Source organism: Sceloporus occidentalis, unplaced genomic scaffold, assembly GCF_023333645.1.
Source record: "Sceloporus occidentalis isolate IW3139 unplaced genomic scaffold, rSceOcc1.0.p SCAF_130, whole genome shotgun sequence".
Taxonomy (NCBI): domain Eukaryota; kingdom Metazoa; phylum Chordata; class Lepidosauria; order Squamata; family Phrynosomatidae; genus Sceloporus; species Sceloporus occidentalis.
In genome coordinates this window covers 1,697,319-1,769,407 of record NW_028317110.1, presented here as the reverse complement: position 1 = coordinate 1,769,407, position 72,089 = coordinate 1,697,319, and the positions used below count along the sequence as shown (strand labels likewise).

At 42.9% G+C, this 72,089-nt stretch overlaps 3 protein-coding genes across 4 annotated transcripts; 2 read left to right on the top strand and 1 right to left on the bottom strand.

Annotated features, from left to right (window-relative positions):
- The first annotated feature begins 3,725 nt into the window (after positions 1 to 3,725).
- LOC149281572 (small ubiquitin-related modifier 2) lies at positions 3,726 to 5,476 on the top strand. 2 transcript variants are annotated; one of them, XM_089499127.1, is made up of 4 exons: positions 3,726 to 3,746; positions 4,422 to 4,553; positions 4,810 to 4,881; positions 5,414 to 5,476. In XM_089499127.1, exons 1-4 carry the CDS (start codon positions 3,726 to 3,728, stop codon positions 5,474 to 5,476), a joined length of 288 nt encoding a protein of 95 aa, XP_089355253.1. The 2 variants fall into 2 exon arrangements, with proteins under 2 accessions (XP_089355253.1, XP_089355254.1); XM_089499128.1 differs by lacking the exon at positions 4,810 to 4,881.
- A 25,376-nt stretch (positions 5,477 to 30,852) lies between these two features.
- On the top strand, positions 30,853 to 35,682 carry LOC149281571 (jupiter microtubule associated homolog 1-like). The gene is made up of 5 exons (XM_089499146.1): positions 30,853 to 30,908; positions 32,186 to 32,337; positions 33,317 to 33,399; positions 34,200 to 34,218; positions 35,570 to 35,682. The coding sequence occupies exons 1-5, from the start codon at positions 30,853 to 30,855 to the stop codon at positions 35,680 to 35,682; spliced, it is 423 nt and encodes a 140-aa protein (XP_089355272.1).
- Positions 35,683 to 47,061: 11,379 nt separating this feature from the next.
- LOC149281570 (armadillo repeat-containing protein 7-like) lies at positions 47,062 to 48,920 on the bottom strand. The gene is made up of 3 exons (XM_089499145.1): positions 48,836 to 48,920; positions 48,094 to 48,237; positions 47,062 to 47,420 (listed from the first exon to the last, which is right to left on the bottom strand). The coding sequence occupies exons 1-3, from the start codon at positions 48,918 to 48,920 to the stop codon at positions 47,062 to 47,064; spliced, it is 588 nt and encodes a 195-aa protein (XP_089355271.1).
- Between the last annotated feature and the right edge of the window lie 23,169 nt (positions 48,921 to 72,089).

Sequence of the window (72,089 nt, the reverse complement as noted above, 5' to 3'; positions counted from 1 at the left end):
CCATAATATGCCTTTTAACCCCCTAAGTGCCAGAGTGGCATATAGGGGTATAAGGCATTCCAGAAATGCCCTATGCCCCCATTTAACACACACACGCACACACACACACACACACACACACACTTACCGGTGCTTCCAATTTCCTGCTGTATTGCCGGGGCAGCGGGTTGACGTCTCCTTCCACTGCAGCCGGAAGGAGGTGCAGTTGGCAGCGGGGGTTTGTCTGCGTCCATCGCGCATACCTTCCCCGGCTGTCAGAGATCACCGGTGCGGGGAACTCTGATCTCTGACAGTCGGGGAAGGTATGCGCGACGGACGCAGACAACCCCCGCTGCTAGCCACACCTCCTTCCGGCTGCAGCGGACGTTGTCTACGCGTAGACGTCAACCCGCTGCCCCGGCAATACAGCAGGAAGCACCGGTAAGTGAGTGTGTGTGGGGGGGGAGACAGGAGGATCCAGGTCCCCTGCAGCGGTGCGGGGGATCTGGATCTTAGTCTCATAATCAGACCTCTATTTGAGGTCTGATTAGAAGACGACCACGATTAGAAGACGAGGGGTATTTTTCAGAGCATTTGACGGTTAATCGAGCAAATACGGTATATTTTTTTTTTGCCTTTTTTTTTTACATTTTTTTTCAACTTGAATGTTCCCCTGATAGTGACATCAGTGGGAAATTATTTTTACATTTTACTGTTTTTTTACTATTTTTTTCTAATTATTATTAATTTAATTTTATTTTTAATTTATTTTTACTAATCACACTGTGATTAGAAAGCTGAGCTCCATTGACTTGCATGGTTGAATGCACTACCTGTATTCAACCTGCAAGTGGAGCCAGAGTTCTCTAGAGGGTCTGGAGACCATCTAGCGAACTTTTTCGTCTTTATTGTTTTTTTTCCAAAATGAAACAGCATTTACCCAGAAGTGAGCCTAGGGTTAGTGGCATCTGGGTGCAATGTTTCTTTAGTCGTGTGGTCTCTGATCATCTTCATCTATGTATGATCAGCCCAGCTTCCTGACCATTGTGTGATGGCCATTGTGTGTATGAATTTACAGCCCTTGGTATATGTCACCGACAAATAACACCCCAATATGTGTTCAGCAGCATTTCCTGAGTGCAGCGTGACAATCCATGCATAGGTTTGTCCTCATCTGGTGTTTTGGGGCAGCCGTGTTTTTTTTACCCCTTGGGTATCTGAAATACTAGTGCCGTATTTGCTCGGTTATAATCAGACCTCAAATAGAGGACTACAAGACTAAGATCCAGATCCCCGCAGAGCTGCAGGGGACCTTGATCCTCCTCTCTGGCAGCTGGTCGACGTCTGCACGATACGCACAGACAACCTCCGCTGCTGCTGGCACTTCTGCTGGGGCTTCTATGACAGAGCGCCGGTGTCACATGACCTTCAAATGCTCCACTGTAGAAGCCCCGGCGGAAGCCGGCCAGCAGAAGAGGTTTGTCTACGCGCAACGTGCAGCGGTTTCTCCAGTCTGCAGTGGCAGACATTTAATTAGGACTTGCAAGGGCATATAGGTTTTACCAAGAACTTTCTTCTTGGTAAAAAGTAATATAATCATTTATGGGATTTTAAAGAAAACAAGATGCCTCTGTTTTTGCGTGACATACAATATGCTTAAAAGTATGACATACATATTTTCCAGCATAAAATATCTGACAATACTTAGTCTCACATACATTGAAGTAATAATAATAGCTAAAATGTCCCCTTTACCTGGTGTCTTTTTATTGTTTGTCTTACCCTAGCACTATGCATGATCTATTGTTCCATGTGGAACAACTTTCCATTCTCTCCTACACTCCAAGTATATTCCCCTGGTGGCTGGGTTTACCACTAACCCAATTCATTTTTACCAACCTGGCTGGGACAGTCTGAACAGCTGAACTAACTTTCCAAATAAACTGACCCTGAAATGAATGAATTAATGTGTGGATGAATGGTGAGAATGAATTGTGAGGACACATTAATGAATGTGTAAATGATTTGTGTGAATGAGTGAGAGAATGACTAATTGTGAAGGAATTGTATGAGTGAATGAGTTAGTGACTGTATAAGTGTTTTGTGTGTATCATAGATGTATAAGTGATTTTGAGAAATGCAAAGATGGCACAAGCAGGGTGTTTGGGCTTTAGGGACAAAGACGGCACAGGGCGGGCTGTTTGGGGACATAGATGGCTCAGGCTGGGTTGTAATTTGTGTGTGCAATAAGGGTGCCGGTCAAGTTCTATGTGGACACCAGGGCTGGCTTTGGGGTGTGCAACCTGTGATCTATGCCTGTAATTTAGGGTTTTTTTATCTATACCTTTAATGCTGAGTTTATATGTGATTTCCAGTTGATCTATACCTGCAAAGTCTGATTTGTGTGTTATTCTGTTGATCTATATCTGAGATGCTATACACGCATGTGTTGTTTACATATGTTGTTTATTTGATCTATACCTGAACTACAGGGAGGGCGTAAAAGAGAGGTGTGACTTAGTGAATGAGGGGACAAAGGGACTCTGGGGATGATTACGGGGGAGAGGACCTTTCAAAGTCACGTTAGGGTCAGAAGGAGGGAAGACTGCACTGACTCTAAAACTAGTAGTTTGTTACAAGATTTTTTCCCTTTCTTTTTTGTCGAGGGGTGGGCCAGAGTAGTAGTTTGCACAGGGAGCCTGAACACCTAATGCCGGCCCTGCTGGTGGCACCCAGGGGCAATTGCTCCAGGGACCCAGCATTCTAATGGGTCCATAACTCTTATTTGTCCCATGAAATGGTGATCTGATCAGGTCCCACCACACGTGGCAATTATCCTCCCTCACTGACACTACGACAGAGAAGTCACTTCCAAGCATGCAGCACAGGGAGGAAGCTACGGGCAACACGGAGCATACAGGAGGGAAGTGGAGCATGCAGTATGTACTGTGTGTGTATTTATGGTTATATTTGTGTGCGTTTTATTTCTGAGTGTATAAATATTTGTATATGTGTGCATGTGTATGGAAGAGGGAGCAGAATAGAAGTTGGAAATAAGATGAAAAATAAAGGCAGACAAGCAAGATAAAAAAAGCGAAAGAAGATATAAAAAAGAAAGTGAAAGATGTCAGCGAGCAAGCTGCAAGAAATAAAGAATAAGCATGAAAAAAGACAAAAAAATAAACCAGAAGGAAAAATGACATCAAGCAGCAGAAAGCAGAGACAAAGGGACAAGGTGCCCTTCCTGTGTAAATGCTCCAGGGCCCAAAGCTCCTTAATCTGCTCTTTATGTCACCAGACAGCTTTTCATTTAGAAATGTGATTTACTACTGCAATGGAAAATCACTCAAAATCAAATTTTGATTCAATTTTTGTTATATTTTCAAATGACTAGCTCTGTATAGTGTTGCTTACATATAATTGATATTACGCTACCAAAAACAATACTAATTTTCCTTGTTGGGGGGGTATTTTTGCCGTTGTCTTTTAGCTCATTTAATATCCTCGTTCCTCGGAGTTTTTTAAAGTCAGACACACTCCGCCCCCCCCTGCGCGCGCCCGCCGCCACGTGCTCCGCTACGCCAGCTTTCTTAACGCTTGGGTAGGTGAACTACAGAAAAGCGCGCACGTTGTGTGAGCGACGTAAGCTGTTTTACGTGCGCGCTCCCGAGCGAAGGTCTTCGCGGGTTTAGGCTCTTTGTGAAGAGGAGGCACGAAAAGAACCGGATAACCGGTGTAGCTTCAGCATGGCGGACGACAAGCCCAAGGTTTGATTGACGAAAAGGGCTTTTAAAGCGCGGTTGCAGAAGGGTTTGCAGTGGCGGAACGTTTTTTAAAAAGGGGTTCAGAGCTAGGCCTAAAGACGGTAAAGGTTTTGTAAATGTCCCGAAGGCCTGTGCGTGGTAATATGTGAATAGGTTGTTACCCAAGTGTGCGCTTCTGAGGGGTGAAGCCGAATGGAGCGTCCACTTTGCATGTAGTGTACAATGCGGGTTTATAGGCTTTTATAGGTTCGTGTTGCGCGCTCTTGAGGTATGATTTCATTGTGGTTACAATACTAATGGAGAAATATAACTTCCTGTTATAGTTAAACTGCAATCGCTACCTTAATATGAAATCAACACCACTAATCATCTCCCGTTAAAATAATAATGTACCCCTATGCACAAAATTGGCTTATATATTCGGGGATAGATGGGGCTATAGGAGGTGGAGGTGAAGTTGAGCACATAAATGTGAAAAGTATCGGCACTCTGGATTCTGTAGGAAAATGCATATGGAAATATTTGTATATTGGCTAGGTGGATTCAGGAACTTAATATATTTTTGGTGTTAAAAAGGTACATCAAAATATAAATATATATATATTTATATTTTTTTGGTGGGAGATGTGAAGTACAGTGATTGTTGTGACTGAAGCAGTTACTTGTTTTTTCTTATAGGAAGGAGTGAAGACCGAAAATAATGATCATATCAATTTGAAAGTGGCTGGTCAGGATGGTTCTGTTGTGCAGTTTAAAATAAAGAGGCATACACCACTCAATAAACTCATGAAAGCCTACTGTGAACGACAGGTAACTAGAACGCAGCTTCCTATTCTAGCACTTCTCTCAATGTAGATTCACATGTATATTTACAATGCAAAATGACCGCTGACTCTAAAACCTATGCTTTTCTTTATAATACTGTACATTACAGGCCTTACTTTAGGATTTTGTACTTTTCTATACTTTCAGTCCTGGGTTCCCATTTCATGTATTCAAAAACTTGCGTTTGGTTTGCTACATATGATTACATTACATATGATGCCTTTGTTCAAACTCTTCTCAGGGATTGTCAATGAGACAGATACGATTTCGATTTGATGGTCAGCCAATCAATGAGACAGACACACCAGCACAGGTATGTGTATGAGGTGTTCAAAATGTTTTGAGACTGCACAAATATTCCCCCTTTATTTTGCCTTTCTAGACATTTGAATAGATTGCCTTCATTTTATTTTATTCCCATAAACACAGGATACTTACAAAAATGCCTCCAAGCCATGTGTATGCCCGGGGCATTGTTGGCAGCAAGCATTTATTTTAGAGATTTTACAAATGTATGTTCAGTTTCGTATGACGTCCTTAAAACATTTAAACCCAACATTGCAGCCCACATTCCTGTGATCTATACACATAAATTGTATGCACATTGATCGTATGTGTTAAATGATTCATAGAAACACCAGAAAATTGTTCATATTTACTGCAGGTTAATAACTGCAGTGTTATTAAAAATGTTAATATTTCCCACTGTTAATCTTTCTGAAGTTACATTGTGCAGTGCTCTGGGTGGTGCTAATAATGGCTTTTATTTTTTTGCAGATTTTACTTGGTGTAGTTAAATATTCACAACAAATCCTTTTTTTTTTTTTTTTTTCCCCCCCATGTAGCTGGAGATGGAGGATGAAGATACAATTGATGTTTTCCAGCAACAGACTGGTGGAACTTTCTGAAACAAGCCTCTAACATAGCCTCTCACCTGCTGCCTCCACGGCCCAAATCCAAACTGTTTGTCTACATCCCCCACCCCTTCTTTACTGTACATAAATATCGGGTGGATGTGTGTCATTCTAGGAGTTAAATCTATATATATTTTTTGTTCAATTTTCTTTTGACTAACAAATACTTTTGGACCAAGAAAATGCAAAGTTCAAAGATGGTGTTCTTTCATAGTCTCCTCATCTCTGCCTGGTTTTCATGTGCTCTTCTTATTCCAGTAAATTATTTTGCTTTTACAAGGAAACAGAGAAAAAGTACCTGTCGCTGAGAACTCGGCTCAAAGTGCATTGCCACATTGTGCTGTTTCTTTGCATGTGCTTCTGGCAGTTTAAAGGTTAAGGCACACGTAAGGAGAGAATGTACTTCTCAATTGGATTTTTTTTAACTGATAACTATTTTATACCTTTTTGTATGTAGCTGTTACGTGTAACCAGGTGAATAACTAGGAATATATAAAGAAAATACACACTTTAGGTAGTTTTCCCTTTAAGATCTGACATCTTGTTGTTTAAATAAATCTTGTTTAAAGTTGTACATATTTGTGCACTGTTGCTTTTTTTGCAAATCCTGGTGCAGAGGCGAATAACGGTCAGTGTTATCTCAGTTCTTTCAAAATTGTATCCTCGATTCACAGGCGATTGGGGGGGGGGGCATGCATTCATATGCTTACAGTGTATATAGTTGCAGAATTATGGATTAATCTAGCCTTGGTGCTGTATTAATCTAAATTTTATTAGACAGGAGGCGAGTATTTTGCATTATCCCTCTTTACTGATAACCTCCAGCAGCAAAGGAGTTAACAACAAACATAAGAAACAACCAATCAAAAGTGACAGGACCCTATAACAGTCCAAACATCCAGCAACACCTCCTCTTTCTTTGCAGTGGCGACGAACAGGTAGGCCAAACAAACACAGGACCGAAGACTGCAACTGCAACGTCAGAACATGCAGAACACCCACAGGTAGGCAGGAAACATGGACCGGAACCACTCAAAAAGCTGAAGAGCGACCTGAAAGAGAGGACATGACAATACCAGGCGAACAATCTGGACACACCTGGAATAAAACAGCATGTAAACACACAGCAAAAATGCACCAACAGAACCCCCAAAACACAGGGAGGGAAAATACTCGCCTCCTGTCTAATAAAATTTAGATTAATACAGCACCAAGGCTAGCTTAATCCCTAATTTTACCACAAGACAGGAGGCTTCATATTTTGCAATTTTAACGCCGCAACAGAGCCCAAGAGGCATGTGGCTGCGGACGAAAGTAAAACGTACGAAACGTAGACTCGCAACACCAGTCTGCCGCAGACAGGATGTCTGTGAGAGAGCTCCCAAGGGACAAGGCCGCCGACGCAGCGGCACCCCGCACCAAGTGAGCCCGGGGTCCTTTTCACCTGGACCTCTTTGCGTCAAACTAGCGAGTTTAGGGAGCGGAGATAGATAACCGGGCGGAAATCCCCCCATTTCCTGCGCACAAGAAATATGTTGCTCATTCGCGCGTAGGGAGGACAGTTCCGAATTGACAAGGGCCTGAGAGTCGCACGCTAGACGAGGGAAAAAGGGTGGGGAAACCTGACGAGGAGGGGAAACGAATTCTATGCGAAACCCCGACACTGTTTCGAGGATCCAGGGGTCGGAGGTGAGGGGGGCCCAATTCTGGGAGAAGTGCGCCAACCGACCCGCGACAGGAATAAGGGGAAGAAGAGGACAAACTCTTACCCGCAGGCGTCTTCCCTCGGTAGGTGGAGGAGCCTCTGCCTCTGGTGGAGCCACGGCCAAACGGGATGCGGTCTTGGGACCGGTAGGTAGACTAGGCGTGAGGAAAACGGGGTCTGGAGCCAAAGGCGACTCTGCTGGCGGCACGACCCCTCTGCTGACCAGCCCTGGGGGAAAAACGCTCCCCGGAGCGAAACACGCGCTTCATGGACGACTGCGCTTTATTTAGCGTTGTGAAGACGTTCACGTGCTGGCTCAGGTTCTTCATGAACTTCTCCCCGAAGAGAAGGCCGTTCGCCTCGGGGCCCAGCTCCTTGGAGGCCAGGTCGGCCAGCTTCGCGTCCAGCTTATAGAGGGCGGCCTTGCGCCGTTCCGCCGAGATGGCACAGTTAGCGTTGCCCAGGAGACAGAACGCCCTCTGGATCCACTCCCGAACTAAGTGGGCATCTAACGGGGAGCCTGTTGCCAAGGCCTCGTCGGCCATCTGGAAGGCCTGGGCTAGTGGACCGGTAGCGTCCAGCAGCTTGTCCTGTGCCGCTCTGAGCCCCAGTTCAATACCCTTCCTAGGGTCTCTTCCAGTGCCAGAAAGGAAGGTGACGAAGGATTGGTCGAATTCCGGCGTATTCGACACTTTGGCGGGCAGGGTGGTTCTCGGGCACTCAGACCTCAGACGCTGGCGAACCTCCTTGTCCAAGTGGCGCCTCAGCCATAACTTCAAAAATTCCGCAATGTGAGCGGAAGGGGTCCACTCTGCCGATCGGGGATGACAGAGAGCCCGGGGATCGAAGAGTGGGAAGCCGAGGGAGTCCGTGACCTCGAAGGGTTGGTCGGGGCCCAAGGTAGAAGGCTTGGGGAGATCCGGAGTCAAAGTTAGAAGATCCGGCCCGATATTCGTCCAAGACCTCGTATTCTTCTGCCAACTCCCCGGACGGGGAAGCGGCCGGGTCAGACTCGGCGGGTGGGGCGGCGACACAAGGTCTCTTGAGGGTGGCTTTGCCCTTGCCCGATGTTGAGGGGACTTCACCCCAAGGGCGCTTGCGAGGGTTCTCCCTGTCGGTCAGAGGGGGAGACCCATCGGCATCTGAATCCTCTCCCCCAGGAAATGATGGCACAGTAAGCGCTTGACGGGCTGGTTGGGCCTCTGCTAAAGCGGCCGGGAGAGCTGCTGCCAAGGCCGAACGAAGCCAGGCCTGGAGAGCCGCAGGCAACGGTGTTTCACATTCATCGGCCATAATTCCAATGGTGTGTTTCTGAAAAACACAGAGGGAAGATGAGCGGGGTGACTGAAATACAGTGTGGGGTTCACCCACCATCCAATAACCAGCAATATAATCAACTATAAACTGAGTTTCACCCCGAGCAGAGGCAATAAAAAGTGGAGAGGGAGAAAACCCTCAGGGACCCCCCACCATGGGCCCTAGGAAGGACACTATCAAGGTAGAGGGGGATACCCTCAATACGGAGGAAGGGGTTCACCCTGTGGCCCAGGGAGAGCCAGTGCCATAAACATGTATGATGTATCCAGGGGCAAATGTCACTAAAGAAGGGTTCACCCTCAAGTTAATTTTTTTTTTGTTTATTTTTTTGTATTGATATCCAGCCCCACCGGGAATAGAACCGCAAGTTTCAACTCTGAGAGTCACAGAACTAACCCACTAGACCAGCAGGTGGCGTGGATGGGAAGAAGCCAGCAGCAGCTTTATAATAGAACCGGGACACACTGTGAGAGATGCGGTCGGTGAACTGCACCATGCCGCTATAGAATAAATCACGTGGCCGGTTTATTAAACATATTAGAAAAACGGCCGCGTGACACAGAGCGGGCGATCGCGGCGAGCAGCCGCGCGCCGCTCATCAATGAAAACGAGAAGACGACCACGCGGTCGGTTTCCGTTAGGAAATCGCCACGCGGCGCTCGACGAAGGTTAAGAATAAACCACGCGGTCGGTCTCCGAGGAAACCGGCCGCGGGGTACAGAGCAGGCGATCCCGGCGTAGCTGCCGCACGCCGCTCAGAGGACCACATGCAGGCAGGAAAGTGCCAGCACCGCAAGGGGGGCGCACGTGGCTGTCTACAACACAAGGATGCCGCCGCTTGGCAAAAGGGAAAACCCAGAGGAGCAGTAGGGACCTCAGGACCAACGGCAGGCCTGAGGTCAAGATGAAGGGAAAGGGAACCGGGTAGGTAAAAAGATAAAAGGGAAAAAGGGCCAAAACAGGCAAACAGATACACAAAATAGGTAACGAAACCAAATATTTTTAAAACAAGGCAATATTAGATGAATATTATATAAAACAATAATGTAATTACAGCTAGAAAAGGAATAATATCCATAATTGGAAAGTGCTCACCTGGAGGTCAAGCAGCAAAGAAAGAGGAGGTGTTGCTGGATGTTTGGACTGTTATAGGATCCTGTCACTTTTGATTGGTTGTTTCTTATGTTTGTTGTTAACTCCTTTGCTGCTGGAGGTTATCAGTAAAGAAGGATAATGCAAAATATGAAGCCTCCTGTCTTGTGGTAAAATTCAGTTTCCATCTGGTGGCCTGTTAAGAAAGCTAAAGGGTAATTACATTTAGGTTATGGCTACACACACAGCTTTAAGGAGAAACTGACCCACCTGCTAGGTGAATAACTGTTGGAAAACTTACCTGATGTTTTTATGGGTGTCTCTGCTTCCTTGTTCTCTTGGTGTGTGTGTGCATAGGCTGCCATTTATTTAGTCTTCACAGCACTACAGCGTCTCTCCCAGCCAGACCGCAGACCAAGTGGGGCAGTGAGATCCTCTGCTGCTTGAGGCTGCATTTTTGCCATGCTCTGCTTGCCTCCACGCCTTTGATATGATGCATCTCCGCTATAGGGTTCAGAGTTCCAGGTGGCAAAAGACGATGCTGAAGAGTGCCAGAGAATCATGGATAAGTTCTATTCCTATTACAGTCCCAAATAATCACGTTACAATTAACATTATGCACTACATACTTGATGCTTTAATTTTAGTTACTTTGGGTAGCGTGTTGGGAGTTCTCCAAAAATAACATACTGGGGGGTAAAATGGTCTCTAAAGCTTGGTTTGTCAACATGCAGAAATATCACGTAATGTATTCTTACATGCAGGGGTTACACACAGCAGCAACATGAGAGGTGCTCTGACATCTACCACATAACTTGAAAGGGATGGGATAATGTGGGCAGTAACTTCAATCACCTTCAGAACAATGAGTCAGTGGAGCTGTAACCCACTAAACACCAGAGGAGCAAATATTGTATAATTATGGAAATATTTTGATTACATTTTCTTTTTACCTATATGGGCTCTGTATGAAAACTTACTATAATATACTATAGTTTTCTTTTGACACCCACAAGTGGGAGAAAACAATATTTTAAAACCTATAATTCTTTTTCATACTTTGAAAGACTAATAATGGTATACTAAAAGGGTACACTGATCTGTAAATATAGATTAGCTCTGCAAAAAAAAAAAAAGTTGCAATTTTACATACCAAACTAATGCCACAAATGAGCTTGAGGGATGGGTATATCTATCATTACCTAACATTTTTAGTAGGCTGTATCTGGACCCACACTAAGAACCAAGCCAGTGTTTATTACATTAACTGTTCCTCAAACACTGGCCCATTGTGCGCACTCAATTTAAGAATATACGTTTCCAAATACAATAATTATAGCTATATTGACTAATTCCTTGTTTCCTGTTCCAAGTACTGAGTTGTATAAACATTCTTGTTATAGCTATTAGCTGATGGCATCTCCCAGCCCCATGTCTCAGTATATTAGATGGCAGGAGGGCAGTTACTGGCCTGAGTTACTGTGGGCCAATGGCATGCAATATATCTGAACCCATGTCGGAAGCCCCAGGGCATATGCTCGATATGGGAGCTCATTAGGAGTCCCAGTCCGTTGCCTGTTAAGGAGCTTGCAGCAATTCTTCAAGAAGGTCATTCTACTACTTTTCACTTGCCCACCAACCTATTCTACAGTTAAAACTTTTGACAAATTTCCTTAGACGTTTGAGAGGAGAGGTGAAAGCAGAATACGTTCATCAACGTTCACTAAAATCACATGGACTATGAAAGGCAAGAACTTTACTACTGTACTTCTGGGGCAATGTTCCATCTAATTTTTCTTAGTTGGTGTGCGCCGAAAATTTCTCTTGTGCAAAAATTTTCACAGAGCAAAAATTTTGTGCGCACAATATCCGCACCGCATAAAGTTTCAAAAAAATTTGTTTTTTTTCTTTTTTGGGGAAAAACTGTTGTGCGCAAAATTTTTGGACATGTGCGCTCTCTTAAAAATCTATGTGCGCGCGCACAAGCGCACAGCTTAGAGGGAACACTGTTCTGGGGTCATTATCTCTTGTTAATTTTTTGAGACTACAAAATTAATTATGACATTCAAATTAACAAAAAAACATGAACAAACATGTAGGTAAAAGGAGACGGAGACTGCTATTTCAAGTTTACCATTCATTATAATCTATGTACTGACTGTTACTTTTTTGGGGTGTTTGTGTAATGGTTTCTGTACAAAGAATAACAGTTGCAGCTGCTCTTATGAACAGATGACATTACATTATGATACAGTGAACTATGAGACCCACCCAAATTTTGAAATTGCAAAATGGCAGCTGCATGCGCGACTTGCTGTCATCTGTTCCTGACAAGCATCCAGTGACTAAAGAAATAATCTTACCTCCTACAGAGCTTTGACTACTAGAATCTTGCGCGTTCTAAAAAGAGGTCATTCTTAGACTTTTGGTGCTGTGAGATGTATACTGTAATACATAATAACATAAGATTTTGGAAAATTATAATACCGTATCATAACATGGTTGTAAAGATACACCAACTTTGCTAAGCACCTCTTTTTTGTGCAACTGTGTACATATGACTGTGAAAGCAATCCAACAAGTTTTTGAGGGGAACTCCATGTCCCGCTTTCTCTTAGTTCAGAGAAACGGAACAGCATCTTCTCTTACCAATAAGCTCTTCCATGTGTGTCAGTGGAGTGCCTCATATAGCAACTTTGCTGAATTTCTTTTGTGTGCAACTGTGTGTTGGACTCGTTGCACATGTTTATGGGGGGACTCCATTTCTTGCTTCCTCTCTAGAGGAGGCAGAAAAAGGACAAGTGGGACAGCTCCACTCCTTACAACTGGAATACACGGAACACCGTGAAATCAGACTTGCGGTCTCCTAGGTTTATCAATAACTTTATCACTTCATCACTAATGGTGCAGATTCTACAGCAGGGACATGTTTTACAGTGGACATTTTTGAAAGTAACTGGACACCATATTTTTCCCTCATTTAAAACAATGCTTAACAATTTATAATAGAATCACTGTATTCCCTTTACAATGGCCCCAAAGCAGGAAAAATAATAAACATGCTAGGCATGTTAGGCCTATTATTTTGCAAATAATGAAATAAAGTATACAAAGATGGATAAACAAACTCAAAAACGATGTGCTTCTTATATTTATTATGAAACAGGCAGATCTTTTAGCATCCCTCTAGACATACAGATAGCTCCATAAAAATGATAGCAGGATGCCCCTTAGGATGTACCGCTACATCTTGCCTTTTTTAATAGCAACAGGAGCATCTCCGAGACACTGCAGGGAAGGGACAGCCTGAAATCTCCCCTGTCAGCAGAAGCCAGCATCACTGGTTTCCAGCTGACAACTTGTACACTGGTACACTGCGATAATATATAAAAAAAAAACCCAAACAAAAATTAAAATAATAAAACAAAAAATTAAATATAAATGAAACAATTAAAAAACTTTATAGTGAGGCTAACAATGTTGCTGTGACATCTCCAGCATCTTTATTAAAAAGAAAAATAATGATAATATTAAAAATACTTAAACCAGTAGTATTAAAAACTATTTTTCTAATTATATACTCGGGTATAATTTGCACTTGCCTTTTTAACTCTTGAAAAAAGGGCTACATTTTGCATATTATACCCAAGATGTCATAATATATGCTAGCTCCAGTCCTGTCTCTTTAATTGTTATATGTTTTTGCACCTCTTGTAATGACTTATTTTAGCTCCGTCCCCATTTATATCTATCCTCTTTATCTTTTGCTGCACTTCGTTCTTCTTGTTTGTCTAGAAAAGTTAAAGCCTGAAACTTGGCAGAATAAAATGTAGAGTTTTTTTGCCTCCAAGTTCCAAAGTTATATTTTCCCATAACTCCTCTATCCCCATCAACGCTGCTTAGTGCTTGGATCTCCCTCACTGATGATGCGAGCCCATGAATGACATCACATCCTGGCATGTAGCATCAGTGAGGGAGGAGTGCCTTTAAAGAGGACATGTTGTCCTCAGTTATCGATTTCCCATTGCTCTGAGTGGAGGACACCTTAAGTCTTTGTGACAAACACTGGTGTCCATGTACACACACCTTGTCAACCGTAGGGCTTACCTACCTCTCCGCTTTGTGTGGACGTTTTCCAGGAACTAACATGGAGGGTGCTATTTGAGAAGGATGCTGCAGTCTTATTCTTAGCTTTCTTAAGGACTCTTCTATCATAAAAAGACCTGAGCACTAGGGCTTATCCTCAGCCCTCCTCTCCTACCTTCTCAACCCTTAGATCTTTGTTGTGACCTTTCCCCAACCCACTTTCCTCTCACCCTCATACTCAAGTGTCATTCCAGAATCTTTGCTCCCTGGAACTACCAAATGTTTACTACTTTTGTCATTGTTATTGTTGCTTCTGCAAACTATGTCTTGTGTAAATGTGTGCTTAAGATACATTGACAGGGCAGGGCCCTTTTAACCCATATTCTCACAACTTTGTTATGCTGTTGATGTTTGTGTTCTATGCTGTGCCAGTGTATACATTCTATTTTCAGTTTTGGGGATGCCCATATTGTCATAGGTCTATTTTTAGTGAGAAGGGATGGAGAGGGGGTAGAAAGTGAGAAGGGAAGGAGAGGGGGTAGAAAGTGAGAAGGGAAGGAGAGGGGGTAGATAGTGAAATGTAAAATTAATGTGTGAATGTATTGTGTGAATGAGTGAGAAAATGAAATAATGTGTGGATGAATTGTGTGAATGCGTGGGAGTATGAATGAATATGTGGATGAATTGTCTAAATGTGTGAGAGTATGAATTAATGAATTTGTGAGAATGCATTTATGAATATGTGTAAATAATTTGTGTGAATGAGAGAATAAATTATTGTGTGAAGAAATTACGTGAATGAAAGTGTGAATTAGTGAGTGACTATAAAAGTGTTTGACTGTATCATAGATGTGTAATTGATTTGTGGAAAGGCAAAGATGGCACAAGCAGAGTTTTTGAGCCTGGGGGACCAAGATGGCGCAGGCAGGGTGTTTATGGAGCAAAGTTGACTCATGCTGGGCTGGTTGGGGACAAAGATGGCAAGTCCTATGCGTGTAATTTGGGTGCTGGTTAGGATCTATGTGGGCAATGTGGACACCAGGGCTGTGTGACCTGCGATATATGCCTGTAATTTAGGCGTTTTTATCTATACCTTTAATGCTGGGTTTTTATGGAAATTCCAATTGATCTATACCTCCAAAGCTGGGTTTGTGTGTTATTCTGTTGATCCATATCTGCTATGCTATGTTTCCCTACATTATTTATGTTTACCTGCAAATACAGGGTTTGTATGTCTTATTCAGTTGATCAATACCTGCAATGCGGTTTCCATGTGTTTATTTGATCTATACCCTCAGTGCTGAGTTTACATGGGATTTCCAGTTGATCTATACCTGCAATGCTGGGTGTGTGTTCAGTTGATCTATACCTGCAATGCTATGTTTCCATACATTATTACTGAGTCTGTACATGTATGGGCTTTGTCGTGAAGGGGTTAATAGAAACTAGGAGCAATATTTGAAGAATTGTGTCCGAAATTATTATTATTTTTTTTAAATACATCCATAAAATATATATATATACCGTATTGGCTCGGATATAGGCCGCCCCCATATATAGGCCGCACCCTAAAAGTTTGGTGCTTTTTTAAAGAAAAAGTTTTTTTCTTTAAAAAAGCACCAAAAAAACATGCTGTCACTCTGCCCCCCCCGAGATATGCTGTCACTGTCCTCCCTCCCCGAGATATGCTACCACTGTCCGTGTCCCCCCCCGAGATATGCTGCCACTGTCCTCCTCCCTCCCCGAGATATGCTGCCACTGTCCTCCTCTGCCCCCCGAGATATGCTGCCACTGTCCTCCTCTGCCCCCCGACTTACCGGAGCTGACTCCCGGGTGTCTTGCGAGGCCGGCGGGGGACATCTACGCAATACCCGTATACAACTTCCGGTGCCGGATGTGCCGGCACCGGAAGTTGTATACGCGTATTGTGTAGATGTCCCCCGCCGGCCCCGCAAGACACCCGGGAGTCTGCTCCGGTAAGTCAGGCGGGGGGCCAGAGGTAAAACGCATCGTGCGGTTAGACAACCGCACGATGCGCTTAGACAACCTCCTGTGCCGGCACCCCCCCCCGTGGGAAGTGCTGGCAGGGGAGGCTGTCTGAGCGTATCGGGGAGTAGGATGCAGGTCCCCTGCACCGCTGCGGGGGATCTGTATCCTAACCCCGCTGCCTGCCCGGCGCCCGGGACTGCATGTCCCAGGCGTCGGGCGCTAGACCCCGAATATAGGCCGCACCCCCACTTTAAAGACTTAAAGTGGGGGAAAAAAGTGCGGCCTATATCCGAGCCAATACGGTATATCAATGATTACATAAAACCCTTCTGTTGCACTCCCAGTAGATCACTAATTAACGATATAGAGCATTTCCAATTCACCCACCATTATTGCACTACTGTATCAACACTTAAATTGTGGTAGATAAGCCTCAGCATCAACACTGTTACTGTCTCGGACTCCAACTCTCATCAGTTTGCAACTGCGCACTTACACACAATCAGCCATAACATTATGACCACTGACAGGTCAAGTGCATAACACTGTCAGCCGGTGGGATATATTAGGCAGCAAGTGAACATTTTGTCCTCAAAGTTGATGTGTTAGAAGTGGAAAAATGGGCAAGAGTAAGGATCTGAGTGATTTTGACAAGGGGCAAATTGTGATGAGCATCTGTGAAGCCCTCCACTGGCTCCATATTGCCCCAAGAATTAAATTTAAACTCCTGGGTGGCGTGGCTTGCCTGTCCCAGGAATGGACACTTAATCCCGAACTCTCGATAGAGACTCCAGATCCGTTTGCATCTTCCAGATTTAACGCACGCATGGGCTGAAATAAAATGACTGCAGGTGAACCTAGTACGCAGGGACGCCACCTGGGTAGTCACAAGCAAATACTCCATGAGTATTTCTCTAACCCAGCCGCTATCACCTCGTAGCTGGCTCTCTCCACCATGGTGGGCGGTCCTGACAGTCCTGCATCCAACAATGCAAGCATGGTTTCATCCTCGGCAGCTCCTCCATCAGCTTCGGATTGAGAAGTGATGTGGCAGCTCGTACCATTCTTCCCAACTAAAGATTTGAGTAGCTGGTGGGGGAATTTAGGAAAGTCCTTCGTAAGGAGGTAGCTTCCCTCAAAGATGAGTTAGCAGGCATGGATTGCCGGCTTTTCTCCCTAGAGACATCTGCCTCACATACAGTTAGCTCTCATGGAAGCAAAGACCACAGCAGCAAATCTTACTTCAATCTCCAGTGAACAGGGGATGTAGTTGAAATGTAACAGTAAGGGGTCTAGGAGAGTTGATTGTGAAAGAGCCCATAGATCCCCTAACATACCACCACATGATGTAATACGCTTCCTGTATGATTTCTCACTTAAGGAAGACATGTTGGCAAAGGAGCACAAATTCAAATCCTGATCTGTTAGGGGGCATAAAGTAGCCCTTTCCCAAGATCTTTCCCCTGTTACTCTACAATCGTGAAGGGCTCTTTGTCCACCCTCTTTAGCTTCAGGAGAGCGCACGATTTCCTACCATTTACTTTGCTAACCTCAGGTGGGGGCAAGTGACACATGAGCTCTCAGCAAAATATATGTTTATGTATGATTTCCATTACTTATTTTATATACAGTATCTCACAAAAGTGAATACACCCCTCACATTTTTGTAAATATTTTATTATATCTTTTCATGTGACAACATTGAAGAAATGACACTCTGCTACAATGTAAAGTAATGAGTATACAGCCTGTATAACAGTGTAAATTTGGTTTTCCCATCAAAATAACTCAACACACAGCGATTAATGTCTAAACCTTGGCAACAAAAGTGAGTTCACCCCTAAGTGGAAATGTCCAAATTGGGCCCAAAGTGTCAATATTTATTGGCCACTATTATTTTCCAGCACTGCCTTAACCCTCTTGGGCATGGAGTTCACCAGAGCTTCACAGGTTGCCACTGGAGTCCTCTTCCACTTCTCAATGACAACATCATGTGTTGTCACATGAAAAGATATAATACAATATTTACAAAAATGTGAGGGGTGTACTCACTTTTGTGAGATACTGTATTTATTTATATATATATATATATATATATATATATATATACACACACAGTGAAGGAAAAAATTATTTGATCCCCTGCTAATTTGTACGTTTGCCCACTGACAAACACATGATCAGTCTATAATTTTAATGGTAGGTTTATTTGAGAAGTGAGAGACGTTTCTTGTAGTTGTCCACCAGGTTTGCACACATCTCAGGAGAGATTTTGTCCCACTCCTCTTTGCAGATCCTCTCCAAGTCATTAAGGTTTCGAGGCCGACGTTTGGCAACTCGAACCTTTGGCTCCCTCCACAGATTATGGGATTAAGGTCTGGAGACAGCTAGGCCACTGCAGGACCTTGATGTGGTTCTTCTTGAGCCACTCCTTTGTTACCTTGGCTGTGTGTTTTGGGTCATTGTGCTGCTGGAATACCCATCCAGGACCCATTTTCAATGCCCTGGTTGAGGGAAGGAGGTTCTCACCCAAGATTTGATGGTACATGGCCCCATCCATCGTCCCTTTGATGTGGTGAAGTTGTCCTGTCCCCTTAGCAGAAAAACACCCCCAAAGCCTAATTTTCCACCTCCATGTTTGACGGTGGGGATGGTCATAGGCATTCCTCCTCCTCTAAACACAGCGAGTTGAGTTGATGCCAAATAGCTAAATTTTGGTCTCATCTGACACTTAAACCCAGTTCTCCTCTGAATCATTCAGATGTTCATTGGCAAACTTCAGACAGGCCTGTACATGTGCTTACTTGAGCAGGGGGACCTTGCGGGCACTGCAGCATTTTAGTCCTTCACGGCATAGTGTGTTATCAATTGTTTTCTTGGTGACTATGGTCCCAGCTGCCTTGCAATCATTGACAAGATCCTCCCGTGTAGTTCTGGGATGATTCCTCACCGCTCTCAGGATCATTGAAACTTCATGAGGTGAGATCTTGCATGGAACCACAGACCAAGTGAGATTGACATTTATTTTGTGTTTCTTCCATTTGTGAATAATCGCACCAGCTGTTGTCACCTTCTCACCGAGCGGCTTGTAGCCCATTCCACCTTTGTGTAGGTCTACAATCTTGTCCCTGACATCCTTGGACAGTCTTGGCCACGGTGGAGAGTTTGGAATCTGATTGATTGCTTCTGTGGACAGGTGTCTTTTATACAGGTAACAAGCGGAAATTCGGGGCACTCCCTTTAAGAGTGTGCTAGTAATCTCAGCTTGTTACCTGTATAAAAGACATCTGGGAGCCAGAAATCTTGCGTATTGATAGGGGATCAAATACCTATTTCACTGAATAAAATGCAAATCAATTTATAACTTACTTGAAATGTGTTATTTTTTTGTTGTTATTCTGTCTCTCACTGTTCAAATAAGCCTACCATTGAAATTATAGACTGATCATGTCTTTGTCAGTGGGCAAACGTATAAAATCAGCAGGGGATCAAATAATTTCTTCCTTCACTGTATATTTATATATATTTTTTTTACACAACTCTACGGAGGAACCATATCATCTGTTTGCACACATGAACTATGGAGAAGGGGTCTGTGACAGGACGACATGTATCCTGACTGGGCACACCTAACAAATCATTCTTCCTGAGATCCGAGACTTCGCGGTTAACCCCTTCAGTGCCGGAATAGAGTAGAACTGGCGAGACGAACTAGGGAGTATACTTCCATCAACTGCATAAAATTCTATGACCAGGCATGCCCACCCGACAAAGGGTCACTATTTTGGGGTGATCCTAAAGGAGCGACGTTCCAAAAAGCGACTTGTTCCGTCATCGGGACCCTGAGCGACAGTATTGAAAATGTCCCCGGGAATAGTCTGCACTGTAGCCGGGACTGATTTCCATAGCTGTGGCTGGGTAAACCCTGGTCATAAAGAAGGGTGATAAAACCAGGGTTCCCAAATTAGCTCCCTCTCCGTAACCACCTCCAAGTGTTGCCCACCACAAGCATAGTGTTACCCCCTTAAAGTGACAGTGGGATAACTGATGTCCATAGCGACGTAGTTTCAATTGTCAGCGGGCATCGCTGTGGTTCATGGTTAGGTGCAGGGCAAAGGAAATGGTAATCCATAACAGAAGAGTGTGATTATACTCCTGTGGGAACGTGGAAACAGGGGAAAAACAGATCCAAATATTGTAAACAGTTGTAATAATGTAAAAAATATTGTTTACACATATAGTAACATAGTAACATAGTTCATAAGGTTGAAAAAAGACCAAAGTCCATCAAGTTCAACCTATATACATATGGTGTCCCTACTGTGTTGATCCAGAGGAAGGCAAAAAAAACCCTTATGAAGCAGATGCCAATTGCCCCATACCAGGGGGAAAATTCCTTCCCGACTCCAAATATGGCAATCAGAATAAATCCCTGGATCAACGTTCTGTCCCTATTAATCTAATATCCATAACTTGTAATATTATTGCTTTCAAGAAACACGTCCAGGCTCCTTTTGAACTCTTTTATTGATTTTACCATAACCACTTCCTCTGGCAGAGAGTTCCATAATCTCACCGCTCTTACTGTAAAGAACCCCCGTCTGTGCTGGTGTAGAAACCTTCTTTCCTCCAACCGTAGAGGATGTCCCCTTGTTATAGATACAGTCCTGGGTATAAATAGGTCCTGGGAGTGATCTCTGTACTGTCCCCTTATATATTTATACATAGTTATTAAATCCCCCCTAAGCCGTCTTTTTTCCAAACTAAATAGCCCTAATTCTGATAATCTTTCTGGGTACTGTAGTCCTCCCATTCCCCTTATTACTCTGGTTGCCCGTCTTTGAACCCTCTCCAGCTCCACGATATCTTTCTTGTACACTGGTGCCCAGTACTGTACACAGTATTCCATGTGTGGTCTGACTAGTGGCTTGTACAGTGGTAGAATTATTTCCTTGTCGTGGGCATCTATGCCCACCATGATTTTATTTGCCTTAGCAGCAGCTGCCTGACACTGGTCGCTACAGGTAAATTTACTGTTAACTAAAACTCCTAAGTCCTTTTCCATGTCAGTCGTCCCCAGTGTTTTCCCATTTAATACATATTCCCAGCCTGGATTTTTCTTCCCCATGTGCATAACCTTACATTTATCTGTGTTGAACCTCATCTGCCACATCCCAGCCCAAGCCTCCAACCTATGCAGATCCATTTGTAATCGTGCACTGTCCTCTATTGTGTTAACCACGTTACAGAGCTTAGTATCCAGTGGCGTCGGCAGGGGGGGGCCAGAGGGGGCCATGGCCCCCCCTACATCATGCTGTGCCCCCCGGTGTGCCCCCCCAATTGAAACGCCGGCTTTTTTTTTTTTTTTAATAGACCCGGAGGAGAGAGTGAGAGGCGCCGAGCGGTTGCTGAGGAATAAGTTCTGAGCAACCGTTCGGCGCCTCTCACTCTTCTCCGCGACCGCGAGGCCTCTTCCTGGTTCGCAGTGCCGGCATTTCAAGCCGAGCGCCGGTATATGTCGTCATATCCGGCGCCCAGCAGTGAAGCCGGCAGAACCAGGGATACAGAGACCTCGCGATCTCACCGCTGGACAAGCCCAAGGTAAGTGAACTTCAAAGGGGGGGTTAGAAAGTTAGGAGGGGGTTAGAGAGAAGAGGTAGATAGGAAGTGAGAAGGGGTAGATAAGGATAGATTGGGAGGGAGAGGGGGTAGATTGGGAGGGAGATGGGGGTGGATGGGATACATTGGGAGGGAGAGGGGATAGTTAGGATTGATTGGGAGGGAGAGGGGGTAGATAGGATTGATTGGGAGGGAGAGGGGGTAGATAGGATAGATTGGGAGGGAGAGGGGGGTACATAGGATAGATTGGGAGGGAGAGGGGGGTATATAGGATAGATTGGGAGGCAGATGTGGTAGATAGAGAGGCAGATGTGGTAGATAGGGAGGGAGATGTGGTAGATAGGATAGATTGGGAGGGAGAGGGGGTAGATAGGATAGATTGGGAGGGAGAGGTCTTTATGGGACAAAAACGGCGTACGTTCAGCTGTTTGGGGACAAAGTTGACATAATGTGTAACTTAGGTGCTGGTCAGGTTCTATATGGGCAGTGTGGACACCAGGGCTGGCTTTGGGGTGTGTGACCAGTGATCTATGCCTGTAATATAGGGGGGTTTATCTATACCTTTAATGCAGAGTTTATATGTAATTTCCAATTGATTTATATCTGCAAAGCTGGGTTTTGTGTCATTCTGTTCATCTGTATCGGCTATATTTCCATACATTATTAATGTTTACCTGCAAATATAGGATTTGCATGTCTTATTCAGTTGATCAATACCTGGAGTGCTGTTTCCATGTGTTGATTATTTGATCTAAACCTTCAGTGCTGAGTGTACATGTGATTTCCAGTTGATATATACCTGCAATGCTGGGTTTGTGTGTTCTGTTGGTTTATACCTGCAATGCTATGTTTCCATACATTATTTATGTATACCTGCAAATACAAGGTTTTTTTTAATCTCATTCAGTTGCATGTGCTGTTTCCATGTGTTGTTTATTTGATCTATACCTGAACTACAGGGTGTAAGTAAAAGAGCGCTATGGTTTAGTGAATGAGGGGACAAAGGGACTCTGGGGATGATTACAGGCGAGAGGACCTCTCAATGTCACGGTGCAGTCAGAAGGAGGGAACACTGCACTGACTCTCACTGTCTTCCCCTGATCTGCAGTCAGTGTGGCAAATATATTGGCAGCAGGGTCTAATATTAATATATATTGGCTGCAGGGGCTAATATTAATATATATCGGAAGCTGGGACTAATGTTTATATATATCGGCTGCAGGGCCTATTATCAATAAATATTGGCTGCAGGGGCTAATATTTATATATATTGGCTGCAGGGACTAATAATATATATCGGCAGTAGGGGCTAATATTAATATATGTTGGCAGCAGGGTATAATTTCTATGTATATCGGCAGCAGGGTATAATATAAGTATGTATCCGCAGCAGGGGCTAATATTAATATATATCCGCAGCAGGGGTTAATATTAATATATATCTGCAGCAGGGTCTAATATTTCTATATATCTGCAGCAGGGTCTAATATTTATATATATTGTCAGCAGGGGCTAATATTAAATAATGAAAAATAACTGTCACTTTAGCTGTTATTTTGAAATCATATTTTAATCACAGTCTTTACTTCAAAGAGATAAGTGCATATTATGTAGTTAAAAATGCACGTCTAACGTGTGTGTGTGTGTGTATATATATATATATATATATATATATATATATATATATATAGTGTATATGTACCGTTTTATAATTGGCCCCCCTACTTTGGTCCCTGGCCCCCCATGTGCCCCCCCTAAATATGAAACCTGGAGACGCCACTGTTAGTATCGTCTGCAAAGATTGATACTTTACTATACAATCCCTCTACAAGGTCATTAATAAATATATTAAAAAGAATAGGACCCAAAACTGACCCCTGTGGTACCCCACTAGCAACAGTAACCCACTCAGAGTATGTACCATTAATAACCACCCTCTGTTTCCTATCACTGAGCCAGTTACTTACCCACATACACACATTCTCCCCCAGCCCAAGCATTCTAATTTTATGTACCAGCCTTTTATGTGGCACCGTATCAAATGCTTTGGAAAAATCAAGATATACGACATCCAGCGATTCACCCCGATCCAGTCTTGAGCTCACCTCCTCATAAAAGCTGATCAGGTTAGTTTGACAGGACCGATCCCTTGTAAACCCATTCTGATATGGAGTCATACACTTATTTTCATTGAGATACTCCAAAATAGCATCTCTTAGGAAACCCTCAACCAGTTTACACACAACAGAAGTTAAACTAACAGGCCTATAATTCCCCGGGTCACTTTTTGTCCCCTTTTTGAATATTGGCACAACATTTGCTATGCGCCAGTCCTGGGGAACAGACCCTGTCACTATAGAGTCCTTGAATATTAGAAATAGGGGTCTGTCTATTACATTACTTAGCTCCCTTAGAACGCGGGGGTGAATGCCATCTGGACCTGGTGATTTGTCTATTTTGATTTTTTTTAGGCGGCACTGCACTTCTTCTTGGGTTAGACAGGCGACATGTACTGGGGCAGTTATCTCATCCTGCTGTATATTACCTGGCATTTCATTTTCCTCTGTGAATACAGCAGAGAAGAATATATTTAATAGATTAGCTTTTTCCTGATCCCCGTCTATAACTTCTCCCTCATTACTTTTTAAGGGGCCAACGCTTTCATTTTTAACCTTTTTACTATTTATATAGTTAAAGAACATTTTGGGGTTTGTCTTACTCTCTTTGGCAATGAGTCTTTCTGTCTCCACTTTTGCTGCTTTTATCTGATTTTTACATATTTTATTTTTTCCCCGATAGCTTTTTAGTGCTTCCTCACTGCCTTCCTGTTTTAGTAGCTTAAATGCCTTTTTTTTGCCATTTATTACCCCCTTTACATTTTTATTTATCCACATTGGTTTTCTCTTGTTCCTGACTCTTTTATTCCCATACGGTATGTACCTTTCACAGTGAGAATTTAAGATATCCTTAAAAATCTCCCATTGAGTGTCTGTACTCTTGTTTTTGAGGACATTTTCCCAATTTACAGTGTTAAGGGCTTCTCTTAGTTGATCAAACTTTGCCTTCCTAAAGTTCATGGTTCTTGTGGCTCCTCTAAGAGTTCCCTTATTGAAGGACAAGTTATAATGTATCATATTGTGATCACTATTTCCTAGATGCCCCCTGACCTGCACATTAGTTACTTTGTCAGGTCTGTTGGTTAATATTAAGTCCAGTAGGGCGCCCCCTCTGGTCGGGTCCTGTACCATTTGGGACAGATAATTATCCTTACTTATAGTCAGAAACTGGTTTCCTTTATGAGATTCACAGGTCTCTGTTTCCCAGTTTATGTCGGGATAGTTAAAGTCCCCCATAATAACCACCTCATTGTGATTTGCTGCCTTGTTTATTTGCTTTAATAATTGATCTTCTGCTGCTTCCATTATATTTGGTGGCTTATAGCAAACCCCGATCAGTATTTTATTATTTTTCTTTCCATATATTTCTACCCATAATGACTCCACATTATCATTTCCCTCACATATATTCTCCCGCAGTGTGGCCTTTAGGCTGGACTTTACATAAAGGCAAACGCCTCCCCTTTTTCGTTTTTTTCGATCCTTCCTGAATAGACTATAACCCTGTATGTTAACCGCCCAGTCATAGCTATCATCCAACCATGTCTCTGTTATACCCACTATGTCATAGTTTTCTTCAGACATTATTAACTCCAGTTCGTCAGTTTTATTGGTCAGACTTCTGGCATTAGTAAGCATACAATTTAGAGGTGTATGGTTTTTTTCCCTATGAAGCCTATCCCTATTGACTATTCTAACCCCTCCCTCCGCTCCACCCCCAGGTACATTTATAAGCCCCAGCTTTCTATCTACACTATCTTCCCCTTCTATATTGTAGTTTCCCTCCCCCCCTTTACCTAGTTTAAACACTCCTCCACCCTTCTGGCCATCTTCTCCCCGAGCACAGCTGCACCCTCCCCATTGAGGTGCAGCCCGTCCCTACCGTAGAGCCTGTATCCGACAGAGAATTCGGCCCAGTTCTCCATGAACCCAAACCCCTCCTTCCTACACCAGCTTCTGAGCCACTTGTTTAGCTCCCTAATCTCCCGCTGCCTCTCTGGTGTGGCACGTGGTACAGGTAATATTTCAGAAAATACTACCTTGGAGGTCCTTGCCTTAAGCTTGCTACCTAAGTCCCTGAAATCATTTTTAAGGACACTCCGCCTACCTCTCACTTTGTCATTGGTGCCAATGTGCACCATGACTGCTGGGTCTTCTCCAGCCCCCCCCCAGTAATCTGTCAACCCGATCAGCGATGTGCCGAACTCGAGCGCCAGGCAGACAACACACTGTTCGGCGATCCCGGTCTTTGTGACAGATCGCCCTGTCTGTCCCCCTAATAATTGAGTCCCCCACTACCAGCACCTGTCTGGCCTGCCCTGCGCTCCTCCTTCCCTCCTTACTGGAGCAGACACCCCTCTGGTGGTCAGAGGCAGTGACTTTCTGCAGTACTGCTAACTCTGAACTAACATCCCCCTCATCTGCCAACCGGGCAAACTTGTTGGGGTGTGCTAGATCAGGACTAGCCTCCCTGGCGCTTTTCCCCCTACCCCGCCTTCTAACTGTAACCCAGCTAGCTGCCCGACTGTCATGTACCTCCATCCCGCTATCCTCCCCCACCTCTACCCCCGAGAGAGCTTGCTCAGTGAGCAGCAGACTCCTCTCCAAGTTGTCAATAGATCTCAGTGTTGCCAGTTGCTCCTCTAGACTCAGGATTTGTGCTTCCAAATGAGCAACCTGCACACATCTCGCACAGCAATATGCACCCTCGAAGCGCTGATCAAGGATTGCATACATTGAGCAAGATGTACACCTGACCGCATTGTCAAACATGGAGGACATCTTGGCAATGGGGATAGCTCAAATAACTGGCAAAAACAGACAGTAAGGTGCAATATATATATATATAAATATATGGAATCACAAGGATTTATACTTTACCCTCCTTCTTGCTTTTTAACTCCTTCTTTGCTTGTAACTCCTCACTTAGAGATGTCACTTAGGAGATTCGCCCCAGCTCAGGATTCGCTTGTGTGTCCAAGCTAAATGCAACTGCAAAAGCCAAGCAGAACTCACAGAGACTTAATTACTTAATTAGCAACAGCATAACACCTATCACTATATATTGGAAGGCATAAGTCTTAATTTGTATTGCACTGCATTTTATCTTGCCCTCCTCCCCTTAGCCATTGGGGTGTCCGTTTCCTAACTACTAGCTTACATGCCTTGGGACACCGATGGCAATGTTCCCTCTAATTTTTCTTGGGTGATGTGCGCAGAAAATTTCTGTTGTGCAAAAAATTTCCCAGAGCCAAAATTTTGTGCGCACAATATGCTTCTACAGTCCATATAAAGTTGGTGGAGCTGAAAAAAAAAATCACATTGCAAGGGGGTGGAGCTATATATTTCCAACCCTTTTGACTCCATGGTCTATTCTAAAGGTGAGATTCTCACCGCAAAAATTAATTATGAGCGAATCATGAGCGGGGGCTCCGGGCTGCATAAAGGATCAATATATATATATATATATATATATATTATTATTTTTTTTTATTGGGAAAAACTGCATACCATTGACAGGGGTACAGCATAACACCTATCACTATATACTGAGGCACACATTGACTGGGGTACAGCATATCACTATATACTGAGGCACACATTGACTGGGGTACAGCATATCACTATATACTGAGGCACACATTGACTGAGGTACAGCATAACACCTATCACTATATACTGAGGCAGACATTGACGGTGGTACAGCATAACACCTATCACTATATACTGAGGCACACATTGACTGGGGTACAGCATAACACCTATCACTATATACTGAGGCAGACATTGACGGTGGTACAGCATAACAACTATCACTATATACTGAGGCACAGCACCTATCACTATACATTGAGCCAGACATTGCCAATAATGTAGCATATCCCCTATCACTATATACTAAGCCAAACATTGGTGTGGTGTAGGCCTACTGCTTCAGTGTCTGGCTTAGTATATAGGGATGCACCGAAATGAAAATTCTGGACCGAAAATTCAGCAATCGCTTTATTAAAAATAACACACCAAAATTGGACAAAAACCCCCAACAACAATATTATATATATATATACACATATATATAGATATACACACATATATATATATATATATATATATATATATATATATATATATATATATATATATATACACACACACATATATACATATACACATATATACATATATATATATACACATATATATACACACATACATATATACATATATATATATATATATATACATATATATATATACACATATACATATATATATACACATATATATACACATATATACACACATATATATATATATATAATTGCTAACAGCAATCACACTCCTATCATGCTCAGGCAGCCAGTACATGCTGGAACCTGGGCATCATATTAATGTGATTACAGCTTCCCTATGCCATGCTATCCCCCCCTTACACATCCATGCTATCACACACACACTCATTCACAAACATTCAGCATAAACTACAGCATAACACCCATCACTCTCACACACTTACTAATCCACTCTCACTTAATGTTTTTCTTCTGTGTCCTGTCCTTCCGGTGCAGTAAAGAAGGTGGGCGTGGCTTCAGTGCTGTGTGCCGGGATCTGACATCAAATCCCGACGCACAGCATCAGTTGCCGCGCGCATAGAAAGGGAGCAGGATCGGACGTCTGTATTAACAGACCTCCCGCTCCCTTGATTGATTTTAAGCCGGTTGGGGTGAGAATTTTGATCTCCCCAACCGAGCTTGCTCCTCCAGCGGCGGACATTATAGTCCGTATCTGGAGGAGTGCCAGCGTCACCCTGGATGGACTGCCCGCCCCCCCAGCTCCCCATTTGGTACTGTGCGCACAATGTTAGAACGTGTGTGCTCCCTCCAAAAGTTATGTGCGCGCGCACAAGCGCACAGCTTAGAGGGAACACTGACCGATGGGTGTGGTATTGAGGATGATGGTTTTATGGAAGGGGCCCACACAGGAAGACATGCAATAATCTCACTCTACTAATTTCCATATGGGTTCATTACTTATTTATTTACACCCCCCCTTTTTTTCTCTTTCATAACTCCCGGGGGGCTACACAATCTGTTTGCACAAATACAGAAAGTCATAGGGCCATTCCCCCTTGGTCTCACGGCACTCACCATGTATCCGCAGGAAAGCATAGTTTGCCAGATTCACAATGGCAGCTGCGTGGTTGGTCTCCATGATGCAAAAGGTGGAGGGTGGGTGAGAGAATGAGGGGTAGTAATGTGTATATATGTGTATATATGCAGAGTGCTGGAGTCAGTGTGTGTGTGTATACTGCATTGTCAGAGTCAGTGTGTTTATGTATAATATAGTCTGTCAGTGGGTATATATATATAGTATTTATAGTCTGACTGTTTGTGTGTATACTGTAGTATCAGTGTATATGTAAAGAGTCAGTATGTCTACTGTATTGTAGTGACGGATTAAGTATGTATGTGTCCATTAAATTAGAGTGTGTAATTTTATATGCAGTATATGTCAGAATGATAATGTATGTATAAGTGATGTGAGCATTAATGTGTCTGTGTAAACATGAATGTATAAGTGTTTGTGTGTTAGCATTGATGAGTATATAACAAGGAAGGGGGAAGATAATGAGAAAGATGAGATAGAGTGTCTATGTAAAAGTGCGGAGGTCTAAGGAGGAGGCAAAACAGATTAAGACAGAAGAAGAAAAGGTGGATGAAGAAAAAGAGGAGCTTCAGAAGAGACAGAGACACAGGAAAGGTGAGGAAACATTTTGAGAGTGTTAGGAAGCATGAAGTATGTGTGTGATGGCCCTCTGATGGTGGTACAGAATAACTCCTATCACTGATGGGAGTTACTGTTTACCACTATCAGTGGATGACTCGGCATAAAGTTATGGGAGTTAAGGTGTACACTGTCGGTGTCTGGCTCAGTAAATAGTGATGGCAGTTATGCTGTACCACTGTCATTGTCTGACACAATATATAATTATAGCAGTTATGCTTCACCACTGTCATTGTCTGGCTCAGTATATAGTGATGGCAGTTACACTGTACCACTGATAATGTCTGGCTCAGTAGTGATAGGAGATATGCTGCACCACTGTCAATGTCTGGCTCAGTGTAAAGTCACAGCAGTTATGCTGTGCCACCATCAATGTCTGCCTCAGTATATAGTGATGGCAGTTATGCTGTACCACCGTCATTGTCTGGGTCACAGTACAGTGATGGCAGTTATGTCATAGTAAATATCTTTTTTCGGAAAATTTGGGGTGTAAAAACTGGGTGCGTCTTATACGGTGTTGGTAGATTTTTTTTTAATCTCTGTGTTGCTCAGCCAGGGCCGGCCCAAGACTTAATGCCGCCTGGGGCGAAGTTTAAAATGCTGCCCCCCCCCTGCCGACGCCGGGGGGGGGCGGCATTTTAAACTTCGCCAACGCCATTATTTACCCTCCCTCCCTATTATCTACCCTATCCCCCCCTGGGCACTATGCATTCCGGTAGGTAGCGTTCTCACGGTATCAGTCAAATGTTCATCTATCAGACTTCCAGATATTGAAGTGTAACGCATCACTCCAGAGCCCAGTGTCGGTGTGCTTTACACCGCTCCAGCTGATGCCTGGCATTGTGCATAGTGATCTTCGGCTTGCGTACAGTCTTCCAACACACAGTGCTTGTGGTGATGGTTTTTTCAGAGCCAATTTGGAATCATGTTTGAGCAACAGGACCTTAATATTTGACACTTATACATATTTGCATTTCCCTTATCATATGAACCATACGTCATTATTTTTTTTTTTTCATTTTCTCCATCAATCGTATTTTGTTTACCTCTATTGCTGCACTTACACATAGCATAACAATAGCATCCTTGCAGCGTTCAATAATGTAATGATTGTTTATATTATTATTGCTATTACCCTCTAGCCATCATCTCTCAACACATAAAGGGTACAAATTTCCAGTAATTATTATGCACAATTAAAGAGGCGAAATACTGGATAATCGTCCAGGGACTTAGTTGTTATTTATATGGAAACAAATGACATCCTTTGTCTATATCCTTCTTTAGCTCAATGAAGTAAAAACGTAGTCTCGCCCCTTGAACATGGAAATCGGTACCTCCCTTCCACACACAAACCTCTCCCTGTGACTTCATCGTCCGCAACCACCGGCTGTTCTCACAAAGGGATTCTGCACAATGGTTAATCGACACCTATAACAGCCAATTAGAGCGCGCCAAGAGAACCGGCCTGCTGTGATTTACCTCTCTCTCATTGGCTGAATCGCTTATTGCTGCCGGGACTTGACGGGATCATTTGATCTCGGAAGAGCCAGGGTTTAACGGTTCGAAGCAGCAAATCAGTAACCATCGGAGGCGTGGCTTTTACTATAAGGATTTCTGCTCGTCTCTCCGAAGCTTGACAGTTGCTGCGAAGTATAATCATGACTACGACATCGACGTTTACCGGTCTGGACCCGGAGGGTCGCAATAGTTCAAGGTATTGTTCGTTTCATTTTTACACTCATACCCTAAAGAGTACGCGTTGGCTAAGACGTCAGAACCGTTTGTAATGCATCACTTATTCGAGAATCTTAACTGTCCGGTCAAAGGGTGGGTCTCTGGTTAAAGGTTCTGTCTGTGCGTGATGTGCATGTCTATTACAGGGAAGGAAGTGTAGATAACCATCGTTGTAATTTGCCATCTTTTCGTATAGGGAAGCTCTGTCGGCATTTTTACCTGTTGCGATAGGAAAGGTTACCCTCCTAGATCCTCGATGCTTCCTTATCTCCCGATTGTTAGGGTTACAGATCTTTTACATGCAATAATGGTCCCCAATGTGTTCTAACACTGCGTGAATTCCATTTCCTATGCAATGTGGGCGGATGGTATCATAATGATCTGTAACACTGGAAATGCTTGGCATTCCAGGCGTGATGACATACTCGTGTATATACCAGGCCGATGCATTGTGTGAGAGTTATCCTGGGTGACGCAGTTCGCGGTGGCGACTCATGCAGATGTTTCCCGAATTTGTGGCTGGGCGGCTCCCTCTATTAGCGGACTATCATTTGGATGCCAGGAATCCTAATGTAAAACCGCTACGTCGGACTAGCGATGGATGAGCTTTGGTCCTGCTTTGTGTTCCACTATGTGGCGGGCGGGGCAGCTGAGCTCACTAGCATCAGGGTGTGTTTGAACAAAGGAAACGCACTGCCTGGGTCCTCTGGCAAAACGTCACTGCAATTCTGTAAGGATGCTTCATCATGCCTTCTTCGCACATCTCCCTCTCTCTCTCTCATTATATATATATATATATATATATATATATATATATATATATATATATAATGTGTGTGTGTGTGTATATATAATATATATTCGTAACTTACATGCACTTTGCTTGCCTGTAGTAATCGATGGGATGTCTATTCCAGGTATCCTCTATGGCATATTAAAAGGAAAGCGAGTCTGTTTCCATTGCTGGCTCCTTTTCATTAAATTAGAAGTCTGATACTGGTTGTCATGACTGTACTCAAACTGCTTGTCAATGTTCCTGGAGCGTCCGAGTCTCTCTCATAAATGTGTAGATATCATATGCTAGATACGTATGTGCTATATTTCTCATATACTATATGTGAGCTCAATAGACTAGTGCAGTGATCGGTAAAAGTTATGTAATACCCTTCTCTTTTTTTTTTTTTTTTGTGTAGTCTGATGTTAATGGTGGTCAGTATGGATATCTATACTTTAACTTCTTTTTCTCTTCCTCACCAGGGTTCTTAGACCTCCAGGTGGAGGGTCAAGCTTTTCTTTTGGGGTTGGTGATGAACAGGCATCACAGCCAACTAGACGGCACAAGATGGCCTCAAACATATTCGACGTTCCAGACTATGGTACTGCACACGTATCTACTGCCCAGGAGAAAGGTAGAAGCAGTTGCTCCTGATGGATGATATACAATGTTTATGTAATGTTTTTTTTAATTGTAAATACCGTATTGGCTCGGATATAGGCTGCCCCCGTATATAGGCCGCACCCTAAAAGTTTGGTGCTTTTTTAAAGAAAGTTTTTTTTGCTACCACTCTGTCCCCCCCCCCCCCCCGAGATATGCTGCCACTGTCCTCCCACCCCGAGATATGCTGCCACTGTCCTCCTCTGCCCCCCCCCCTGACTTACCGGAGCGTATTGCGTAGATGTCCCCCGCCGGCCCCGCAAGACACCCGGGAGTCTGCTCCGGTAAGTGCCCCCGGCAGAGGTAAAACGCATCGTGCAGACGGTCCGCACAATGCGCTTAGACAACCTCCCGTGCCGGCACCCCCCCCCCCCCTGCCAGGGGAGGCTGTCTGAGCGTATCAGAGAGTAGGATGCAGGTCCCCTGCACCGCTGCGGGGGATCTGTATCCTAACCCCGCTGCCTGCCCGGCGCCCGGGACTGCATGTCCCGGGCATCGGGCGCTAGACCCCGAATATAGGCCGCACCCCCACTTTAAAGACTTAAAGTGTGGGGGGGGGGGGGGGGGAAGTGCGGCCTATATTCGAGCCAATACGGTATGTAGGAAAACTGCATGGTCACATTGTAGCTTGAGATTCCTTCACCTCTAACCTCATCTGGCTGATAAATTTAGACTTTGACTTTGCTGTATATACTCAAAGCCATCTTGACTCCATCAAATCATCCTATTTATTGAATGTGTTGGATGAGGAACCTTTTTGTGAGATGCACCACTCGGTTCAGTGTCTGTTACAACATAATATAGTAAGCTAATATAATATTATAGATAATATAGAATCTCGGCTATTCAGTATGCATTCTTCACCTGAACAAAAAGCTAATTTTCAGTGCAGTGTTGGGCTATCCCAATCTAGCACCAAGTTAAGGTTTCTTCTTTCTAACATTTTTCTTCAGGTTCTCCTGTCAGCATAGAACCTGGTTTAGAAGATGTGCAGAGAACATGTCCTCTGGATGAATATAACGATGCTGATCAGGTGGTTAGTATTTTGCTTGTATGGATATGGTCAGATCTGTCCTAACCCCACCATGCCTCTCCAGGTCATGCACAGTCTCTGTAAGAGTCGCTTATATGTAAAGACAATCGGGTGGAATCAGATTAGCGACAGAGCTGAGTTTAACACTTGTAGAACACAATCTTACTACATACTAAAGAAAATCTATTATGTGAACTACAAGCTGAATGAAATAAGCTGATGCTTTATAGCTAAAGTAATTGGGGCCAATGTCTGGCTCTGGCTGGCTTGTGAAGACTGGAAGCATGTTCAGGCTGGAGCAAACCCAAATGCCATCTCCACCACAACATTTTTGCACCTTATGCAAAGAATTGCATTACATAGCTACTGAGCCTTGGGTCTGACTTGACCCAGTTTGCAAGTCTTTCCTACTATGTTTAAAACCGGAGCTATATTTTTACTGCTAACCATTTTAGTCCTTAGATGTCAATGGTAGCTGTGCTGTTAACCAGAGAAACAGTCACAAATGTAAATGCTACTAGAGCCCTTATTTCACAATAAGCACTAAGCAGTAATAACAAAACATTAATCTAATGAAAACGGGGATTTTATTTTCTTTGTATTGTGGCTGTAAGGTTACACTATAAAGTGCAACAATGTTAAAATTATAAAAGCAGCTGTTCAATGAAGAACAAACAATTCACAATAAAGAACTATCAAGTTTAAAGTGTTGGTGAGGCCGATGGAAAGTATTTTGTATATTTTGTGATATTGTAAGAGTAGGTTTTAGAAAAATGCTCACTTTTTTTTTTTATTTTATTTAGGATGACTTGGAGGAACCTGGTAAGTAGTGGCCTTTAACATGCAGTGTGTTGCTTGGATCTTGTGTTTAAATATTGTTAAATTAACCCTGCCATTCAAAGATTGTGTGACTCCATATCTCACTGGGTAAGATATTTCAACCTTAGATGAACAGTAGGCAGCCCCACCAAATTACTTGGCAACTGCTTTATTTATGCTCTCTACAATTTCATTTGAAGAGAAGCTGCAGTCTAGTCATCTTCCCCCCCCCCTTTCTGTTCATGTGAGCAGAGGGTCTCATTAGATCCCCTGGACCCAGCTAAAGGTGTTAATAGCATGCATGTGCAGTGACAAATCTCAATGTATTTGCCAGGGCCAAAAAGAAGGGAGACGTGCTGCTATTAAAGTACATATAATGGAGTTTTTTTTTCTTCCCCCTTCTTTTCTTGTACCAGTAGTGTACTATAGATGGGCTGGAGTGTGCATGGTGGGGCTGGTGAAATGAACAAGTGCCCTTAGGAGCAATCTTGATCCACTTCAGGGCCCAAGCTATAGATCTTCAGCCATGTGTACTGTGTAGGGGTGTGATCTGTTAGATAGGCTCAATTGCCCAGTGTTTAAGGGGACATGTTGTCCGGTTTGGAATTGGGGCAACTCTGGGAGAACTTGGTATGCAGTCAGGTCAAGTGTAATAAGGTTTTCATGTTCCTCAAGGAAAACATTGTCTCTGTGTTTTTGTTGTGCATATATCATTCACTCCTGTCTTAATTTATTTAACTTATGGAGGTAGTGGCATTATTACATTTATTTTTTCAATTTACCAGACTGGTGAGGCTGGCACTGGACTTCTAGCCCCACTTAACGTTAACTAGGTTGATTGAATGCCGTATATCCGAACACTAAATGCATGTAGACAACATTTAATCCATGAGTTATCTTGGCACTGCAGGCCTGGGGCAGGAGTCCTTTGTCTTGGAATTTCTTCTGTGGCTGGCTGCAAGCCGTCGGTTGCCAAATGCCCCTGTTAACTTGGTTATATCTCAGAGGTGCTGCTGGGAAAGTTTACAGCCGGTCTCTCCTAATTAAGTTTATACAGTCTTTCCATGTTTTATGCTATGTAGTTCAGCTATTCAAATCACCAGGGGCATAGGGCAATAGTCTTCCTGCCCTGCTGGATGTACTGCCAAAAGGAGACTTGACGGAAAGGAAACTCTACATACAAAATTGTCCTTTTTGTAACTCTGCTTTAGTTTTTCTTTCAATTTTATGAATTAAATATTCATTTTACCCCAGGATTCTATATGACAAAGCAAACTGCGTTCTTTAGACTGCCTCACTGCATCGGCATTTTGATGGTTATTAGTAATGCTAAGCTAATACTTTCCTTTCATAGAAACTGACTCTAGAAGTGAGGCCTCTCAGACTACAGGAGATTCTGCAGCTCCTGCACCACTCCCCAGCAGAAGAAATCCCCCTGGAGGAAAATCCAGTCTGGTTCTTGGATAAACATTCATTTTGGACTTGCTGGTTTTCATCACAGATGGCTCCACCTTGTTTTGAAGCACTTTTTGCCTTGCAGCTTTTTTTTTTTTCATGTTTCCTGTGTACTGGAAGTGGCATGGATTTTTTTTTCTTTTTTTTTCTTTGCTACATCAATGTTCCACCTAATAAAGAATGCTCCAATGTTTCCTAGGACTGATCTGTAAGTGGCAAAAGTTGATATTAGCCGCTTAAGGATAAATGTGTCTGATTTGTAAGCACTTTGAACTTTTTTTTTTTTGTTTTTAGGGCACGGTTTGATGGTTTCATTTGGAAAATGTACTATGCTCTTAGATTTTTTTTTTTTGTGCCAGCAGGCTCCCAACTGCTACCTCTTAAATAGCACTCATATCCCAAAACTGCTGTACAAATCATCCTGGGTCATATATCTTTAGGAAGCCCCACCAGTGCTAACATTAACCAAGTTGAAACAAAACTACATTTTTACATGCACCTCTTTACAGTTAAGTGCGGAGTTGTATCTTAACACACATACCCAGTTTATGCATCGCAGAATATCAGAGTTTAAGGTACCCCCCCCCCCCCCCTCCTGTGGTGGTTCAAATGTTTCTCATGACACAAATGTTTAATTACACCTATAAAAGAAAAAAAACAGATTTTGATGCTAGTCATTCAATGATCAGGAGTAGAACCGCTCGCCACTTGCAGTCAAATACTCAATAAGCAGGGGTTCCTGCTGGATGAAGGTGTTGCATGACTGTACAAACTGGAGAAGCGATATCAAACTATAATTCCTAGAACATACAGCATATCTTACAAAATTAACCTATACATCAAATTTACATACACGGTTTTCCTATTGCTCAATATACTTATCCGATAAACTGCATGTTAAAACAATCTTTATAATGAGTGCCTACCTGTAAGAGCTTCTTCCTTAGTTTAAGTGGTTTTTGCTTAGCTTTAGTATTTTTTTTGATTATGCAATTCTGAGTAATATGACCTACATGTTTAAAAACTGTCTACTGTCCCATGCAATCCTACCAACGAGTAATTGATATATAAGTTCTTTGTAGAAGAAAAAAGGCCACTTAAGGAGAAGCTGCAGTGCATCACTCCCCCTCAGTGCTTTCTGTTATTTTGACTGTTGCAGCAGCCAGACACTGGCAGTAGAATGCTTCTATTGGAATTCTTTTGTGAGTCTGCAGGGAGAGGGTGTCCATAAGTATCGGGCAAGTGCACAATGGTGAGCAGGAGATGTCTCTGTCCTTGAGGGCTGCAACCCATTAAGAAAATTGGTACATGTTTACAGGAAATCAAGTAATGTAATTGACATGTCTGGTTTCATGAAGGGGAATCCAAACATTATGGCTTGTTTGTGGCCGTGGAATTGTGTGCCGCTGCTCAACTCAGATTTATCACAGACCAGTAATATTTTCTAGACTCACACGCTGGTGTCCTCCACCCATAACAAACTGGTACTTCAAAGAAAGGAACGCAACTAATATCTGTCATAAGCTAGACAGATCTACCTAAAATGACTAAAATCTCATTCACAATTGCATTTATTGCACGGTGACTAGGTGTGGCCTATCCTGGAGTTGACAAACACTACTTTCTACAGTTATAGATGCAAATTAGTTAATTGGTTTCACATCTCATACGCTGCAGGGTGGTACTTCACAGATGTTGGTCAGAAAGAAGTTATACGTCTCTGGAGCAAGAAGTTCTGTACTCTGTGAGATGTAGTAACAGAAAACTTCCAATAATATTTACCAATGAATGCTGGCAGAAGGCACTCCTGCTGAGCATAGAATGTGCCATAACCTTGATGTGTCTGCATATAAACACCTTGCACACTTTTACTACACTCAAATTTATAGTGTGAAGCAAATGTGCTATTGAATGGGGTATTATATTTATGGAGGGGCTGTCCACTTACTGCACCACACTCCAAATCTGTCAATGTAAAAAGAGCCATTAATTCTGTATGCATAAAGGGGAAGTCCCATGAGGATTAAATTGAGTGTTGTATGGTGTAATGTTGTTCAGCATTTAAGAAGACTTTGATTAACTTCATTTTGTTCCAATAAATTTTCTTTATCGGCAGACCTGGATGGCGTCATTGTAAGTAGCGTTCCCCGCTTAAACACAACACTGAGATGTTTATGAGTATACTAATGAAGTCCGGTTATCCAATGAAAAATTATTGGACTAACATAACGTGGGCATAACATGGGAAGCCTGAAGCCACAATTTAGTGGGACTAATCATTGAAATAAATATTGTAGAGTAAATAACACAATACCTTAACTTTTCCACTAAATTATTTCTGGGCCTTGAAAGTTTTGTCCCCTGAAGTCATTACAAATTCAGGAGGTTGTTTTATCTCTGGATAAGTAAAAAGTTAAGTGCCAGGAAACAGATGACCAAACACACTGACCAGGACAGGTTCTGCCACACTGACACCCAAACAGACACACACCTGGACAGGCTCTGCCACACCGACACCCAAACACGCACACCAGGACAGGCTCTGCCACACTGCCACCCAAACACACACCAGGACAGACTCTGCCACACCACCGCCCAAACACACACACACACCAGGACAGGCTCTGCCACACTGAAACCCGAACACACACACCAGGCCAGGCTCTGCCACAGCGACACCCAGACACACCCACCAGGACAGGCTCTGACACCCAAACACACACACCAGGACAGGCTCTGCCACACCGACACCCAGACACACACACCAGGACAGGCTCTGCCATACCGACACCCAGACACACACAAGGACAGGCTCTGCCACACCGACACCCAGACACACACACACCAGGACAGGTTCTGCCACACCGACTCCCAAACACACACACCAGGGGACACAGGGGCGTAACTAGAAGCCTCAGGGCCCCGGTGGAAAAATCTACCCCCTTCTCACACCATCTACCCCCTTCTCACACTACCCGCTCTCCCCCTTCTCAGGCTATCTACCCCCTCTCCCTCCCTTCTCACTATCTACCCTCTCCCTACCCCCTCGTTCTCATTATCTACCCTCTCCCACTGTAGTCGGGGCAGCGCTGAGGCAGGTGGCGGCAGCGGCAGGGAGCAGAGGAGACAAAAGGGTGCTGAGCGGTTGCTGAAAACTACCCTGTAGTTCCTGCCACTGCCAGGACGGGCTCTGCCACACTGACACCCAAACACACACCAGGACAGGCTCTGCCACACCAACACACAAACACACACACCAGGAAAGGCTCTGCCACACCGGCACCCTAACACATACATCAGGACAAGCTCTGCCACACCAACACCCAAATACACACACCAGGACAGGCTCTGCAACACCGACAAACCAAGCACACACACCAGGACAGGCTCTGCCACACCGACACCCAAACACAAACACCAGGACAGGCTCTGCCACACTGACATCCAGACACACACCAGGACGGGCTCTGCCACACCGGCACCCAAACAGACACACCAGGACAGGCTTTGCCACACCGACAAACCAAACACACACACCAGGACAGGCTCTGCCACACTGACATCCAGACACACATCAGGACAGGCTCTGCCACACTGAAGCATAAAAATGTATTTTCTACACTGCTTTGTCAGTAACCCCCCCTATTGTATTTTGCCCCAGCCAGGTCCCCCTTTAGTATTGTATAATCCCCTATTTTTGGTAATACTTACATTTTTGTGTTTTCTTTTCCTGCTCTCTGTCACGCTCTACCCAGGCTGCGGAGCTGCATGTCTTTTGTTTCCCTGTCTTGCTGTGGTCCATTTCTGGATTTCTGTATGTCATGTCTGGTATCCCAGGTAGAGGGGTGTCCTGTCGTGTTCATGCCTGGTTATGTTTATTTGCCTGCCGCCATATGTCAGGAACTGGGTCCATACAGCCTGCTGTAATGACCCAGGGCGCCCAAAGATGGAGTTCAGGAGGCAGTAGCGGAGTCACAGGACAGGGCCTGGTGCAGGGCGACTGCACTCACCCGGGTGATGAGCATCTAGGGTTGTGCAGACACATACCAGCGCCCTGATTTAGCAGCGGATGTAGGCCAGAACGAAGATAAATCCTGCAAGCACCCTGGAACAGGCATGAGACATTGCACAAGACTCATGTGCGGGATGCTGCAGGCTGGGAGTGTGGAAACTAAGCAGAGTATATAGCTGAAACATAGCGAGCAAGGGATAGGGAGACCAGGCAAGAAACATAACCAGACAAGATATACATATTACACGGCACAACAGTGAACAAGACAAGGAATAAACATAACCAGACATGAACAGGACCCCTCTACCTGGGATACCAGACAGGACATACAGAAATCCAGAAATGGACCACAGCAAGACAGGGAAACAAAAGACATGCAGCTCCGCAGCCTGGGTAGCGCGTGACACTCTACTCCAACGTGACAATCCTCTCCCTGTCGCGAGTGGCTGCGAGCGGGATTGAAAGTGGCCATCCGCTGACGCCTAAAGAAATTAAAGCGGCCGGCGTTCATGCACGGCACCGCACAATGGCCGTGCCTCAGCTCTTCGCGCGTCTTAAAAGACGTGTATCCCGGTGGGCCAGTCCGGTCCTGCAGCATGGAATAGGCACGCTGGCTGCTTTTAAATAATTAAGCGGCCGGCAGAGGCGGTCTTACGGCTGCTTTAAAACAAGCTGTGCCGGCCCTTGGACTGACCAGCCCACAGGGAAATCTCCCGATGGGTGGTTCCAAATTCGGCAGGGGGGGCAAGGAATAACCTTGCAGCGATGCCACTGCTAATGAGATACTATTACTAAAAAGTATTTTTGTTGGGAGTGCCCCTTTCGAGGAAGAATAATTTAAAAGTTCCTATAGTAATTTACATAGTTGTTTGCTGGGTGGCTGTTTCATTCATCTACCACTCTCTCAGTTAAGTAAATTGCCTGTATATTTAATAAGCCTAGGACCCTCTAGTTTTAGATTCTCATTAACTCTGCAAAAGTTCACTTCACTTTGGCTGTTTTGCTTTTGGTGCCCCCTAATGGCTGGCTTGAAGTTTGACACGTGGAAGCTCTCCAAAAACCTGGAGGTGGTTTCTATACTTCTTTTTTAACCCTCATTCTTCAGCTTCCTGGGGCAGATGGATGTTGTTGTAAACCAGAACGTCTGTTCGTATGCACACAGGATCACGTAGGGGTTCTCTTTTCACTTTTGCTCATGGCCATGAGTGTTTCCTATTCTGACATTGCTTTCTGTTGATTCCTGGATATAACCATATATTCTAAGCTGAGGTGAGACTTTTCCGATATAACTGTGTGTTTTTTTTCCCAAGTGCGTTTGTTTACCACTTATTGACTGTAAAAGTTAGAACTATTTACTGTTGTGGAGAAGCTGCTGTGTACATAGATGGATATACTGCGCGTGAGGTTCTCGCTTTGGTTCTGAGCTACCCCTCTTGGTTAATATAGGCTTTTTTTAGCCTTTTTTTTTTCATTCTCATAGAAGCTTAATGATTAGATTTCATCATCCTTGAGCGAATTCATTCACCCCACCTCACCCATGTTGCAGAGACCCTACAATTTTAGTATTGTTTTATCATCTTCCATGTTCTGACCAACCTACCTCACCATAACAAACAAAAAAGAGAAAAGAACAAAAGCAAATTCCTCAAACCTATAATATGGTCATGGTTATCACAGAAAATAAAAAAAAGGATCATCAATCAAATGTACTTATTTATAGTAAATAAACACGCAGGCCGCTCCTCGAAGTCCGTGGGCTGCATTTGGCCCGCGGGCCACACGTTGGATGCCCCTGCCATAGCCCATTCTAGAGTACTAATTTCACCAACATCGGGGACCTGGATCTTAGTCTCATAGTCAGACCTCCTCTATTTAAGGTCTGATTAAAAGACGACTCCCAATTATAAGACGAGGGGTATTTTTCAGAGCATTTGCTCTTATGATTGAGCAAATACAGTACTATAAATCATAAAAAAATATTTTAAAGATTGAAAATTATCCACTAATTTAAAATACTGAATCATAAGATATTAAACTCATATTATGCACAAAGTGAGCAGCTCAATCTAAGTTTAATAGGGACTTTGGGTCACTCAAAAACATTTTTCAAAGAGCGGCCTGCTACATAAACAAAGATGTTAGAAAACCCTGACGTGTATGTTCTGGGTTACTGCTTTGAAAAATGATTAAAATCAAATATGGTTCTGTTTTCTTCTGTTCATGGCACAAAACTATACCACATTTGATGTAATAATGTGACTGCCGCTGTCTGGTGACATAACAGTGAATATAGGCAAGGCGGGACAGCGGCAGGATCTTTACTGATCCGTTTTGATAATAGTAGGTCTCACCTTCTTATCTTCAAGTTACCTGAGATAATTAAAGATGTAAGTGGGCTTAATTTACAAAGTGCATATATGTTCTGTAGGCCAATTTAACTAATGCTATTTACCAAAAGTATGTGTACACTAGACTTGTGCACTGCAAGCAAAATCGATTTGAAATTTGCGTTTCTGCTGTGATCACCTTTCACCTACAGCAGCACCATCTGAAGGACCACCACCACCAGCAACAGCTGAATTGCACCAATGGATACACCGAGCTGCATGTTACGGCACTCCAGACAGGTTGGAGCTGAGGTCTAAGCTTGGTATATCAGCGGGAAATTACCACAGGTGGTGATGCTCAGGGGGTAACACGGGGATAATGGTATTTGCAGACCCAACATTACTCATTTTATTCCAATCACATACAGACACTGGTGCAGAATGGTTTTATTATTGTTTAATTCATGTTATGCTGTACACCTATTTGGTGTTTAGCCATATATATTGCCAGATGACAGGAAACATCAGTCTTTTCGGCTCTGGATGATGGTCAGAAACATCCAGTCGCTTACCCTGCATGTGACTGTCTGTAAGTGCCTGCCCTGTGCCCTGCTCTCTCTCTGCTGCTGCAGCTCAATTTACTTTCTACCTCTCCGAGTATAAATATTTTTCTAACTTTGGGAGAAATTCAGTGTCCTGTATGATTAGACTGGAAATTTGTTTACCTACTCCCAGTGCCCTGCTACTACTGCTGCTGCTGCCATATCAACTTCCATACTCTGAAGGATCAAGTAATCAAACTGATCTAATTGTTTGGAGAAATTTAGTCCCATAGCATATTTCTGGATATGTGTATCCATTGGTGCAGTGCTGCTGTTGCTGGTGGTGGTCTTGAATTTCAAGAGTGTAGAACAGTTCCTTAACATTGAGATAGTGCTGCTATAGTTCAAACAAACATTGCATCACACAAGTCTACTCCATAGACAAACATTGGCAATAGAATGGGTAAGAAGAGTGACACTGTCATAGGATGCCACCTTTTCCACAAGTCAGTAGTTTGTGAGATTTCTGCCATGCTAGATCTGCCCCAGTTCACAGTGCTACCTTTGTGAAGTAGGGATTACAACAGCTAAACCACAAAGTAGTAGACCACACACACTCACAGTGGGGCTGCTAAGTGCTGTAGCCCGTAGTGTGTAAAAAGTCCTCTGAAGCATCACTCACTACAGAGCACTGTGCATCGAGCGCTTCATGAAATGGGTTTCTATGGCCGAGCAGCTGCACACAAACTGAAGATTATGCGTAATCCAAGCGTTAGCTAGAGAGGTTAAGGCACACTGCCATTGGACTCTGGAGCAGCGGAAATGTGTTCTTTGGAATGATGAATCATGCTTCACTATTTGGAAGTCTGAGTCATAAATCTGGGTTTGCCAGATTCTGGCTGGGATGCCAGGAGAACGCTACCTACAGGAATGCATAGTGCCTGTCTACTGTGACAATTGTGTGCTTACAACTTTGTGGCATGAGTTTGGGGAACACTATTTCCTGTTCCAGCATGACCGGCCCATGTGCATAAAACAAGGTTTATAAAGAGATAGTCTATTAAATTTGGTGAGGAGGAACTCAAGCGATCTGCACAGAGCCCTCATCTTAACCCAGCTGAACACCTTTGGGATGACTTGGAATGCAGATTGGAAAACCTTCCCATAAAAGTGGAGGCTGCCATAGCAGGAAATAAGGTGCATATTAATGCTCAGGTGTCCACATACTTTTAGTCATATAGTGTGTGTGTATACATCCAAGTGTTTCATTAGGTGAATACTTTTATAATTGAGATTTTCTTATAATAAAACATTGTGAATTTCCTTCAGAATTATTTATTGTGTTCATCATTCCTACCTCAGTTTTCTCTGTTTAGAGGTGAAAGTGCCACTGTTCGGAATGGACCGGCCACACTAGTATAAGTATTGTCCGAAGCAGGAGAGGGGCTGAGAAGGTGGCCAACGCATAAAGGTCATAGGCATCCTTAAATAAGTGTGTCTTGAGGGATCTTTTGAAGGACTGAAGGGGGAAAGACAGGGCATTCCAGAGAATAGAGACAGCTGTTGAGAAATCTTGCAAGCGTACACGAGAACTATATGAGTGACGAGATGTACTGTAAGTAGGGGAACTGTTATAAAGAGCTTTGAAAGTAAGAGTCAGGATTTTGAAATTAATCATGAGTATATACAGCCGGTGAAGAGACTGACAGATGGGAGAGATTTAAATGATGGATGAAGAAGATATGTCTGGCAACAGCACTCATTGTGGATTGTAGAGTGGCAAGATGGGTATGAGGAAGACCAACTAAAACAGCTTTACAAAAGTCAAGGTAATTGAGTGCATGAACAAGAGCCTTTGTGGCAACGCGGGCAATGTTATCCCACTTTGCTTGTTTACCTTCTCCATAACCTCCGCATCCAACTTCCTGGGGCATTCTTGTTTATTTATTTCTTCTGTGCCACCAGAATTCAACCAGTTTGATAGTTTTGCACACATTTTTGTATTATCTCCCCATAGCTGTGAAAATATTTGGACAGTCTCTATTTTCAATGCTGTCATTCATGTTTGCAATGGCAGACATGTGACTAAGGTATGTAAGAAGTGCTATGACATCATCAGAATGTTATACCTGTATTACCTTCACACTTATTTTCTGTTCAGAACAGATTCAAATGAACAAACAAGAGTTTAAATTTTCGGAAGAACATTTTATCTAGGTTAAAATAACGACAAAAAACCTTTAGAGCAATAAAGCGGGGGGGGAAATACTTTCAGACTAGGACTAGGACTAGTCTACAGCCTACATCATTTTTTGCCTACCCAGTGACCCAGAGGAAGTCAAAAGAGCTTTGATGACAAAGATTGTCACTGTATTCCAAGCTAAAAATTTCTTCCTGACCCCTTGAACAGGCTACTTTTCCCTGGATTGAAGAGGCATCACAGATCTTTACAAACGTTAGTGAAATACTGATAACGTGTTGTGCTGCTCAAGAGCGAGAACGGATGGATCTCTGAACCCTAAGTTTGTCAGTCTAGATCCTCTATCCTACTTCTGAGCTTACATGCTGCAAGCACCTGCTTTTATGTCTCTGGCCTATTACGCCACGGCCAAGCTTAATGAGGTGAAGCGGGTGTGGCTGTAACAAGTCTTGCATGAGACAGGGAAAGAGAGAGAGGGAAAGACAGAGAGAGAGACAGAGAGAGAGAGAGGGAGAAAAAAAACATGAATGTGCTAGATTGGGAAGTGTATATTCCTTCTTTTTAAGTAATAGATTGTGTTAACAAATGACCTAGGACTGCTGTGCCTTTGACACTGCTTGCACAGAAAATTAGAATAAAATGGCTCTGTAACTTTTATGTACCAACGGAATGTTTCCCTGATGAACAGACTAACTTGTCAGATCATGAAAGGGATTGGGATAAGCAACTCTGCAGAGTAGAAGGAACCTGTAGGGAATTTCCCAATAATATATATATATTTTATAACTCATTACATGTTAGGAATATATTACATTTCCATCACTGACTACAAAAAAATCATTATATTTACAATGTTATATCACCTATTTTAAGAGCAGAAGATCATTTTGATTAATTTAAGGTTAATGGAAATAGCCAGTAAACTCAGCCTTGAAGTATGAATTGCAAGCAGGGCCCCTTTCCACTTGTCTTAGTCTGTCAATTCTAGTTTTGTCATACCCCTTGACTATATATATGCAATGTAACAAGCGCTGTGTAAATTGTTGGCGCTATATAACATATTGGCTCGATTATAGGCCGCACCCTTAAAGTTTGGTGCTATTTTAAAGAACAATTTACATTAGTGGAATGGTAGAACAGTATTTTATCTAATGAACACAATACATGTATTGTAACACTTTTGGTATCTATAATGCAGTTAGTCAGCACAGATTATATACAAACAGAAATTTGAAAAACCAATAGTCATTTTAAGGTCCCCCTTAAATCATAACGCACCCCACTCTGCCCCCCGGATATGCTTTATGCCCCCCAGATATGCCACTCTGCCTCCCCCCAACTTACCAATGCATGCCCAGACTCCCTGGTGTCTAGCCGGTGGATGTCTGTGCGATGCGCGTAGACAACCTCTGCTGCTGCTGGCCACTTCCGCTGGGCCTTCTATGCCAGAGAGGAGGATACAGGTCCCCTCTAGCACTGTGGGGGATCCTCATCTGTGGCAGCCGGTGGACATCAGCCCAATGCGGTCAGACAACCTCCACTGCTGGATGGTACTTCCGCTGGAGCTTCTATGATGGAGCAACGGAAGGTCATGTAACGCTGGTGCTCCTTCATAGAAGCCCGGCGGAAGTGCCAGCAGCAGCAGGGGTTGTCTGCATAGTGCAGATGTCCACCGGCTGCCAGAGAGGAGGATCCAGGTCCTCTGTAGTGCAGCAAGGGATTTGCATCATAACCCTACAGCTTGCCAGCAGCAGGTCTAAATGAAAAATTCAAAAACGCCTGCCCGGCGCCCAGAACTGCATGTCCCCAGGCGATACTAACTGCGTATCCCTGCGCTAAAACCCCATTATATGCCACACCTCCACTTTAAAGACTTAATCGTTGATCCTCCTAAATGTTTAAAACGGGCGTCTGCCGCCATACAGTGTATGGCAGATGTTGATGCCCACGGGGAGGGGCCAGATATCATAGGTCGTTAAGTGACCGTTTTTCCGTGACGTGCCTGACCCATCAATGGACTCTAAGGGGTTAATGTAAACATTTGGCTTTTAGCCAATAGCCTCCATTGATATGAACCAATGAAAGTAACCATACTCTTTGAAAATATGTACTGGAAAAAAGTTTAATGTCCATTTTTGTATTAGGCTAACCATTAAGCATTTTGATGAATGTAATGATGGACTAGGTAAAGTACCCCAACATCAGGTATGCAATTATTATTCCCCTTTTAAATAACCATACAATCAGATAATAGGGCACAGGAATACTAAAGAGGCAACATATATTTCAATAAAATCCCAGGTCTTGTATTTAGTCTGTTGATTTCATGGGAGTAGTCTCTGGAAGTGGAATGCCAAGTGCTGTGTGCTGACTCAGGCTTCTTGCTTCCTGGACCTGCTTTTCACTGCAGTAGTCCTCTAGAAATATTGTGGCCAGGTTTCTAATTCTGCAGTTAGAGGAGAGAGAGAAGCGGACCATACACTCCACAACAGCAGGGGTAGAAATATCAGCACAGGATGCAGGAGTACATAGGTACATGAGAGTAGTTAAAGCAGAAAGAACAGTTTCTTCTCGTCGGCTGGACAAGCAGTTAATGATAAGCTTGAGCCCTCCCGAAGACAGAACATGACTCTTATTGGCTTTGTCCAAACATAAATTACAGAGACCTCCTAGAAAAAAAAAAATAAAAAAAAAAAAAAAAAAAAGGACAGAAGGGAAAATTCTAATTTTTAAATTAAACAGGAATAAATGGCTGCAATCACTCCTTTCACTCTACTCAGAATAATTATTTAAGTCTGCATTCCATCATGCAGTTATCTATTCTATCATGCAAAGTGATTGCATTTAGCACAGAGATAGCGTATTGTCAAAAAGGCTACATATTACAGCCTTATTTTCAGCGTCTGCAGGGGCCTGGCCTGATTTTATGCTCAGTGGGCAGTTTGACATATTAACCCAGTGGTCGCGCAGTGCAGCACACTGGCAGATCGGGGAAGCATGAGAAGCTGTCAGCCACAGAAATGTCTGCCCACTGGTACTGATGCTCCAGACCAGTCCGGGCCTGGGTGTCAAATATCATTGAAAGATGTCACCTCCCCATTTAGACCATGGTCCGGCTAGGAGAGGTGACACTAAAACACTGTAAAGACTGAAGAAACTGCAGCCTACATGCATGGGAGTAAACATGATGCAAATGACACACGTGACACACTTAAGGTAAGTTTTCCAGCACACCAGTGTAGGTTGAAAATTTTAAACATACGTTGCTAAAAAATAAGCAACTTTAAATGTGATTTGATCTTACTTAAAATTAAGGATCTAATCTTTAATATAAAATCTTACCGATTCCAAACTCAACAAGGGTTTCATTCTCCTCAGTTAGCATGTCCAGGAACAGATCAATTACTTGGAGCTGCCGGAGGTCTTGATAGTTACGTGGATCATAGGCAAAATTAGCCAAATTTGCCAGAATCTGTTCTTTGGCCTCTGAGATAAAGCATAAAGCACGGTGTCAGGAATAGCAGATCACAGAGACAGAAACCTGACTAGAGCAGAATGTACAAGAGACATACACTGCGCTGTGTGGCAAAAGAAAACTACAATGGCAGGTAGAAATAAAGTATGTTCCTAACATTAAACATATAGCTATGTTCATTCAGTTAGCTTCAAATTCATAACATTGCATGTCATATGTTTTATAAACTACACGCAATGACTCCATTACAAACACATATAAACTGAATATACAAGGAGATACACTATAATAGTAATGTTACAAATACACTTACATACAAGAAACGCCTTACAGTATAAACAGAAGTTTCAAGAATCCAGCAAAAAGTAACCCAAACCCGATAAATATAGTGATTTAAGATCTTTAATAAGGTATGAACACCAATAACCTTGTTTTCTTTTTTTTTTCTTATAATTCACGTTATTTTCAAAGAGCTATGGTGCTTTTAGATGAATCTGCAAAGACTTCTCAGGGCTTTTCAGAGGATGTCGAATGATTCCCAGAAGTCTTAGCGGCTGGCAAATACGCTGCTGTACATAACAAACTTGAGCTGCGTACAACCATTTTCACCTGTACCATCCGTATCCTGGAATTCAGTAACTAGCGCCTGGAGATACTGGAATCGGTCAGCATCCGTAGATTGTTTGCCTGCCATAACTGCATTTACATTGACAACCGGAAGTGATAGCCTGTCGTACGCAGGATGTGACGTTAGAAACTGTTCTGAAAACGCAGTTATCCTTACTAGATTTTGCGCTTAATGACGTCGGGAGTGCCGTCCCATTTAAAGAATGGGTTATAAAGCGTTAATAATTTTCCCAAACTGTTTAGAAATCATTACACAGACGCCGCGATCTCCGCGGTCTTTTAAATAGTTCCATACAGCACCTCTAGAGGTCTGTAGCTACCACAGAGACGCCAAACAATGCATTTTATGCATGCAATATCCCCCCCAATAGCTTAAAGTCTGCAAATGAACTAAATGTGATCCTGACATCCTAGCGTACTTTGGTTTTGTATGATGCGAATAGTCCTTGTATTTTATGAAGGTTAAATCAACATAGATTGCATTAATGGACGGTTAAAGCACTGGGATTTTTAATCTATAAATCTGCACAATTGTAAGGCTGGGACTGAAAAATTAAGCATTTAGGGGCTGCATATGTAAAGGGCCCCACATATAGGATTTTACATGCGATGGTCAAAAATTTTACTATATGCATCCAGGAAAGAAATGGCTGATGTAACCCTAGTGCCAGAATATGTGTATGTATAAGCACTGGGAGTACCTCGATATAGAGGCATTCGGAAAAATAAAAAAATCAGGGGCCACATTCAATCGCTCATAGGAGCATTTAAACATTTCATGTGAAAGAAGTATGCAGCCTCTCACAAGGCACCCCTTTAAAATAAAAGAGTTCTGCCTAGAGGTACTACAGCCAACCATGCAGGTCAGTTGAGCCCAGCTTACTAATAACCATGTAATCAGTAAAATTAAAATTTAAAAATTGTTAATAAATTAATAAAAATAAAAGACCCCAGTGATGTCAAAGTCCAAAATATGTGCAAAAAGAAGAAAGGTTTGTTTTTTCATGAGCATGTCTGAAAATGCTTGTTTCAAAAAATGTATGGTTTTATGTGGTAAATTGAATTGCCCAGGTTTAAACTAGGACATGGACGCAGACTGAGCAGATGTCAAACTTTAAAAAAGACGCACCTCCCAAATTTAGCCTTTTAGCCCCCAAATAGGACATGGGGGCAGGGTGACCACAGGGTGTCAAAATTCTAATTTGAAAAACTGAAATGCTCATGTCCCAAATGTGGCCATTTAGCTCCCAAACAACCTGACAAACTTATGCATGGGTGGCGTTACTGTACTCAGGAGATGTTGCTGAACACATATTGGGGTGTTAATTGGCAGTGACACATACCAGAAGCTATAAAGCACAAGCATACAGCACAATGTGTGAGAAAAAAACTTGTGGTAGAATTAGTGCATGAAAATAGAGTTAAAATACCAGTATTTCAAGTAGCCTAGGGTGTCTAGTTTTTAAAAATATATGGTTTGATGTGGTTAATTGAATTGGCCACCCAGTGCAAAATATGTCAGAAAAATAAAATGTTTAATTTTTATGAGCAAGTTTTTAAAATGCCTAGTTTCCAGAAATGTATGGTTTGATTGTGTAAATTGAATTGGTGAGGTTCAAAGATGTCCCAATTAGTATGTGGACACAGACTGAGCAGATGCCATAGTTAAAAAAATAAATAAAAAAAATACGCACCTCCTAAAAGTGATGAACACATGTGTGAGAAAAACCACACAAAAAAATTACTACAACAAACTTTGAGAAAGGCTATTGATAGAATTAATGCTTGAAAAAAAGAGTTAAAATACCAGCATTTCAAATAGCCTAGGGTGTCTAGTTTTTAAAAATATATGGTTTGAAGGGGTAAATTTAATTGGCCGGATTCAAAGATGTGCCACATAGAACATAGACACATGCCAGATGTCAAAATTCCAAATTGAAAATTGTTGCTGAATACATATTGTGGTGCTGTTTGGCAGTGACATCAAGAGCTGTAAAGCACAATGTGTGTGTAAAAAAAAAAACCCACAGCAAACTACTACCACAAATGTTGACAAAGCCTGGTGGTAGAATTAGTGAAATAATTAAAAAACATTGATTTGTCTAGTTTTCAAACATAGGTTAATGGGGATAAATTAAACAAAGGGCAAATAAGCAGCAAGTGAACATTTCATCCTCAATGTTGTGTATATATATTATATATTTATGTATATAAATTACATTTATTCTTCTATTATGTTTTAATTACTCTGATTTACAATGAGTATCCATAAACATATGCTAATTAAATACAATTACAAGCAACAACTCTGTGATCCTCCACCTCCAGTTTCTACCCACCACCCTATAGGCTTGCAGCACAAAAGTCCTGGCAGTTGTCTTTGCTCACATTTGAAGGTATGGGATCAATGTGGTCCGTTACTTGCCTGATTAGTTCCCCGCTACTACTTTTGCACACCCAGACAGTTAAAACATTCCTTCGGCATCTGCAGTGGTTGATAGACTTGGAAAAATGTAAAACATCCAGACTCTTAAATCCCAAAGCATGTGTACAGTCGTGGCCAAAAGATTTGAGAATGACACAAGTATTGGTCTTCACAATGTTTGCTGCTTTAGTGTTCTTAGATATTTTTGACAAATGTTACAATGCTTATGGCAAGGTGCTCCATCATGCTGGAAAAGGCATTGTTCGTCACCAAACTGTTCTTGGGTGGTTGGGAGGAGTGAGCCCACTCCCTTGGCTGAGAAGCAACCCCACACATGAATGGTCTCACTGCTTTACTGTTAGCATGAGACAGGACTGAGGGTAGCGATCACCTTGTCTTCTCTGGATAAGCTTTTTCCGGATGCCCCAATCATAAACGGGATGGATCATAGAAAATGACTTTACCCAGTCCTCAGCAGTTCAATCCCTGTACCTGTTGCAGAATATCAGTCTGCCCCTGATACGATTCGTGGAGAGAAGTGGCTTCTTTGGTGCACCTGCCTGCTACCATTCCTGAGCAAGCTCTGCATTGGTTGCGCCCCGATCCCGCAGCTGAATCAACTTTAGCAGACGGTCCTTACACTTGCTGGACTTTCTTGGGTGCCTTGCTGCGTTCTTCACAACAATTGAACCTCTCTCCAGAGCTAAAAAGTATGGCCTTGACATTTTGGGAGCTTCCAGTTTCAGCCCAGTTAATGGATAACAAGGACCTTCCTCCTGAAGTCCTTCAAATGTTCAGATTGATGGCCTGGCTGTTGCAAGGATAATCCTTAGAGGTTGTGGAATTTCTAACAGTATGGCTGACGTGCTGCTTAATTCATTCCGAAGATCTACTTCCACAATATATTGTCGTATTTGAAATAAATTCCTCTCCTGGTGCAACAGCAAAGGTTTTGTTACGTCGGGACCTAGACAACACAGGTAATGGACCCACTATGCAGAGACGTATGTACGTAACGGAGCGTACAGGCAGAAGTCCAAGGCGGAAGAACGATACGGCCAGAGGCAGAAACCGTGGTCAGGAGATATCGAGGTCGGGTCAGGCAGCACGGAAGCAAAATCCAGAGACAATCCTAAATTGGGGCGGGCAGCACCGGAGCGAGAACCAAAAACAATCCAAGGTCGGGGCAGGCAGCACGAGAGCGAACTCAGAAAGCAGTCCGAGGTCTGGTACACAATTATGGCAAATGAGATACAAGGCAGCGATTATAAACACCCAGAGTACATACAGTGACTCATTGAACGGGCACTTAGAGAACCAAGGAGTGGGTTTAAATAGGAACAAGGGTGGGAAAAATGAACTGGGGACCAATGGGAGAGGCGGTGACGTCATTGCGACCCGCGCCAAATAATGGCGTCGGTGCAATACAAAACAAACGTAAACGAGTGCTAAACCCGTAAGTATCGCGGGTCTAGCACCCATCAGCAGTGTTAGAGCGCCGCGAGCGTGCCGCAGCACCTCGCTTATGACTCTGCGAGTGCTGCCGGCACACTGCGGCAGCTCCTGAAACAGTATATTGCCGTCGTGGGCGGCTCATGGCGGTTCGCATAGACCAATGTGACTGCCGTGAGCGCGCCGCGTCTACACGCACTCCCCTCCTTGTGCGTGAAGTATGCGAATAGCGAATACGCACGCACGCCGCCCACCCGCGGCCGACCGTCGTGGGACATCGGCAGCCCCGGTAAGTGCAACAGGTTTTGATTTTATTCTGCCTTTTATTAGTTCCATTCTTAGATGGCTTTCTGTCTGGTCTATAATGTCTGAACCCTAAAAGGGCAGGTATCAGCTCTCATTCTCTCCTGTCAGATTTGGCCTCTGATTTCCTGATATCCTTCTCCTTCTCAAGGCGGCTAATATTCAGCGACCCATGAGAAGGTCTCATTTTCCATCCTGGGATTTGACCTTAGTTCTGCAAGCTCTGAGCCATTTGAACCTCTGGAAAAAGTGTCCCTAAAATTATCTGTTAAGACGGTGTTTTTTGTGGCAATTATGTCTGCAAGAAGAGTGAGTGAACTACAAGCTTTGTCCTCGGCTTCTGAATTCACCATCTTCCATCAGGATAAGGTTGTTTTATATCTCAAACCTTCATTTCTCTCTAAGGTCATCTCTATGTGAGTCAACCATTAATCCTGCTGTCTATCTTCCCATCACCTTCATCCTCGGAGGAGGTAGTGTGGCACAAGCTGGATGTTAGACAGGTGTTGCAAATTTATATTGATTGCACCTCTACTTTCCTTAAGACGGATCACCTGTTTCTTTGGAAAGGCCTCTGGGAAAGCGGCTTCGAAAAATACCATTTCCAGGTGGCTTACAAAGGCTATTCGGCTGGCCTACTCGTTCATCTGGGTTCTCTCATCTCATGTTACAGCCCATTCCACGAGCAATGTCAGTTGCTTGGGCAGAAAAGGCGTTGGCATCTCCAGAATAAATCTGTAACACGGCTACCTTCATTCAATACCATTGTCTAGCATTAACGACTAGACATCTCCTCCTCTGCGGCAGATTTCGGGCTTAAGGTGCTCCAGTCTGTGGGCTCTTAGATACTTCCCGCCCATTAGGGATCTTGTTACATCCCAACCCTACTGCCACTATATGCCAGGAATAACAGAAATGTTTACGTCCCGTAAATGTGTTTCCCCTCCTTGTTTTGTCTACCATTAAAATTATTTTGCAATCATATCTGTGTTCTTGTTACTTACTGGCTGCGTTGGTGTTCCGTGAAGTTTAAGGGGGGTTAACTCTTTATGTTTCAGATCCTTGTCCCTAAGGAAGAACGATACCCCAACAGTACTGCCACTATATTAAGGAAAAAAGAATTTAAGCAGCAAAAATGCAAATGCTTTTGTTACATAACCATGCCTTACTGGAACAAGGTGGTTCAGTTCATTTATATTGTTCTTGGACCAAAATCAAAATTAAACCTTAAACAGTTTTTTTGCACATTAGGCAATGTAAAATTAAATATACGGAAACTTTCTCCAGTATACATGTCTTTCTTGCACTTGTGTTTATATTTTAACTCTCCTTGGCGTGAGATGTGAGAAATGTAAAATGTTTCACCCAGTGACATGCTGATGATCCTGATTTTGAAGCAATAGGCTTGCTTGTTGTCATATAGCACTGCTTTAGCAAGTTGCCAATAATCTGTTAACCTTTACCACAGCCTGGTGGAGTGAAAAACAATATAAAACACACATTATATGTGGGTTCAAAAATAACGTTAATTGGTTGATCCAGGATATTCAAAATTCATAGACCAAACTAAAGTTTTACATTTATATATTTTACTAGTTCTTATTTTACTTATTATGTCTAGTTTTCACTGTGTTAGCTTTCTATTAAGGTCTTTTGTCATGCGTCAGGGAACTTTTAATTGCATGATAAAGCCAGGTACTGGGCATTTTATTGTTTCAAAGAGAGGTGAAGGAAACACAAAGAGAAAGTGTTACTATATAAATTGTGATGCCAAGTCAAATAATCTATATGATTAAAGTAGTGTGAAAATTAAAATATACTGTAAGTAGATCACATAAAATGTAATGTGATATAAAATGTACCCATATGGTTAAAGCTCTTGATAACCATACCATATGCAGACTCTTTGCCAGCAGCACCCCTGTGCAACTTAGTCACTAGAAAGCCTTTATCATTGCCATGATAAACTATCCTGGTTAAGCAAAACATGAAAGTTATGAACCAATACAATCTAGGGTTATTAGACGTTTAAATAACACCCCCCCCAACATATCAAAACAAGAAAACTAATTGTTTCTATGTTTGCAATAGATTATAACCTTGCAACATTTGTTATCTCATTATCATTTAAAATTGTTACTGCCCCCTAGTGTAACAGCTCTATGGAATTGGCTGGCGCTATTTAAATAAATGTAATACATGACAGATGAAAATAACTAATTGTGAAATGGTATTGCTATAGGCATAGCCGGCTTTAGGTGTTCTGGCGCCCTGTGCGGACTACTCCTCTGGCGCCCCCAATCCCCAAAAAAAGAAAGGAAAAAAATCTTGTAACAAACAACTAGCTTTCATTAAAGATAGTTTATGTGCAAGTGCAAAGAAGTACAGTAATATATAACTGGAAACACTGAAAACAATAATATAAATTAAATACATGGAAAAAAACAGCTAATCTGATGTAACAAAAACATTTTTTTTAAATATTAAAAAAAATTGGACCCCAGAAAGCATTTCCTTGGGTCCCGTTCCATGCTCCCTAGCATGCATTCACTCCCTCCGCTACCACAAAAAAAAAAAAAATTGCCACACTGACTACAGATTAGGGGAAGACTGTGAAAGTCATTCTCACCCTGACCATGACTTTGAGAGGTCCTCTCCCCTGAAATCATTCCCAGTCCCTTATTCACTAAGCCATACCTCTCCTTTCCTTCCTCCCTGTGAACTATAGATCAAACAAATAAACAGCACTTGCATGTATAGCTCACATACAAACCATATATTTGCAGGTATGCTTAAATGGGGTATGGAAACATAGCATATCAGGTATAGATCAACAGAATCAACTCAAAAAACAAGCTTTGCAGGTATAGATCAATTGAACATCACAAGTTAACTCAGCATTGAAGGTATAGGTCAAATAAACAGAATCAGACATACAAACCCTCTGTTTGTAGGTATACAATAATAATGTATGGAAACAGAGCGTACCAGATACAGATCAACAGAATAACACACACCCAGCTTTGCAGGTATAAATCAATTGGAATTCACATATAAACTCATCAGGTATAGATAACCCCCTAAATTACAGGCATAGATCACAGGTTGCAGACCCCAAAGCCAGCCCTGGTGTCCACATTGCCCACATAGAACCTGATCAGCACCCAGATTACACACACATTACAGCTCAGCCTGAGCCAACTTTGTCCCCTAACAGCCCAGTGTAAGACATCTTTGCCGGCAAACAGCCCACCCTTCATGTGCCATCTTTGCATTTCCCCAAACGCTTACACAGTTACTCACTCATTCACACGAATAATTTACACATATTCATTAATGCAGTCTCACAAATCATTCAAGCAATTCATTCACACATTAATCCATTCATTCTCGTATGCATTCACACAATTCATCCACACATTAATTAATTCATGTACGCATTCACACAATTCATCCACACATGAATTCATTCATTCTCTCACATTTATTTCAATATTCTTACTATCCCCTTTCTACCCCCTCCATGTACCCCCTCTCCCACTTCTCACTGTCTACCTCCTCTCACACTTCTCCCCTTCTCACTATCTACCCCCTCTATGTACCCCCTCTCCCACTTCTCACTGTCTACCTCCTCTTACACTTCCCCCCTCCCCCCCTTCCCACTATGTACACTCTCTCCCTCTCCGGCCGCACACACCAAAGGCCGGCCCTGGCTATAGGGACAGATCCCCCAAAATGTGACTGCTCCAGATAACCTACAAGGTATTTTATAGATCTTCTTCATACTGGCCTTGGATTATTGTAGACGCCCAGTGGTTGGACCTTAGGTGATTTTTTTAATGGTATTTGCTAGGTATGCGTTGATTTCATGTTTTGTGTAGGGCGTCTGGGATCCTAGAAACTCAAGCTTTCATTTCTATTGATTATGTCTAATTTAAATCATAACGGCTTTATTGTTCCCTCTCTTTTTCCTATGATCATGGCTATAGCCAGATTTACATTTTTGTTTTGGGCTGCTATGTATAGAGGAAACCGTTACCCTTTTGCCATTCACACAAAAAAATACAAATAGTGAAATGGTTTCATTAATGGGGCTGGTGGAACATATATTTAACAAATTGCTGGAGTATGGTGTGCAGTTTGTTGAGGGGAGTCTATCATGCAAACCGAATAAAGACAAAGCAATGGACATAGTTTGTGTCTGTTTTGGTTACATAGGGTGTGACTGCAGGCTGAACCGGTACTTTAACTACAAGAGATAATCACCACCTGATTCTAGTAACAGGGAAAATAAATACAACAGAGGAAGGCATGACCTTAGTGCAAGGTTGTGTTGGCTTAGTTTTTTTCCTTTATGTGTTTTTCTAACGTTTGAGAAATTGTTACAGACTTTTATAAAGTGATAATGTGGTACTCAAGATAAGGTTGTTCCTTAAAGGTACAGTTTAATGTCCCTGACACCCCATTAAAGAATAATGTATATTAAAGTACTCTGACCTAAAAGTTGCAGCCCTGTTTCAGCAACTGCCCTCCTCTTCCATAGAAACATAGAATTTGACGGCAGATAAGAACCATTTGGCTCATCTAGTCTGCGCATTTTTCCTGATTTAAACCCCTATCAGTTTTTGGTCAAGTCCTGTAGTAAGGAAAGCTGTATGTCTATCCCATGCTTGTGTAAATTCCCTTACTGTATTAGCCATTTCCATTTATCTGCCACCATCTGAGTAAAGTAGAACTTTTTTACATTACATCTAAGCCTCTAGCCTTCAAGTTTTAGATCATGACCTCTTATTCTAACATTGCTCCTCCTTTCAAATAAGATTGCCTGTACTTTGTTAAATCCCTTTAAGTATTTAAATTTTCTATTGCATCCCCCCTCTCTCTTCTTTGCTCCAAGCTATAATGTTAAGATCATTTAACCTTTCCTGATAATTTCTGTCCTGCAAACCACTTACCGTTTTTGTAGCTCTCCTCTGAATTCTCTCCAATTTGTCAATATCCTTCTGGATATGGGGTCCCCAGACAATATTCTAGATGAGGCCTGACCAGAGATCTATAAAGTAGCATAATCACTTCCCTCTTTCTGCTACTAATGCCTCTCCCTATGCATCCTGCTTGCTTTTTGAGATGCTTCATTGCATTGTCTGCTTACCTTTAAGTCATCAGAAATAATTACTCCTGAGTCCCTCTCTTCCGTTGTTACAGTACAGTGCCACCAATGCTATATTCTGCCTTGGAAGTCTTACATCCCAAGTGCATTATTTTACATTTATTAATATTAAACTGCAGCTGCCACACTCGTGACCTTTCTTCTAATGTACTTAAGTAAATTTTTGGTCTACATTTTGTGTCTGTTTATATTTCGTAAAAGCTTGCTTATTCTCGTTCAATATATTTGCCACATCTGTGGAGTACCACAATGGCTTCCTTTTCTTTTACTCTTGCTAACAATTTTATTGCAATGTTATCATGCCTTCAGCAGGACATCTCTAAAATAGCTCCATCTCACCTGGACTCCATCTAAAGATGTCCATACCATCAAAGACTCACTCACTCGTCTCTTCATTTTTGGAAAATCCGCATTTCTAAAGTGTGGTGCAATGTAACCTCTCCTTATATTAAACCACACTGATTGATGATCACTGGAGCCCAAACACAGTGACATCCAAAATCAAGTCTCCATTTGTAAATACTCAATCCAGCACAGTTTCTTTCCTTGTTGGTTCCTCTACCAACTGCTTTAGACACATTTCCTGTAAGAAATGTAGGATGTGTCTACTCACATACCTTCAGTGATGATGACGCGGCTGATCTCATCCTCTAGTGTGTGGCCACCTTCTGGATAAATGCAGTTGCACACTGCAAATGTGCAAGAGTTTAGTGTGCAGCCACGTGTTTCCAGCAGTTGGAACACTTATGTCATTTATTGGCTGCGGGCCTCCAAGTGTCAGTGTGTTCCTGGCTCTTATGTTTCTCACTGAAATTGTGATCAGTAAAAAACTGTTGACAAAGCCATGACTGCCTCTTTAAACAAGTATTGTGTTTAATGTGAAGTTTTAGAGAGTTGTGAGGATACAGTCTTTGTGCATCCTTTTGAAATGAGGCAACTTAGGGATGAAATTCTGCTCTTTGATTGTTTGCATCAATTGTGACAGTCCTTGTCTTTGCTGTGTATAAATGTATATGTGTTTCCTTTTAGTTTTTCCTTTACACTTTGAATTTATGTACTATAAAACCATGCATAAATTGTTGGTGCTATATAAACAACAGATAATAGTAGCCAAGTTTTCTGCTGCACATTATTGTGATATTTAATGTGGTGGAGCACTGTGATACACTCATACCCAGAAGACTTCTAGAAAACAGGGACATCAGTAGAGGATTGAGGGACAGATGTATTTGGGGCCTAAAGAGTAACTATCCCTCTTATAGAGGGACACTTCTAACAGGTATGTTATTTCTCTCATATTGTTAAGTTGTTTGCTGTAGGCAGCATTTGTGAAATGAGAGGAAAGACCTTTGGACAGGAAACTGATTAGATAATACTAGACCGGTCACTCTGGGACACAGATAGCAGCTTCTAAGAAGTGAATTTTTTTATGTAAATGGCACTAATACAGTCACATTGATTGCCAAACAAAACACACACACGATGCGTAGTTTTAACCCAATAATATGAGTTACGTAGGAGATACGTGTAGACAAGCTGTTAACAGGAAGTCAAATATATATTTCTGACACGGCACTCTATATCTTGCACTTACTTTTCTACAGTGTAGTAGTTCTGAGCTTACTGGCATCTTTTCTCATCATAGCAGTCTTATTTGTTATTATAATATGACACTTCTATTACAGTAAAGCCTCGTACTAATCAATTAAACATGCAAAGCGGTTGTTGCTGATCTTCTTTAAGAGTAAAGAAGAAAGTAAAATTAAATTCAAAACCCTAATATGGCTGCATTCTTCCATGGCAAGTGGTGCAAAACACTAAAAGAAGCAGCATGCTGCCAGCTGATCTATTGAAATGAGCTGGTAGCATGCGGTTACTAAGGTGTGTATGACGCACAATGTACTACTGGGCATGGCTCTTAACTTATACCCATAAAATACGCAACAGACAGAAACAAACGATTGTGGCAAATGTATTTATTTTTTACAAGATTGGAAAGTTGGGATATTGAGTGCCCTCAAAACAACAAATACAACATTCTCTCTACCTGAGGACAGCTGCTTAGTCACAATGCACTTAGCCTTCAGTTAGCGCCCAGATCATCCTGCATCTGGTGTGACAAGTGGGCCTGAGAAACAGGCTAGGAGCTCAACTAGCCATCCACCCCTCCCTAAAAACAGATGGTGATCTGGCCCTCCCCATCCACTCCCTGGCTTGCCTCTGGTAAAAGCCCCATAGGCCGTTGTCCTTCGTGGAGCCGTCCTGTCCAGTCTGACCTTGCACCCCGGTAGAGCCTTCACTTTGACTTGAGCTGGGTCAGATGTCATCTGTCATCTGCCTGTGACCTTCCAGTCTGGTTCTGTTGAGAAAGATGGATGATATTTAATGCAGCCTGGGTGGGTACCACTGGGCTGTGATCAGGAGTGTGCATAATGGGTAAGGTAACCTGTAGAGGGGTTCATTGTCCGAGGGGTGGGATAAATTGTGGCCCATGCTAGGGAAACCTGTGAAAGTTAGGGATGATTTTTGCAGGTAGTTTTGCAGGTTCGGCTGTTTATTGGCAGGTTGGCTTGGAGCGTGCTTCTGTCTAACACAAGGGACTAGGTGGTGTTGGCCAGGGTAGATGGTTTGGTAGATGGGGGCACTGGAGAAATTTATGGGGATATTATTAGAAGAAACTTGGGCCATGGCATAGGCTGGGGATTATAAGCCATTAAAGGGTTAATTGTGATGGAGGGTGTTAACTTTATTATGTGGGGAAATGGCTGACTCAGCTAAACTGGAGGGGGCATAGACAACATTAATATTTCCCTGTGCTTGCTGGCTGCTGCCAGCCTGCACAGAGTAAACGGTATTAATATTCATTGCCATGCATTTTCGATCTGGACTGCCCTGGTGGGTGGGACCTGTCTGATATGTTAATGGAGAGGTCTCCTCTGTAATGGTCTAAGTGAGCATAAAAAAATTTCGGTGATGCCACTGTCCACCGAATGAAATGTACATCACCTGCCTGCATCCTGCAAAGACAGGACTCCGGGTAGCCAGAGCCAGAAATTTCCCAGGTGTATTCAGGAGTACTTGAGACAATGCACCTTAATGGTGTTCATTCACAGCCGGTTCAAATCTCTGATCTGTTAACTATAACATCACCCCCCCACACACACTGTAACCCCTCATAAAATATAATTACATAGTATAAAAACTTGGCACATTCATGTATTTAACCTCTTAACGTCCATTGCCACCTATGACGTGCCTGACACGTCATGAGACTTAAACAAGCTGTCGAGGCATTCAGCAACACCGAGATCGGCATCATGGGCCATGTCTGGTCTCTCCCCTGGGGGTCAACAACGGCGGACGGCCGTTTTAAAAGCGTTTAGGAGGCGATCAACAATCACCTCTTAAACTTCAATGGTGTCGCTGGAATGCCTCGATCAGGTGGCATTCAGCGACACCAAACACTTACCCCAGGACGGGCTGTGACCGCTCCGGAGAGCGGTCACAGCCGCTACTGCCGGTGATCTTCGCCATCCGCAAGATGGCGGCCGCCCGGGAAAAAAAAAAGAAAGTTGAAAAAGTTCGCTAGATGGTCTCCAGACCCTCTAGAGAACTCTGGCTCCACTTGCAGGTTGAATACAGGTACTGCATTCAACCATACAAGTCAATGGAGCCCAGCTTTCTAATCACTATGTGATTAGTAAAATATAAAAAAAAATAATGAAAAAAAAAGGAAAAAAAAAAAAAGCTTAAAAAAAACATGGTAACATTTCAAAATTATTATGCATCAGAGGAACTATCCAGTTCCAGCAAAATGTAAAAAAAAAGTCCAAAAATAATAAAATAAATAAAATAAATATAATAAAGTTTATTATTATGAGCAAATGCTAAAATTAGAGCTGTATCTTCCCAAAAATCCTGACATGGAAGAACTTAAATAAAAGCATTTCAAATACCCAAGGGGTGTCTAATTAAAAAAAATTAATGGTTTGATGGGGTAAATTGGAGTGGCCGGGCTCAAAGATACGGCATAGGCACAGACTGACCGAAATGGGGGGAAAAAAGCGCACTTCCAAAATGTGGCATTTTAACCCCAAACACCAGACAAACCCATACATGTGGTGTATGACTGCACTCGGGAGATGTTCCTGAACACACATTGGGGTGTTGTTTGATAGTGATGTATAGCTGGAGCTATAAATTTATACCTAAAGTACAATTTGTGTGAAAAAAATACCAAAAAAAAATACTACCACAAAGTGTGGCAAAGGCTGGTGGTAGAATCTCATGCATGGAAAGGGTTAAAATACTAGCATTTGAAATACCTTGGGGTGTCTAGTTTTCAAAAATATATGGTATGATGGGGTAAATTGTATTAGCAGGCTTCAAAGATGGTCCAATTAGGACATGGGGGCAGAATGACCAGATGTAAAAGTTCCAAGTTAAAAAATGTGCACTTCCTAAATGTGGCATTTTACCTCCCAAACAACCCAACAAACCCATGCATTGGGGGTATGACTGTACTCGGGAGATGTTGCTAAACGCATATTGGGGTGTTGTTTGAAAGTGTTGTATACCAGGAGCGGTAAATCCATACCTGAAGAGCAATTTTAGCGATAAAAAACACAAAATAAATTACTACCACAAAGTTAGACAAAGACTGTTGGTAGAATTAGTGCATGGAAAGAGTTAGCATTTGAAATACCTTGGGGTGTCTAGTTTTCAAAAATATATGATTTGATGGGGTAAATTGCGTTGGCCGGCTTCAACGATACCCGAAATGGCACAGGGGGGAAGAATTACCAGATTTGGAAAAAATGGTTTTGAAATAGAAAAACGCTACTTGTACTTAATGCTCCCTAACGTGCAGAAAAAAGCAAAAAAACATAAAAACATTGGGTATTTCTAAACTCAGGACAAATAGTAGAATATATTTAGTAAGTTTTTTCATTAGCTTTTTTGGATGAGTAAAAGATTTTTGGGGTAAAAGTCAGAAAATGTGGGGTTTTTTTTACATTTTTCATCATATTTTCTTATTTTTTTTTATGGAAAATTAGATAATATGATCAAAACAATGGTATCTGAAGAAAGCCCTTCTTGTCCTGAAAAAAACAACATATAATTTGTGTGGGTTCACTAAATGAGTGAGAAGAAAATTACATCTAAACACGAACACCGCAGAAGTGTTGAAACAGCCTCGGTCCCAATGGTACAAAAGGTAAAACACAGCCTGGTACTTAAGGGGTTAAACGTGTATTTTGTTTCTTTTGTATGCTTATTACATTTTACCCCTTCTTATGTGTATGTACCCTATGATGTTTTGTCACCTACCCGGGCTTTGTGTAAAATCTATGTGTTGTAGAACCACATTTGTTGGATATATACAAGGCGTGGAGATTTTAGGAAACGTATTTTTTGATACTTTTACGATTTGGCATATATGAGGAAACAACAGGGAACACACATTGTTTGCATGTGTGTATGTGTGTGTGTGTGTGGGGGGGGCACAGTTTGCTTTAACTTAGGTGTCTCGACTCCTGACAGTCAAAAGGTTAATTAGTAAAATGAGTTATGCTAAAACCAACAGTCCTCCCTTTAGATCATGTCACGCCTGATCAACTGGTTTTACAGTTCCATATATAAAATATATTCCAATATTTAATAATGTGAGACTATGTTTAGTACTGTGAGATGTAAGATTTCTCAAAGAAGATAAAGACTGACAGCACTGCTTGTTTAACTGAAATACTGTTTGCCTCACTGATTTCTGGAGAAAATATATTGGCATCATTGCCCCTTAGTAACTACCTTCATAAAATAATTAAATATATAGTTCAGTACTTACAGTACACCCAACCTCCATTCTGACTATTGATAAGAATATGATTTTGATTTGGCTAGGTCCAGAGAGGAGTTAATCATTATTAATGCTATCTGATGTATTAAGAGCATATGACCAGTGCCTGTTAGAAAGAGTGTGTGCAGGTTAAAAGCATTTCTTCCATTGCAATATGTTTATACATTCCACTTTTAGATAACACCAGGCTTTGTGGGTCAAAGGTCTCCAAAAAAAGATCATTGCCAACAATCCATGTGTATCAAAGCCACGCAACCCTTTTTCAGGAATAATACCTGTTATTGACTCAAAAGGTGATATTCTAAACATTAGATCTAATATTAGACTTGTGCACAGCAAGCAAAATCAATTCGGATAAAATATCTGTTTAGTTTTTGCTGCATTGAACCACAAATTTTGTTTGCCAACCGTTCAGTTTGGATGAAATTTGGAGGCCTTTTTTGAATCAGAAGTTAAATTCGGGGGCCTTACCGAAGAGGGAAGGTCCCTGACACGACCTGGCCTAAACTTCAACTTACAGGAGCACCATCTCGTCTTTAGGAAAAGCTACAGAATCGATTTTGCACTACAGGACCATCAGCAACTGCAGCACTGCAGCAATGGATACACACATCCAGCAGCATGCTATAGGAGCTGTTGGGCCATTTTGAAGAGCTGATCCCTCAGACTAAGGAAGGCTTATCGCCTTCCTTAGTCTGAGGGATCAGCTCTTCAAAATGCAAAATGCAGCAGCAGCATTAGTAGTAGGACACAGGGCATGCACTTGCAGACAAACAGATCCAGCCAAGACTGAATTTCCCCAACCATTAGAGAAAAAAAACAAGATTGGAAATAATTCTGTGTGATTTAACAAAGGAAAAACAATGCAACACCAGAAGGTAAAAGAAATAAACACCAGATAGTGAACGTGAGAAATTAAATAATAAAAAGGTACTTCCTCACAGTACTGCAGCAGCCCAGAACAACACTCCTCTTAGTGTTCAACAGAAAACAACAAGTATAGGCGTGCATGTACATGTGTGGGAAAAGAATAAAAAATAATAATAGTGCAATAATGTTAAAGGAAAAAAATTATAATATGTATGTGTAGTGGGTGCACTCACAAAAGTACAGGTGATCAAGGCTCTTCAGAATAAAATTTTTTTCTTTATTTCTTCTTATTTCTTCTGAAGTCAAAGGGCATCGTGCAGCACCAACGGGCCTCCGTCCACCGGGCTTTTGCTGCTGATTTAAAGGGGCCCGAGTCCTGGGTCCTGATTTAAAGGCGCAGCGCTGCCTGAGATGAATAAAGCTTGCCTCAGAATCTCTCTTCAAGCCTGCCGGCTACACACAGAGGAACTGGCGTCAGCGGAGGACGCTTTGCAGCCTCTGATTGGCTGCCGGTTCAGCCTTTACATCATAAAGAAAGCAAGAATTCAGCGCATACCCAACCAATACTATTCAAAAAAAATTTTTTAAGGGGATTCTGGCACACTATATGGACATATATCGCTTAGCCTGCCACCACTTGCTTACCAAGTAGCTGAATCAGTGGGAATTTTGCATTTAAACCCAAAAGAGACTTTCAAAAAATGTAAAGCCTTCTCTGGACACCATTAATGTCAGAATCGGGGGCTTCCACCTACCTCATCGAGGGGGTCTTCCTCTCGGGGGACAGGTTCCCAGAGGAAGTTCCCTTGTGGCCACGCTTGGCAAAAGCAAGTGCATTCCTGGTGGCATGGGGGTGTTGCTGTACTCAGGAGGAAGGATGGAAGCATGGAGGAGTAGCTAATCAGAGTCCTACCTCACCCCTCTCCTTGCCATATGAAGGGGAGGAGATCAGGTGTGAAGGGGAGGAGATCAGGTGTGAAGGGGAGGGGTCTTTCATCACTGACACTATGAAAACCCTGTAACCCCTTCACAAAATGCTTGCTAGTTAAGCTGTGTTTCCTGTGTGTTCCCAATTACCTTCTACAGATTTTGGAACTTTGTACTTGAATTACTGGTTTTGACCCTTGGCTACCCTTTGGATTCCCCTTCTTGCCTTTGCCCCTGATTTTGGACTGTGACCTCCTTATTGTACCTTTGCTGTTTTTGCCTACTCTTCGGGTTATCCTCTTGCTGTTGCTGTGTGTTGTCGTTTTGCATATTAAAGCCATGATCACAACCCTGCGCCCCGTTTCTAGTTAATTAATGAGGCACCTGTGTGGCAGGGGGGCTGCTTAACCCTAAGGTTTGGTGAGAACATGCAAATATGCATAGCATAACGTAGCAAATATACAAAAAAAAGCCCACAACCTAAAAAGCATAAAAGTCATAAAAATTCAGTTTCCAGGTTTACTGTTTTTGGGGCAAAGATGACACAGACATGCTGTTTGGGGGTTAAGAAGGCACAGGCAGGCTGTTTGGGGGCTCAGAAAACCTGTTTTAGGCAAATATGTCACAGACAAACAGTTTGGGGAAATTTGGCACAGGTAGGTTGTATGGCGCAAAGATGGCACAGGCAAGCTGGTAGGGCCCATGGTGATGTAGGGGGATGGTTACGGTGCAATATTAGGTGATAATATTAGGGGATAGAGTTGATGGTGGGAAGGAATATGATGATGGGGATATGAATATGGTGATTGGGTGATAATGATTGTGTTTGGGTATTGGAATTAATGAGGATGTTGGAGCAGATCTACACTAACACTTACATACAGGCACTCTTGCATTATAAACAGACATATCTACAAACACTTTACACATACATGCATACACACACTCTTGCAACATACACATACAATTACACATACAAACTCATACAGACACTCTAAAACAATACACGTACATATACAAACACATGCAACTCTAACATCATACACTTATGCATACATACACGCACAGCCCCTCCAACACCATACATTTATGCATATGCACACTTAGCAACTCTAACGCCATGACAAATAAACATAACATGTACACACAATCTAAAACCATTCACTTAAATATAAACACAGCCATTGTAACAATATACACTTGTACATACTGTGATGCTGTAAACCTCTGGGAGATGTTTTTTGGCATTTGAGCACAGGTGCTATACAAGTCGTGCATATGGATCCCTGGAGTGAAGCAAATGGAGAGTAGAGTGGGACAATGCTCCATTCCCCTCTCCAGTGGAAAATCCATGCTGGCTTTTCCAAGAGGCTAGAGGTCTGCAGTCCATGATTCCTATGTGGCCTGCATCAGGCACAGGTGCTGGGCATTAAAACGACCTGGAGCCTGACGATCAAAGAGAGAGTTGTGGGAAGAGGAAGTTCCCTTTTGCTCCCTTGAGTCCCTGAAGAAGACTATCCCTGAGCCAAGAGAGGCATTACCTGCCTGGTCCTTCGTGTGTTGTCTAGGGGAGATTTTCCAGAGCCTTGCTTAGCTGGATCTGGCTGGGAGGTCTAGTTAGTGGGTGTTTAGGCTGGTCAGTCTGGGCCAACATAGTAAAGTTAGAGAGGGGTCCTATTTGGAGTTAGGTTGTTTTGTTTATGATTTTGCTTTGGGGTGTTTCTTTAAGCAGTTGAAAATAAAGCACTGTTTGCTTTGTTTTCAGACAAACTTTATTTTTAACGAATCATCAAAAACGACGGTGATCTCAACGAAACTAACAAACAGGAATTTGTTAGGATTCGTTCATTTATTGAGGTAAAGTGGGAGAGACTATGTTTAGGAGGGTACATACCAATGGCTGGTAGAACAGGCCAAAAAATGAGGGGTGGTCTCATTGATTGTTGATTGATGGCTGTGATTACATAGTTACATAGGCGTCCATCAAGTTCAGTCTTTCCCATATCTGTTAATTGCTGTTGATCCAAAAGAAGGCCAAAAATCCAGTTTGTGGCTCTTTCCAATTTTGCATCAAACTAGGAAAAAAAAATTCCTTCTTGACCCCAGAATAGCAGTCAGATGTCTCCTTGGATCAAGAAGCTGTTTCCCTATAATTTTAAAAATATATCAGTGAATATTATGTTTTTCCAAGTATTCATCCAGTTGTTGTACAAACTCTGATAAAACTACCTCTGCAGGCAGAAAGATTCCACATCCTCATTGTCCTTACTGTAAAAAATAGTAATTTTACTTACCGTAAATTCTTTTTTCCTTAGTGTAGTGTCAGTACCACGGGGTGTCACTCTTCCTGGGACAAGGACCTAGAACCGAAGAGGTTAAGATACCTCCTAACCCCTCCTACTCCTCCCTATAAGAGCCCCGGCAACCCTCATACCTTCAGAAAGTACCAAGAAACACAAGATAGCTTGCAAAAAATAATTAATACAAAAATGCACAGGGAGGGATATATGTACTGACACTACACTAAGGAAAAAAGAATTTACGGTAAGTAAAATTACTATTTTTCCCGTCGTGTAGTGTCAGTACCACGGGGATATAGCAAGATGACCCCTCCTGGGTGGGGAAAAAACGGTCACGAGGTAACTGCCTGAAGCACCTTACGCCCGAAGTCAGCATCAGAGGAGGAGAAGATGTCTAGCCGGTAATGCTTGATAAACGTGTGAAAGGAAGACCAAGTAGCTGCTTTGCATATTTCTTCTGGAGATGCCGAAGACCTTTCAGCCCAGGATGTAGCCATAGCTCTGGTGGAGTGAGCAGTAATGCGGGATGAAAGAACCTGACCACTGAGAGAGTAGGCTAAGCGAATAGTATCGGAAAGCCATCGAGATATCGTGTGCTTGGAGGCCGCATTGCCTGTGGATCTACCAAAATAATTAACAAACAATTGATCCATGGAGCGGAAAAAAGCAGTGCGGTCTATATAAATTCGTAGAGCTCTGTGGACGTCTAAAGTGTGCCAGAGTGATTCTTCCGGAGTTGAAGGAGACGGGAAGAAAGAGGGCAAAATTAATGGCTGATTGACATTAGCTTCAGAGATAACCTTGGGCAAAAAAGAAGGTTTAACATACAGGACGACTTTATCTTGGTGGAAAATAGTAAATTCTGGAGCCGCGGAAAGAGCTTGAAGTTCACTGACCCTCCTCGCTGAGGTAATGGCCACCAAAAAAGCCGTCTTGAGGGATACAAATTTTAGAGATACCTCTTCCAAAGGTTCGAATGGTTCAGAGCAGAGTGCTTGGAGGACCAATGACAAATCCCAGGAGGGAAAATGCGAACGTCTGGGAGGCCGTTGAATGATGGCAGCCTTAAAAAAACGTCTGACGAGAACTTGGGACGCCAACTCCGACAGGAGAAAATGACTCAGGGCTGAAACCTGTCCCTTAAGCGTCGAGACTGTGAGACCCGCTGAAAAACCTTCCTGCAAAAAATCCAGAACAGAACTTGTGGGGGGAGAAGAGAAATCCAAACCTTTGGAGACACACCAGTGGAGAAATTTATTCCAGACTCGAAGATAAATAGTGGACGTAGATCTTCGTACTGAACCCAAGAGGATTTCTGACATAGAATTGGAAACGCCTCTGCTCTGGAGGATCATCCTTGCAGCAGCCAGGCCGTCAATCTGAACTGCAGAAGAACATCCTTGGACAGGTTCTTGTTTTCCAGAAGATGGTAGGAAACTGGCAGCTCCCATACTGAAATCGCCATACTGAGCAGCTCCGAAAACCAACTTCGATTCGGCCAATAAGGGAGAATAGCTAAAACCCTGGCTCTGTCTACCCGAATCTTTAGGAGGATCCGAGGAATCATGGCTACTGGAGGAAACACATAAGCCATCTTGAAAGACCAAACCACTGACATTCCGTCTAGCAGGGGGGGATTGTCCTGCCTGTAAAGGGAGGCGAAAACTGGCAATTTCCTGTTTTGTCTGGTCGCCATAAGGTCTATATCTGGTAGGCCGAATCTTTGAACTAGGAGAGAAAAAATGCTCTTGTCCAGGGACCAGTTTGCTTGGGAGCAACGAGATCTGCTGAGATCGTCTGCCAGACAGTTGTCTACTCCTTTGATATGTGTCGCTGCTAAATCCTCCAGGTTTCTTTGGGCCCAGCGCATGAGATGGTCTGAAAGGTCCTGTAGCCTTGGAATCCGAGTGCCACCCTGTCTGTTTATATATGAGACTGTGGTGGCATTGTCGGACTGGATTCTCACAGCTTTCCCCCGTAATCTTGGACCGAAGGTCTTGAGTGCCAGGAACACAGCTTTTAGTTCCCGAAAGTTTGATGATTGGGCTTGATCGATTAAGGACCAACTGCCCTGACTGCAGAGGTCGAGTAGATGAGCTCCCCAGCCTACCTTGGAGGCATCCGTGGTGAGGGTGATCCAATGACGTGGTAGAAAAGATCGCCCTTGGGTGAGGCGCTCCTTTGCTTTCCACCAATTCAGCCGGAGTAAAACCTCCCTGGATACCGTGAAGGTAACATCTAGATCCTCCGGTCTCCTGGACCACTGTTGTAGGATGTCCCATTGCAGGGGTCTCAACTGCGCTTTGGACCAGCTTACTGCCGGAATACACGCTGTAAGACTGCCCAGGATACTCATAGCCAACCTGAAGGAAAGGGTTGGATTTTGTTGCAGAAAGGAAACCTGATTCTTTATCTTCTTGATCTTGGAGCGTGGGAGATAAAGTCTCGAAGAGACGGTATCCACTATGAGCCCCAGAAACTGGATCTTCGTAGTTGGAATCAGGTTGGACTTTTTGTAATTTATGATCCAGCCGTGTTCCCCCAAGCATCGGGTCGTAAAGCTGAGATGTGCCCGGAGCTCCTGAGAAGAACTTGCTTTTAGCAGCCAATCGTCTAGATAAGGGACGACTGTGATCCCCTCTTTCCGTAAAGCCGCTGCAATAGGAGTTAAAAGCTTTGTGAAGATCCGAGGAGCTGACGACAGGCCAAAAGGGAGAGCAGTAAACTGGAAATGACGAACTCTTGTCCCGACTCTTATGGCAAACCTGAGATATTTCCTGGAGGCTATGGCGATAGGCACATGGAGATAGGCATCTTTTAGGTCTAACGTAACCATAAGGTCCCCTTGTCTCAACAGGCGGGTAACCGTGAGAATGGATTCCATTCTGAAGTGACGGTAAGGAATATATGCATTGACTTTCTTTAAATCCAGAATTGGACGGAAGGACCCATCCGGCTTTGAGACCAGGAAGAGACGGGAATAAACTCCCTGAAACTCCTGATACTTTGGAACAGGCTCTATGACACCCTTTTTTAGAAGGGTAAGGCTTTCGGCCAACAGTGCTGAGTTCTTCACCTGAGAGGGGTAACACGAAATCAGGAACAGAGGACGAGGAAAACTGGAAAACTTTATCCTGTACCCGTCCGCAATGATCCTGAGGACCCAGGAATTGTTTGTGGTTTGCCTCCATTTTGGTAGGAACCATTGCAGACGACCTCCAACACCGTCAGAACTTCCTACCCTCTGGTTTCTTAGGGTGTTCCTGAAACTTTCTCTCGTGTTGTTTACGAAAGGCTTGAGTCTTGAAAACTGGTTGAAAAGGCCTGGAAGGTCTATACTGGTATCACTTGTTCCATCTGCTTTTCCTATCCTGAGGAAGTGCCTTTTTAGTATCAGACATGTGTCTGATCAGTTCCTCCAAGGAAGAACCGAATAGCTTGGTTCTTTCAAAGGGCAGATCGCATAGAGTAGATTTGGAGGCAGTATCTGCTGCCCAGGAACGTAGTCATAATGCCCTTCTGGCAACGGAAGACAAACCCATGTTACGGGCTGAAAGCTTAAGGCCCTCTTCTGCAGCTTCCAGCAGGAAGCTATTAGCCAGTGTCAGGTTTTTAAATAGTTTAGATAAACCTTCATCCATAGATTCTGAAAGACTGCCCTCTAAGGACTGCAACCAGACACCCTGCGCTTTAGCCACAGATGCGCTAGACAACGCCACTTTACACTGGAATCCAGATGATTGGTAAATACGTCTGCAAGACGTTTCTGCCCTCTTATCCATAGGATCCTTAAGACCAGCCACTTCACTAATGGGAATGGTCGTACGTTTGGAAAGCTGGGCTATCTGGACGTCTACTTTAGGGATATCTTCCCATTTTTCATCGCCCTGAAGGTAAAAAAGCTGCTTAGAGTGCTTTGATATAAAGGCTCT

Coding starts and splice junctions, on each gene's coding strand:
- LOC149281571 (XM_089499146.1), top strand. CDS start 30,853: ATGACTACGACATCGACGTTTACCGGTCTGGACCCGGAGGGTCGCAAT. Junction 30,909..32,185: donor GAGGGTCGCAATAGTTCAAG/GTATTGTTCGTT, acceptor CTTCCTCACCAG/GGTTCTTAGACCTCCAGGTG. Junction 32,338..33,316: donor ATCTACTGCCCAGGAGAAAG/GTAGAAGCAGTT, acceptor ATTTTTCTTCAG/GTTCTCCTGTCAGCATAGAA.
- LOC149281570 (XM_089499145.1), bottom strand. CDS start 48,920: ATGGCAGGCAAACAATCTACGGATGCTGACCGATTCCAGTATCTCCAG. Junction 48,238..48,835: donor CCAGGATACGGATGGTACAG/GTGAAAATGGTT, acceptor GCTTTATCTCAG/AGGCCAAAGAACAGATTCTG. Junction 47,421..48,093: donor CCTTGTTGAGTTTGGAATCG/GTAAGATTTTAT, acceptor TTTTTTTTCTAG/GAGGTCTCTGTAATTTATGT.
- LOC149281572 (XM_089499127.1), top strand. CDS start 3,726: ATGGCGGACGACAAGCCCAAG. Junction 3,747..4,421: donor TGGCGGACGACAAGCCCAAG/GTTTGATTGACG, acceptor TTTTTCTTATAG/GAAGGAGTGAAGACCGAAAA. Junction 4,554..4,809: donor AAGCCTACTGTGAACGACAG/GTAACTAGAACG, acceptor AACTCTTCTCAG/GGATTGTCAATGAGACAGAT.